This window comes from Astatotilapia calliptera, chromosome 3 (genome assembly GCF_964374335.1).
Source record: "Astatotilapia calliptera chromosome 3, fAstCal68.1, whole genome shotgun sequence".
Classification (NCBI taxonomy): Eukaryota; Metazoa; Chordata; class Actinopteri; order Cichliformes; family Cichlidae; genus Astatotilapia; species Astatotilapia calliptera.
In genome coordinates this window covers 83,030,777-83,102,460 of record NC_137424.1, presented here as the reverse complement: position 1 = coordinate 83,102,460, position 71,684 = coordinate 83,030,777, and the positions used below count along the sequence as shown (strand labels likewise).

At 43.6% G+C, this 71,684-nt stretch overlaps 2 protein-coding genes and 3 long non-coding RNA genes across 7 annotated transcripts; 3 read left to right on the top strand and 2 right to left on the bottom strand.

Moving 5' to 3' along the window:
• Positions 1-28,769: 28,769 nt before the first annotated feature.
• Positions 28,770-34,944, bottom strand: LOC113018322 (uncharacterized). Of its 2 annotated transcripts, XR_013906779.1 has the most exons (15): positions 33,301-34,944; positions 32,553-32,709; positions 32,346-32,397; positions 32,171-32,248; positions 31,788-31,952; positions 31,575-31,694; positions 31,453-31,500; positions 31,290-31,373; positions 31,116-31,181; positions 29,998-30,058; positions 29,850-29,900; positions 29,716-29,761; positions 29,567-29,631; positions 29,388-29,490; positions 28,770-29,273 (listed from the first exon to the last, which is right to left on the bottom strand). It is a non-coding gene; the product is annotated as an uncharacterized LOC113018322 (long non-coding RNA). The 2 variants fall into 2 exon arrangements; XR_013906778.1 differs by having other exon boundaries at positions 32,346-32,709.
• Positions 34,945-38,364: 3,420 nt separating this feature from the next.
• Positions 38,365-49,491, top strand: LOC113018411 (uncharacterized). Its single transcript, XM_080299552.1, has 8 exons — positions 38,365-38,492; positions 39,472-39,937; positions 43,307-43,783; positions 43,870-44,263; positions 44,429-44,503; positions 44,609-44,683; positions 44,764-44,868; positions 49,125-49,491. Exons 2-8 carry the CDS (start codon positions 39,494-39,496, stop codon positions 49,181-49,183), a joined length of 1,629 nt encoding a protein of 542 aa, XP_080155678.1. The 5' UTR covers positions 38,365-38,492; positions 39,472-39,493; the 3' UTR covers positions 49,184-49,491.
• A 2,038-nt stretch (positions 49,492-51,529) lies between these two features.
• Positions 51,530-63,680, top strand: atp1b2a (ATPase Na+/K+ transporting subunit beta 2a). 2 transcript variants are annotated; one of them, XM_026161372.2, is made up of 9 exons: positions 51,530-51,771; positions 60,503-60,631; positions 60,730-60,834; positions 60,931-61,010; positions 61,094-61,219; positions 61,402-61,461; positions 61,544-61,570; positions 61,727-61,822; positions 61,921-63,680. In XM_026161372.2, the coding sequence occupies exons 1-9, from the start codon at positions 51,666-51,668 to the stop codon at positions 62,083-62,085; spliced, it is 894 nt and encodes a 297-aa protein (XP_026017157.2). In that variant the 5' UTR covers positions 51,530-51,665; the 3' UTR covers positions 62,086-63,680. The 2 variants fall into 2 exon arrangements, with proteins under 2 accessions (XP_026017157.2, XP_026017158.2); XM_026161373.2 differs by lacking the exon at positions 61,544-61,570 and having other exon boundaries at positions 51,531-51,771.
• Positions 57,413-60,507, bottom strand: LOC145426028 (uncharacterized). Its single transcript, XR_013906796.1, has 2 exons — positions 60,209-60,507; positions 57,413-58,297 (listed from the first exon to the last, which is right to left on the bottom strand). It is a non-coding gene; the product is annotated as an uncharacterized LOC145426028 (long non-coding RNA).
• Positions 63,681-68,200: 4,520 nt separating the features above from the next.
• Positions 68,201-69,618, top strand: LOC145426021 (uncharacterized). Its single transcript, XR_013906787.1, has 3 exons — positions 68,201-68,397; positions 68,522-68,794; positions 68,879-69,618. It is a non-coding gene; the product is annotated as an uncharacterized LOC145426021 (long non-coding RNA).
• Positions 69,619-71,684: the final 2,066 nt, after the last annotated feature.

Below are 71,684 nucleotides of genomic sequence, written 5' to 3'. Positions count from 1 at the left end.
CCGAGTACAAATTTACAAAATTTATGTCAAATTTTATCTTAAAAACCTCACACAAAGTTTTATGAATTCCCAGCCAGTAATTTTTTAAGTTAGGGCAGTCCCAAAAGATATGATATTGATGTGCCTCTTCTGATCCACATCTTCTCCAGCATTCTGCTGTCCCATTTTCATATTTAATTTGATGAGGGGTTTTGAAAAATCTAATAATGTTCTTCCAACAGTGGTCTCTCCAAGATAAAGAACTTGTTGAGCACCAATGAAAATTACAAATCCTTTCCCAGTTCTCGTTTGTTATACCCATCCCTGATTCCAGTTCCCATTTAATCTTAACATTTTGAGTTCCTTGCTTGAAGGAGCACATCATATAGTTTGGAGATTGCCTTTCTCAGAGCACTATCATATGCTAATTTAACTATCTTAAAAATTTCTGACTCAACTATATTTGGGTTTGGGATATTGCAATGTTTGTTAAAATAATCCCTCATTTGAAGAAACCTGAAGAAATCTACTTGTCTTAAGCCATTTCTTATTTGTAAAGACTGGAAACTCTGTAGTGTCCCTTTATGTGTGAAGGAATGGAATGTTGTTAGTCCACTCTCTATCCAGGACTGAAATCTATTATCACTTTCATTTGGTTTAAAATCTGTGTCATAAGCACACCATCTAAATACTTTTAGTATTCGTTCACTACCACATATTTTAGTCACTTTATTCCATATTTTTAGAGTGTGGCTTATCCATGGTCCTTTATCTTCTAAATGGTCTGCCAATTTTTTATCCGCAATTGAGGCTTGTAGTTGAAATTTAGGTGTTGTATTGAATTCTATGGATTTCCACTTAGCTTTCAAATTTGGGTTACACCATTGCAGCATGGGGATGACCTAAAATGCATAATAGTAGTATTGTAAGCATGGGAGCATTGCCCCCCCCCCCCCCCCCCTTTTGCCTTGCTTAACTGTAAAGATCTTAATTTAATTCTTGGTTTATTCCCATGCCAAATAAAGCACGAAATCCATTTGTCCCATTCCTCAAACTGTGTTTGACTTACTTCAACAGGCAAAGTTCTAAATAAATAAAGGAGTCTTGGGAGTACGTTCATTTTCACTGCTAATATCCTTGAATTTAAATTTAAGAAAGGCACCAGATTCCACCTATCTAAATCAAATTTTATGGCCTGTGACAAGGGACCATAATTTACTTGTGATAGATTAGAAATATTCTTAGTTAGAATTATTCCGAAGTATTTAAGTGTTTCAGCTTCCCAATTTATATAATAATTATCTCGTAAAGTGTTAGATGCTGTATAGTCTAGTGTCATTACCTGTGTTTTGTTTAGGTTTAGTTTATAACCAGACAGTTCTCCAAAGACGGATAGAGAGGACAACAACAACTCAAGTGATTCTTCAGGTTCCCTCAAAAAGACCAAGACATCATCTGCAAACATTGCAACTCTTTGTTCTTCCCCAGCAACTACAATACCTTTAATTTTGGTATTGTTTCTTATAAACTGACCAAGAGGCTCAATATAAAGTGCAAATAAAAGTGAATGAATTGTTCTGAAGATGCTAATAATTAGTGAATTTTGTTTTAAACTAGTCTTTAATTATGTTGTAAAAACTTTGAATCTCATGAAGATTTTCACATCAGTGTGCTTTTCACAAAGATTATTACCTGTAATAATGAAAATTACGCAGGGCCCGAGAAGGGTCTGGCTGCAGCCACTGGGGACCGACATATTGGGACTTCCACACTAACCGGAAACACATGACCTCCACAGTAGGCGGAAATACGTTCCCGCATGGATTTTTTTCTTTTTTTTGTCTCGTTCCTGCATGGATCATTAACCTTGCAAATCGATCGTAAAGGTTGGTACAGAGTCTTCCATGTATAAATTTGCTGTTAATAATTATATAATTCTAGGAATCATCTACTTTGCTTACACTGATGTTGGCACTTTGTTGGCGTTACAGCAACAGTCAGACCCCCGAGGTATCTAAACTTAAGTAAGGAATGTGTGCACTTTTAACACCTCTGACTAGCATTTAGTGGTCAGTTTCAAATGTATTTGATTTTTGCTTGTTATTGAACAAATTCACTTCACTGCTTTTCACTATCTGACATCAATGCACATTGTTCCATTTACTGCATATTGCGCTTTATTCATGTCTCTCATTCCACCTGCATCAACATTGTAAAGTTTGTCACAAAGAGATTTATACATTTATAAATATTAATATTCTCTATTCCATTCTCCCTCCATCCATCTTCATCCGCTTTATCCGAGATCGGGTCGCGGGGGCAGCAGCCTAAGCAGAGAGGCCCAGACCTCCCTCTCCCCAGCCACCTCCTCCAGCTTATCCGGGGGAACACCAAGGCGTTCCCAGGCCAGCCGAGAGATATAATCTCTCCAGTGTGTCCTGGGTCTGCCCCGGGGCCTCCTCCCGGTGGGACATCTCTAAGGGAGAGGCCAGCCACCCTGCGGAGGAAGCTCATTTCCGCCGCTTGTATCCGCGATCTCGTTCTTTCGGTCACTACCCACAGCTCGTGGCCATAAGTGAGGGTAGGGACGTAGATCGACCAGTAAATTGAGAGCTTCGCTTTTATACTCAGCTCCCTCTTCACCACGACGGACCGGTGCAGCGTCTGCATTACTGCAACTGCAGCCCCAATCCGCCTGTCAATCTCCGGCTCCCTTCTCCCATCACTCGCGAACAAGACCCCGAGATACTTGAACTCCTCCACTTGGGGCAGCAACTCATCTCTGACCCGGAGTGGGCACTCCACCCTTTTCCGGCTGAGAACCATGGCCTCAGATTTGGAGGTGCTGATCCTCATTCCCGCTGCTTCACACTCGGCTGCGAACCGTTCCAGTGCGAGCTGGAGGCCCTCAGCCGATGAAGCCAACAGAACCACATCATCCGCAAAAAGCAGAGACGAGATTCTGAGGCCACCAAAGCGAAAGCCCTCCGCCACTTGGCTGCGCCTAGAAATCCTGTCCATAAATATTATGAACAGAACCGGTGACAAAGGGCAGCCCTGGCAGAGCCCATCACCCACCGGGAACGAGTCCGACTTATTGCCGGCAATGCGAACCAAGCTCTTACAACGGTTGTATAGGGATCGAATGGCCCGTAGCAATGGACCAGACACCCCATACTCCCGCAACACCTCCCACAGGACACCCCAAGGGACACGCTCGAATGCCTTCTCCAAGTCCACAAAACACATGTAGTAGCATGTTTCCTGTAGAAAGGCGTTTAGCGCCAACATCACCAGGGGCCCGTTCTTCGTACCTCGCTAAGTAGGTTAGCTGGATTAGATTGTTGACGATTTCGCGTGATCCTGGATCGTTCGGTTCCCCGAAGCTCATCCGGGACTTGCTGTCATAGCAACAGAGCCGTAAGCGTAAACCTGCTCGGGAGCAGGTTTACTTTATGTAAACAGGATTAGATCGCGGCCACGCAGGTATGTCCGCTTCATTTATACGAAAGCAACAGCGATAAATAAATAACATCAATGTAACTGAAGATAATGCAGCACTTGATCCTTTTATTGATGTCACACAGATACATACAGGTCATTGCCTAAAAAAGGGAAATGTACTATTAACATTCTATTACATGTATGTGATTATTACAGATGTAATTCATATTTCAGAGTAGTAATTGTAAATTACTTCGTGTAATCAAGATGAGAGACCACGGCTATAAAAGCGAAGGTGGATTTGGGAAGCCTGTCGCAGCCATGTCCTGTCCGTTTACGCGAGCAACCCATTGCGGAAGGTGCAAGATTGATAAGGAGAGTCCTCAGAATTCAGCGTATATTGCGGGATAGACAGGATCCTTTAGCTCAGCGCGACAGTGTGCTCATTGAGAGATATCGATATTCCCGTGAGGGTATTATTCACTTAACCAACTTGTTGACGAGGGGGTGCAGGACCACCACCTGTCTTTTTTTGCTCTGCCCTGTTCTTGGTTGCTGTTATAAACAAACAAACAGATTATTTCAGGGTCTCTTTCCAAGAGACTAAAAGCAATATAAGTGATAAATATTACCATTCTGTAGAATATTCTTATATTTCACTTTTACTTGTTCCCATGTTCTAGTGGGTCCTGTTGTGGCTCTAATGTGAAAGGGGATATAATATAACAATATAATATAATGAAATATAATATTGGATAATATAGTGTGATATGATAAATCTACCCTACCGCCTACTGGTGTTGGCCAGAGGGGCCGATGGCGCGATATGGCAGCCTCGCTTCTGTCAGTCTGCCCCAGGGCAGCTGTGGCTACAACCGTAGCTGCCTCCACCAGTGTGTGAATGTGAGAGTGAATGAATAGTGGCATTGTAAAGCGCTTTGGGTGCCTTGAAAAGCGCTATATAAATCCAATCCATTATTATTATTATTATTAAATTACTTACGAGTTTAATTTGTCAGCAACTTTCTGCCAGCCCTCTCTCCTTGCTTTTGCAGCCTTTGCAGTGTTCCCTTGCGTTCTGATTAAACTCTGAAACTCCTGAAATCCCTCACTCAGGAGTTCTTGCTCTGCTGCCGAAAAATACCGAGCCGAGCGCGCTCCTTCGACATTTTCGCCGACCAATCAGAGGGTTGCCGATCAATGTTTCTACTATCGATGCTTAGCCCCTTTTACGACACCCAGTGATGTCACATTACTGCGTCCAGCTGTAGTAATCGTCAACAGCAGGTGTGTTCGGGGAACCGGATTAGCGAGCTCACGGTTAGCGCGATGATTTGATCTTGGATGTTTCATTTGATCTTGGATGTAGTAAGCGACGTACGAAGAACGGGCCCCAGGTGATGGGTTGCAAGCTTGATGTCGATAACGGTTTCCTTACACAGACCTGATCCTGTAGGATCCTGCAGCAACTGTGGAGACGAGGGAGGAGGTGGCGGAGTGTGGATTAGCAACGCTGGTGGAGGTGGGGAGTCTGGCGAGTCTGAGAGGTCCCACGCTTGCATGTCTCGCTCTGGAAATGAGAACAATAAAAAGATGTTATATTTTGTTACACACACACACACGCACATTTAACCTACCATTTGGTTTATTTAGTTGCGAAAGAGTTTCCAGTTTCTAGTAGTCATGCGTTGTGACTCCCCCTAAAACACTCCCTCACCACAATCTACACGAAGTATAACTGCTCCGTTGGTATTTTTAATGGTATACACATACCTATTACTGCCTTGCTATTCTAACTTAAATTTAGACCCATCTATGGCTTTTTCGCAGCATTGCTTTTTACGATGAGGGCATCGGGTGCATACACCTGTAGATGTACCTAGAGCGGCTGTGGCTTGGATGATGTTCCGGCTGTTCGTGATGGTTGATACCGATGTCATCCTGCACTCCTTAGTTAGAGGTGTTTGTGTTGTTTAGGTCACCCTGTTGATGTTCCAAATGATGAAAGAGTCTTTATATGTATAAGGGTTAGACCAGACCACTAGGAGGTGTCATTACCCCCCCCCCCCCCCCCCCCCCGAAACCATGGGGTTGGCCATGGTTTCAGTTGACCTCTGACATGATAAGATAAGATAATGGAACTGTTTGTAATGAAAAAATGTGGAAACTATGGAACTACAGTTGGGATGTGAGAGTGCTGGGATGCGCTTGATAAAGGGAGCCTCTTTTATTGTTTTATGACTTCTTTTGCTGCCTGTTGGGGGCCTAACTGTAACCCACTCTGTCTAACTGTTGCAGAGTGTGGCTAGTTAAGAATCTTTAGTTTTTAGAAGTAACACAAGAAAAGTTTATTTCTTTTCAATAGGAAAATTGTACTTAGTAGTCAGTATAACCTTTTAATGATATAAGTTTGCATATGGTAGAATACTGCAGGTAATCATTTGTGTTTAGAAGTATATAGTTGGTGGCATATTGAAAGAATGACTCATCCTAGGAGGTCTGTAACATTCCAGGGTGTTCACCCCCACATCCTAGGAGTATGGGAGAGGTTGTATCTTGTCTTATTGTTTTACGGTAGGATTAGCTATATCTGTCTTAGTCTAAGTGTCTTTTGGTTTGATGAACTGCTGGACTTCGAGACCAGCAGGTGTAGGGATGTCATTTATGGGGTCACACTCTGACCACACACACACGTACACCTCCACATTTCAATGTATGGAACAAACGCTCACTGAAGCATATAAATAAAGACCAGGGCAGTCCTCAGTTGCGAGTCTTAGTTCTGGAGACTGCCCTTGCTAGCAAGAAGTTCTGTGTGTGTCTCTTCTCCGAGTCTTTACTGAAGAAGTGTTTTAGAGTATATTTCTTAACATTTCTAAAGGAATACCTGTTGTTTGTGGTGCTCTATTTAAAACTATTAGCCTCTGTGTCTTTTCTGAGCGCTAAAGAAAAAGGAAAATGTTCCTAAAGTAGTTAAATCATCTATGTGTAAACCATAAGTCTTACTGTTGCAGTGTGTTTGTGACTAGTAGATAATTATAGGGCTAGTTGCATTAAAGCCACATTGGGGTTGATACGGTGCTAGTGTGGCTAGGTGTGAATATGTGCTCTTAGAAGTATCACAGTTTATTTCTAAAGGGATACATGTTGTTTGTGGTATTCTGTTTAAAAACAATTAGCCTGTGAAACTATTAGAAAAGAGAAATCTTCCTAAACTAGCTAAATTAAATGCTGTGTGGGAATACACGGTTTTTAGAAGTATCACTGTTTATTTCTAAAGGGATACATGTTATTTGTGGCACTCTGTTTGAAACTAATAGCCTCTGTGTGTTTCATGACTTATTTTGCTGACTGTTGGGGGCCAATAACAGAGCTCTGAGACCTATACAATCCTTTAAAAAGAGTTTAATTAAAACACATAATGGTTTCATTAAATAAAACGCTATTAAACACTTGTGAACTCATATAACCCCAGAACTCATATGCACGTGCAAAGCCCGTACACGCGTACACGCACTCCATGGACGCACAGGGGGAAAGGGGAAGTGGTGAGGGGAAAAGGAGAAGTGGGGGTGAGGGGTGGAGTGGGGCAAAAAAAAGTGCCATTATATTACTACTCACGTATAAAACAAATGCACATAAATCTATTATTTTTCTCCAGTTATTACCGCGGAAGCACTAGCTGGTAGTTGGGCCGTACGCGTATCTTAGCGCAGTTGAACATAATCCACAAAGTCCGCTTGTAGTCGAAAAACAAACAGGCAAACATTTATTTCCACAGTTTTGAAATACAGTGATTGTTAGAGTAAATAGTTAAACATTTGTCATTTTTATTTTTACCATTTGTCCATTGTTTTAACTCTGTGAAAGGAATTCTTTCTTTCCTCCCATCCCCAGATTCTCAAGGTTCTGGGTGCGAGGTTGAAGTGTTTTATCACAGGAACGTCCTTTTGAAGGTCTGTTTGATGTTTGGTAGAACTTCCTGCCCTTTGTATGGTTTCACTGTGTTACCTATGGTAAACCATACATTGGGTGTGGGGGAGACTACCCTCTTTATGACCAAGGATGTTGCTCCTGCTTTTAGGTTTTATGACCCTTTGATCAGCAGGAACACACACACACACACACACTCAGTATATACATTTACATACAGTGCCTTGTCTTTGTAACCAAAGGGGGTTGCAAGGGGAGGTGTTTTGTAAACTATTGTTTGAAGTTTGTCAATAAAAGGCAGCGAGAGGAGGCCATCATCGGGGTCATTGTCGTGCTGGACACAGATGAGAGGCCTCCCTTGCGCAAGTAATCGATCGATCACTGTTGCCTTGTTTTTCTTTCATGGGAATACGTCCTGGATACAGCGGGGTCTGAGTTTAGACCCAACAGTGATCTACACTCAACAAAAATATAAACGCAACACCTTTGTTACTGCTCCCATTCCCCATGGGATGGACGTAGAGACCTAAAATTCATTCCAGATACACAATATAACCATCCCTCCCAAACAGTGGTCACAAATCAGTCCAAATGTGTGGTAGTGGGCACATCTGCCATATTGAGATAATCCATCCCACCTCACAGGTGTGCCACATCAGGATGCTGATCTGACATCATGAGTAGTGCACAGGTGTACCTCAGACTGCCCACAACAAAAGGCCACCCTGGAATGTGCAGTTTTGTCTCACAGCAAAATGCCACAGATGCCACAAGCAATGAGGGAGCGTGCAATTGGCATGCTGACAGCAGGAATGTCAACCAGATCTGTCGCCCGTGCATTGAATGTTCATTTCTCAACCATAAGCCGTCTCCACAGGCGTTTCAGAGAATATGGCAGCACATCCAACCGGCCTCACAACCGCAGACCTCGTGTAACCACACCAGCCCAGGACCTCCACATCCAGCAGGTTCACCTCCAAGATCGTCTGAGACCAGCCACCCAGACAGCTGCTGGAACAATTGGTTTGCACAACCAAACAATTTCTGCACAAACTGTCAGAAACCGTCTCAGGGACGCTCAACTGCATGCCCGTCGTCCTCATCGGGGTCTTGACCTGACTCCAAGACGGACGAAAGCGAAAGCATTTGCCAAGAATGTTTTCATTAATCCCCCCCCCCCCCCCCTTTTGCCTTGCTTAACTGTAAAGATCTTAATTTAATTCTTGGTTTATTCCCATGCCAAATAAAGCACGAAATCCATTTGTCCCATTCCTCAAACTGTGTTTGACTTACTTCAACAGGCAAAGTTCTAAATAAATAAAGGAGTCTTGGGAGTACGTTCATTTTCACTGCTAATATCCTTGAATTTAAATTTAAGAAAGGCACCAGATTCCACCTATCTAAATCAAATTTTATGGCCTGTGACAAGGGACCATAATTTACTTGTGATAGATTAGAAATATTCTTAGTTAGAATTATTCCGAAGTATTTAAGTGTTTCAGCTTCCCAATTTATATAATAATTATCTCGTAAAGTGTTAGATGCTGTATAGTCTAGTGTCATTACCTGTGTTTTGTTTAGGTTTAGTTTATAACCAGACAGTTCTCCAAAGACGGATAGAGAGGACAACAACAACTCAAGTGATTCTTCAGGTTCCCTCAAAAAGACCAAGACATCATCTGCAAACATTGCAACTCTTTGTTCTTCCCCAGCAACTACAATACCTTTAATTTTGGTATTGTTTCTTATAAACTGACCAAGAGGCTCAATATAAAGTGCAAATAAAAGTGAATGAATTGTTCTGAAGATGCTAATAATTAGTGAATTTTGTTTTAAACTAGCCTTTAATTATGTTGTAAAAACTTTGAATCTCATGAAGATTTTCACATCAGTGTGCTTTTCACAAAGATTATTACCTGTAATAATGAAAATTACGCAGGGCCCGAGAAGGGTCTGGCTGCAGCCACTGGGGACCGACATATTGGGACTTCCACACTAACCGGAAACACATGACCTCCACAGTAGGCGGAAATACGTTCCCGCATGGATTTTTTTCTTTTTTTTGTCTCGTTCCTGCATGGATCATTAACCTTGCAAATCGATCGTAAAGGTTGGTACAGAGTCTTCCATGTATAAATTTGCTGTTAATAATTATATAATTCTAGGAATCATCTACTTTGCTTACACTGATGTTGGCACTTTGTTGGCGTTACAGCAACAGTCAGACCCCCGAGGTATCTAAACTTAAGTAAGGAATGTGTGCACTTTTAACACCTCTGACTAGCATTTAGTGGTCAGTTTCAAATGTATTTGATTTTTGCTTGTTATTGAACAAATTCACTTCACTGCTTTTCACTATCTGACATCAATGCACATTGTTCCATTTACTGCATATTGCGCTTTATTCATGTCTCTCATTCCACCTGCATCAACATTGTAAAGTTTGTCACAAAGAGATTTATACATTTATAAATATTAATATTCTCTATTCCATTCTCCCTCCATCCATCTTCATCCGCTTTATCCGAGATCGGGTCGCGGGGGCAGCAGCCTAAGCAGAGAGGCCCAGACCTCCCTCTCCCCAGCCACCTCCTCCAGCTTATCCGGGGGAACACCAAGGCGTTCCCAGGCCAGCCGAGAGATATAATCTCTCCAGTGTGTCCTGGGTCTGCCCCGGGGCCTCCTCCCGGTGGGACATCTCTAAGGGAGAGGCCAGCCACCCTGCGGAGGAAGCTCATTTCCGCCGCTTGTATCCGCGATCTCGTTCTTTCGGTCACTACCCACAGCTCGTGGCCATAAGTGAGGGTAGGGACGTAGATCGACCAGTAAATTGAGAGCTTCGCTTTTATACTCAGCTCCCTCTTCACCACGACGGACCGGTGCAGCGTCTGCATTACTGCAACTGCAGCCCCAATCCGCCTGTCAATCTCCGGCTCCCTTCTCCCATCACTCGCGAACAAGACCCCGAGATACTTGAACTCCTCCACTTGGGGCAGCAACTCATCTCTGACCCGGAGTGGGCACTCCACCCTTTTCCGGCTGAGAACCATGGCCTCAGATTTGGAGGTGCTGATCCTCATTCCCGCTGCTTCACACTCGGCTGCGAACCGTTCCAGTGCGAGCTGGAGGCCCTCAGCCGATGAAGCCAACAGAACCACATCATCCGCAAAAAGCAGAGACGAGATTCTGAGGCCACCAAAGCGAAAGCCCTCCGCCACTTGGCTGCGCCTAGAAATCCTGTCCATAAATATTATGAACAGAACCGGTGACAAAGGGCAGCCCTGGCAGAGCCCATCACCCACCGGGAACGAGTCCGACTTATTGCCGGCAATGCGAACCAAGCTCTTACAACGGTTGTATAGGGATCGAATGGCCCGTAGCAATGGACCAGACACCCCATACTCCCGCAACACCTCCCACAGGACACCCCAAGGGACACGCTCGAATGCCTTCTCCAAGTCCACAAAACACATGTAGTAGCATGTTTCCTGTAGAAAGGCGTTTAGCGCCAACATCACCAGGGGCCCGTTCTTCGTACCTCGCTAAGTAGGTTAGCTGGATTAGATTGTTGACGATTTCGCGTGATCCTGGATCGTTCGGTTCCCCGAAGCTCATCCGGGACTTGCTGTCATAGCAACAGAGCCGTAAGCGTAAACCTGCTCGGGAGCAGGTTTACTTTATGTAAACAGGATTAGATCGCGGCCACGCAGGTATGTCCGCTTCATTTATACGAAAGCAACAGCGATAAATAAATAACATCAATGTAACTGAAGATAATGCAGCACTTGATCCTTTTATTGATGTCACACAGATACATACAGGTCATTGCCTAAAAAAGGGAAATGTACTATTAACATTCTATTACATGTATGTGATTATTACAGATGTAATTCATATTTCAGAGTAGTAATTGTAAATTACTTCGTGTAATCAAGATGAGAGACCACGGCTATAAAAGCGAAGGTGGATTTGGGAAGCCTGTCGCAGCCATGTCCTGTCCGTTTACGCGAGCAACCCATTGCGGAAGGTGCAAGATTGATAAGGAGAGTCCTCAGAATTCAGCGTATATTGCGGGATAGACAGGATCCTTTAGCTCAGCGCGACAGTGTGCTCATTGAGAGATATCGATATTCCCGTGAGGGTATTATTCACTTAACCAACTTGTTGACGAGGGGGTGCAGGACCACCACCTGTCTTTTTTTGCTCTGCCCTGTTCTTGGTTGCTGTTATAAACAAACAAACAGATTATTTCAGGGTCTCTTTCCAAGAGACTAAAAGCAATATAAGTGATAAATATTACCATTCTGTAGAATATTCTTATATTTCACTTTTACTTGTTCCCATGTTCTAGTGGGTCCTGTTGTGGCTCTAATGTGAAAGGGGATATAATATAACAATATAATATAATGAAATATAATATTGGATAATATAGTGTGATATGATAAATCTACCCTACCGCCTACTGGTGTTGGCCAGAGGGGCCGATGGCGCGATATGGCAGCCTCGCTTCTGTCAGTCTGCCCCAGGGCAGCTGTGGCTACAACCGTAGCTGCCTCCACCAGTGTGTGAATGTGAGAGTGAATGAATAGTGGCATTGTAAAGCGCTTTGGGTGCCTTGAAAAGCGCTATATAAATCCAATCCATTATTATTATTATTATTAAATTACTTACGAGTTTAATTTGTCAGCAACTTTCTGCCAGCCCTCTCTCCTTGCTTTTGCAGCCTTTGCAGTGTTCCCTTGCGTTCTGATTAAACTCTGAAACTCCTGAAATCCCTCACTCAGGAGTTCTTGCTCTGCTGCCGAAAAATACCGAGCCGAGCGCGCTCCTTCGACATTTTCGCCGACCAATCAGAGGGTTGCCGATCAATGTTTCTACTATCGATGCTTAGCCCCTTTTACGACACCCAGTGATGTCACATTACTGCGTCCAGCTGTAGTAATCGTCAACAGCAGGTGTGTTCGGGGAACCGGATTAGCGAGCTCACGGTTAGCGCGATGATTTGATCTTGGATGTTTCATTTGATCTTGGATGTAGTAAGCGACGTACGAAGAACGGGCCCCAGGTGATGGGTTGCAAGCTTGATGTCGATAACGGTTTCCTTACACAGACCTGATCCTGTAGGATCCTGCAGCAACTGTGGAGACGAGGGAGGAGGTGGCGGAGTGTGGATTAGCAACGCTGGTGGAGGTGGGGAGTCTGGCGAGTCTGAGAGGTCCCACGCTTGCATGTCTCGCTCTGGAAATGAGAACAATAAAAAGATGTTATATTTTGTTACACACACACACACGCACATTTAACCTACCATTTGGTTTATTTAGTTGCGAAAGAGTTTCCAGTTTCTAGTAGTCATGCGTTGTGACTCCCCCTAAAACACTCCCTCACCACAATCTACACGAAGTATAACTGCTCCGTTGGTATTTTTAATGGTATACACATACCTATTACTGCCTTGCTATTCTAACTTAAATTTAGACCCATCTATGGCTTTTTCGCAGCATTGCTTTTTACGATGAGGGCATCGGGTGCATACACCTGTAGATGTACCTAGAGCGGCTGTGGCTTGGATGATGTTCCGGCTGTTCGTGATGGTTGATACCGATGTCATCCTGCACTCCTTAGTTAGAGGTGTTTGTGTTGTTTAGGTCACCCTGTTGATGTTCCAAATGATGAAAGAGTCTTTATATGTATAAGGGTTAGACCAGACCACTAGGAGGTGTCATTACCCCCCCCCCCCCCCCCCCCGAAACCATGGGGTTGGCCATGGTTTCAGTTGACCTCTGACATGATAAGATAAGATAATGGAACTGTTTGTAATGAAAAAATGTGGAAACTATGGAACTACAGTTGGGATGTGAGAGTGCTGGGATGCGCTTGATAAAGGGAGCCTCTTTTATTGTTTTATGACTTCTTTTGCTGCCTGTTGGGGGCCTAACTGTAACCCACTCTGTCTAACTGTTGCAGAGTGTGGCTAGTTAAGAATCTTTAGTTTTTAGAAGTAACACAAGAAAAGTTTATTTCTTTTCAATAGGAAAATTGTACTTAGTAGTCAGTATAACCTTTTAATGATATAAGTTTGCATATGGTAGAATACTGCAGGTAATCATTTGTGTTTAGAAGTATATAGTTGGTGGCATATTGAAAGAATGACTCATCCTAGGAGGTCTGTAACATTCCAGGGTGTTCACCCCCACATCCTAGGAGTATGGGAGAGGTTGTATCTTGTCTTATTGTTTTACGGTAGGATTAGCTATATCTGTCTTAGTCTAAGTGTCTTTTGGTTTGATGAACTGCTGGACTTCGAGACCAGCAGGTGTAGGGATGTCATTTATGGGGTCACACTCTGACCACACACACACGTACACCTCCACATTTCAATGTATGGAACAAACGCTCACTGAAGCATATAAATAAAGACCAGGGCAGTCCTCAGTTGCGAGTCTTAGTTCTGGAGACTGCCCTTGCTAGCAAGAAGTTCTGTGTGTGTCTCTTCTCCGAGTCTTTACTGAAGAAGTGTTTTAGAGTATATTTCTTAACATTTCTAAAGGAATACCTGTTGTTTGTGGTGCTCTATTTAAAACTATTAGCCTCTGTGTCTTTTCTGAGCGCTAAAGAAAAAGGAAAATGTTCCTAAAGTAGTTAAATCATCTATGTGTAAACCATAAGTCTTACTGTTGCAGTGTGTTTGTGACTAGTAGATAATTATAGGGCTAGTTGCATTAAAGCCACATTGGGGTTGATACGGTGCTAGTGTGGCTAGGTGTGAATATGTGCTCTTAGAAGTATCACAGTTTATTTCTAAAGGGATACATGTTGTTTGTGGTATTCTGTTTAAAAACAATTAGCCTGTGAAACTATTAGAAAAGAGAAATCTTCCTAAACTAGCTAAATTAAATGCTGTGTGGGAATACACGGTTTTTAGAAGTATCACTGTTTATTTCTAAAGGGATACATGTTATTTGTGGCACTCTGTTTGAAACTAATAGCCTCTGTGTGTTTCATGACTTATTTTGCTGACTGTTGGGGGCCAATAACAGAGCTCTGAGACCTATACAATCCTTTAAAAAGAGTTTAATTAAAACACATAATGGTTTCATTAAATAAAACGCTATTAAACACTTGTGAACTCATATAACCCCAGAACTCATATGCACGTGCAAAGCCCGTACACGCGTACACGCACTCCATGGACGCACAGGGGGAAAGGGGAAGTGGTGAGGGGAAAAGGAGAAGTGGGGGTGAGGGGTGGAGTGGGGCAAAAAAAAGTGCCATTATATTACTACTCACGTATAAAACAAATGCACATAAATCTATTATTTTTCTCCAGTTATTACCGCGGAAGCACTAGCTGGTAGTTGGGCCGTACGCGTATCTTAGCGCAGTTGAACATAATCCACAAAGTCCGCTTGTAGTCGAAAAACAAACAGGCAAACATTTATTTCCACAGTTTTGAAATACAGTGATTGTTAGAGTAAATAGTTAAACATTTGTCATTTTTATTTTTACCATTTGTCCATTGTTTTAACTCTGTGAAAGGAATTCTTTCTTTCCTCCCATCCCCAGATTCTCAAGGTTCTGGGTGCGAGGTTGAAGTGTTTTATCACAGGAACGTCCTTTTGAAGGTCTGTTTGATGTTTGGTAGAACTTCCTGCCCTTTGTATGGTTTCACTGTGTTACCTATGGTAAACCATACATTGGGTGTGGGGGAGACTACCCTCTTTATGACCAAGGATGTTGCTCCTGCTTTTAGGTTTTATGACCCTTTGATCAGCAGGAACACACACACACACACACACTCAGTATATACATTTACATACAGTGCCTTGTCTTTGTAACCAAAGGGGGTTGCAAGGGGAGGTGTTTTGTAAACTATTGTTTGAAGTTTGTCAATAAAAGGCAGCGAGAGGAGGCCATCATCGGGGTCATTGTCGTGCTGGACACAGATGAGAGGCCTCCCTTGCGCAAGTAATCGATCGATCACTGTTGCCTTGTTTTTCTTTCATGGGAATACGTCCTGGATACAGCGGGGTCTGAGTTTAGACCCAACAGTGATCTACACTCAACAAAAATATAAACGCAACACCTTTGTTACTGCTCCCATTCCCCATGGGATGGACGTAGAGACCTAAAATTCATTCCAGATACACAATATAACCATCCCTCCCAAACAGTGGTCACAAATCAGTCCAAATGTGTGGTAGTGGGCACATCTGCCATATTGAGATAATCCATCCCACCTCACAGGTGTGCCACATCAGGATGCTGATCTGACATCATGAGTAGTGCACAGGTGTACCTCAGACTGCCCACAACAAAAGGCCACCCTGGAATGTGCAGTTTTGTCTCACAGCAAAATGCCACAGATGCCACAAGCAATGAGGGAGCGTGCAATTGGCATGCTGACAGCAGGAATGTCAACCAGATCTGTCGCCCGTGCATTGAATGTTCATTTCTCAACCATAAGCCGTCTCCACAGGCGTTTCAGAGAATATGGCAGCACATCCAACCGGCCTCACAACCGCAGACCTCGTGTAACCACACCAGCCCAGGACCTCCACATCCAGCAGGTTCACCTCCAAGATCGTCTGAGACCAGCCACCCAGACAGCTGCTGGAACAATTGGTTTGCACAACCAAACAATTTCTGCACAAACTGTCAGAAACCGTCTCAGGGACGCTCAACTGCATGCCCGTCGTCCTCATCGGGGTCTTGACCTGACTCCAGCTCGTCGCCGTAACAGACTTGTGTGGGCAAATGCTCACATTCGATGGCGTCTGGCACGTTGGAGAGGTGTGCGCTTCACGGATGAATCATGGTTCACATTGTTCAGGGCAGATGGCAGCTGAGAATGTCCCAGTTCTTGCATGGCCAGCATACTCACCGGACATGTCACCCATTGAGCATGTTCGGGATGTGCTTGACCGGCGTATACGACAGCGTGTACCAGTTCCCACGAATATCCAACAACCTCGCACAGCCATTGAAGTGGAGTGGACCAACATTCCACAGGCCACAATTGACAATCTGATAGACTCCATGCGACGATGTGTTGCACTGCATGAGGCAAATGGTGGTCACACCAGATACTTACCGGTTCTGGGTCCCCAGACCCCCAATAGCGCAAAAAACTGCACATTCCAGGGTGGCCTTTTGTTGTGGGCAGTCTGAGGTACACCTGTGCACTACTCATGATGTCAGATCAGCATCCTGATGTGGCACACCTGTGAGGTGGGATGGATTATCTCAATATGGCAGATGTGCCCACTACCACACATTTGGACTGATTTGTGACCACTGTTTGGGAGGGATGGTTATATTGTGTATCTGGACTGAATTTTAGGTCTCTACGTCCATCCCATGGGGAATGGGAGCAGTAACAAAGGTGTTGCGTTTATATTTTTGTTGAGTGTATTTGAATGTTCCAGTACACTGCAAACACGGTAAGAAACTGTTTTTTCTCCACAGCTAGTTAAAGCCCCCGTAGCTCCACACTGCCTGTCGCGAACCCACCCCCCGTGCACAGTTACCGTGTGTTAAAGGAACAGTACATAAAATTAAATAAGGCAAGAAAAAATACAATTTAACTGTAAATCTTACGCTAAACAAATTATAAAGTAAAAACTGAAATTCCCCATTATCTTACACTTATCTTACTTAAAATGAATCAAATTCTTAACAAATATACACTCTGTGCAATCTGAGCAAACTAAGAGATGATTAGACCTTATCCTATACATTCCCGGCCCCTAATTGTTCTATAAACTTATAAACAATTATTAACAATTTGGCACAATGATCATATTAACAACATAGGCATTCAGTCCTTAGAACATAATTTCTTCTTTCTTCTGATGTCAGAGGTCACCAGTACATGACATACCGTGGGAGTCCAGCCTTTACGACTGACTCATACTGCTTCTAGGAGCAGACAGACCTTAGTGATTGGTCTATCCAGCTCACTGGTCTTGGTCTTCACACGAACCCTGCGAACAAGGCCATGTTCATCTGGCATGGATTGAATGACTCTACCAATGAGCCAAGAGTTTCTCGGTGCTGTTTCGTCCACGAGCAAAACGATGTCTCCAGGCAGAAAGTTCCTAGACACCCGTGTCCACTTCTGCCGTGTCTGAAGCTGAGGCAAATACTCTCTCACCCAGCGCTTCCAGAAAAGATCTGCCATATATTGAACTTGCCTCCATCTTCGGCGGGCATAGATGTCCTCCCTTTGGAACAGTCCTGGGGGAAGAGATGGCCTTGCTTTTAAGAGCAGGAGATGATTTGGAGTGAGTGCTTCCAAGTCATTAGGGTCATTGGAGGGTGTAGTAATAGGCTGACTGTTGAGGATCGCTTCGGTTTCACAAAGAAATCTGTGAAGGCTCTCCTCATCCAGACTCTGAGTTTTAAGAGTGGCACCAAGGATTTTTCTGACCGATTTAATCAAACGTTCCCATACCCCTCCATGTTGAGAAACAGCTGGAGTGTTAAAGATCCACTTAATGCCCCTTTGCGTGAACATGCTTTCTATTTTATCGGTGTTCCACTCTTGAATAGCCTTCCTAAGTTCTCGTTCTGCACCGACAAAATTGGTCCCGTTATCTGAGCGCAGCTCTACCACTTGTCCTCTTCTTGCGATAAATCTGCGAAGAGCATTGATGAAAGAGTCGGTATCTAAAGATGCTGCCACCTCTAAGTGTACAACTCGAATGGCCAAACAGGTGAAGATTACACCATATCTCTTCACAGTGCTTCTTCCACGTTTGACCTAAAAGGGCCCAAAATAGTCTACTCCAAAATAGTCTACTCCTGTCCTCGTGAATGGCGGTTCGTCAGGTGTAACTCTGTTTTGTGGCAAGTCAGCCATGTGTTGTTGCCCAACAATGCCATGCAGTCATCGACACACAGTGCATTTGGAAAGAACTTTCCTGATAGCGCTGTTGGCTCCGGGAATCCAGAACCTTTGCCGTAGCTTGGACAGGACATGGTTGCGTCCGCTGTGACCCACCTCCTTGTGTATTTCTTGTAGAATGAGCTCAGACACCCTTGAGCTCTTGTCCAGAATTACGGGGTGTTTGAACTCTTCTGGCAAGGCTGAGCGACTGAGCCTTCCACCAACTCTCAAGATCCCAGCCTGAAGAAGCGGATTGAGCTTGTATATATGGCTGCTCCTTTTAACAGGCTCACCCTTTAGTAGGGCAGTGATTTCTTCTTGAAATTTTTGTCCTTGGCAGTGGCTTATAATCTTAAGTTCAGCTTCTTTTAAGTCTTCCACTGTGAGGTTTTCTTTGCGATGGCTTAACCTGATGTTTGTCAGGTTTTGACTTTGCCGTGCTTTACTGATGTCTCGTGCAGTGTCAGCAGTCTGTTCTAGCCATTCTTTGGCTCGAACCAGCAAGATATTCCTTACCTTAAGGATCCATGCCACAGCTTTCTTAAGGCGTATCCATGAGGAGTAGTGTTCTATCAACTGCTGCAGTACATCCGGTCCTTTATTTAATATGAAGGTGCTAATGGACACATTCTTTTTGATCTCCGGGTCTGCTGGGTTAAGAGCTTCCAGATGATCAAGATTCTTTGGCCAACTGTTGTTTGGTGCCGTAAGAAAGTCTGGTCCAGAAATCCAGACATGGTTCTGTAGGAAAAGGCCTACGTTCTGTCCTCTTGAGACACAATCGGCCGGATTGAGATGTGAGTTGATGTGTCGCCATTGAGAAGCCACGGACACTTCTAGGATTTGAGAGACGCGGTTGGCTACAAAGGTGCGGAACCTTGTTGTCTCATTGTTTATGTACTTTAGCACTGCTGTACTATCAGTCCAAAACACCAACTCTGCAAGCTATAGTTGTAGCTCTTTCCTTGACATCTTGTCCATTCGTCCTGCCATAGTTGCTGCTGTTAATTCCAGACGTGGAATGGTGGTGTGTTTGAGTGGCGCAACTCTTGCCTTCCCCATAACAAAGGAACAATGGACTTGACCATTCCAGCTTTTCTGCACCAGATAGGTTACCGTACCATAAGCCTCCTCACTAGCATCACAGAAATGATGAAGCTGAGCAAATGAAGTGCCTCCAAAATGTACTGGCTTGAAAGATCGCTCAACTTCAAATCCCCGGAGTAACTCCAAATCGTTAAGCCATTCATTCCACTGCTGAGCAAGATGTTCTGGAATGACGCTATCCCAGCTAATCTTTAGCCTACAGCACTCTTGCAAAATCCTTTTAGCCAGCAGAACCACTGGCGCCAAGATGCCTAGTGGGTCGTAGATGGAACTTGCAATAGAAAGAATGTTCCTCCTTGTGGGCTTTTTCTCCTAAATGGCAATTCGAAATTTGAAGCTATCAGACTGGACACACCACTGTAATCCCAGTGCTCTCTCTATGGGCAGTACATCCTGATCCAAGTCCAGGTCTTTAACTTCCTTTGCCCTTTCAGTATCAGGAATGGATGCCAGCACCACGTGGCTTTGCTTATCCATTTCATCAACCTGAATCCTCCTGTTTGACAGGCCGCTTTCACATTGTGGAAAAGCAACACAGCTTCATCCTCAGAGCCAACTGACTTCAGGCAGTCGTCCACGTAAAAGTTCTGCAGTATGGTTTCAATAGCTGTACTGTCAAACTGGTCCCTGTTGTCCTCAGCACACCGTCTCAGAGCATAGCTGGCACAGCTTGGTGATGACGTTGCGCCAAATAGGTGCACAACCATCCTGTATGCCACCAGAGCTTGGTTAATGTCTGCATTTGGCCACCATAAGAACCTTAAGAGGTCTGCGTCTTCTGGTGGAACCTTTACCTGGTGGAACATGGCTTCCACATTGGCCATGACAGCTACAGGTTCTTGGCGAAATCTTGTGAGAACTCCAATCAGAGTACTGGTAAGGTTTGGCCCTTGAAGAAGTTGCCCATTCAATGTGAACCCCTGATAGGCAGCTCCACAGTCGAATACAACACGCATTTTGTGCTTTTTGGGATGGTACACTCCATGGTGTGGGATGTACCAAACCTTTCCATCACTGCGCTTGAGGTCGTTGTCAGGGACCTTCGTGGCATAGCCCTTGGAGATCAGATCCTTCATGAAAGCAATATAGTCCTCACGAAATGTGGGGTTTTTCAGAAGCTTCTTCTTCAAATTTAAGGCGCGCTGTTCTGCTAGCACTCGGTTGTTGGGCATTTGAATCCCTTTGTTCTTAAGAGGTAGACCAATGCAGTAATGTCCGTTAACCAGCCTGGCAGAATGTGTTACGCTGTCCATGAATTGGAGATCTTCCCTAGACATTTCCAGTTGCTCTTCCTGGTTGCATTCAGGAAAGTCATATTTGAGCTGCTGTTTCCACAGGTCATCCAGTTTGGCCACAGATATTCGATTTGATGTGATAGTTACTGTTTTGCTCCGATCAGCTCTGCGATTGCCATCCCGCAGCAGCCCATTCACTGTCCAGCCAAGGCTTGTTTTTACTGCATAGGGTCCGTCGTCTATGCTGTGAATGACTTCCTCTGGCTCCATAGCCCTTGGTAGTTCCGATTAGCAGACCTATTTCTGCATTGATGTAGGGTATTTGCACCCGCTTTAGATAAGGCCATTTGTCCACGTCTGCCTGCAGTGGAATGTTCCTTTTGTCGGCTGGGATTGCCTTCTGAGAAAACACCTCCTGCAGCTCAATAAAGTTGCAATTTTCTAGGCTGCTAACCTCTAGGCCTGTAACAAGATGACTGCTGATCGTTTTCTGTTGCCCCATGGTTGTCAACAGTATGTCCGTTTTCTTTCCACTGAGGTTGAGCTCATTCATTAGCCTTTCAGTACAAAACGTTGCAGTGCTGCCTGGGTCTAAGAAAGCATATGTGATAGCCGCCTTGTCGCCTTTCTTTGCCTTAACTTGGACTGGAACAATAGCAAGGATGCTATCTGCGTCTCCGGCCCCAGTACCAGAGCATAGTGTGTTAGCTGTCTCTACAAACTCACTGCTCACAGACTGCTTCTCATCATGTTCTGATGACTCCTCCTTTGGTGCAGGCTTATCCTTGTTCCTGATGTGCAACACGGTTGGATGAGTCAGTGAACAGAGCTCACAGTTCAATTTCTCCTCACAAGACCTACTCATATGGCCCTGTTTTAAGCAGCTGAAGCAAAGTCTCGTTTCTCTTTGTGTAGAGATTTCCTCAGTCTCTTGCATTGTGCCATGGTATGTTCACTGTGGCAAAACAAACATGGTGTTTTGAATGCGGAGATAGGATTAGTGAGTCCCTTTTTGCCTCCCTTTGCCTCTGCATCGATGCTGCCCGAGTGGTTTACAGGTGTGGCTGTTGTTGTGAAAATGGTCTTGCCACCCTTCCTCCCTAAAGTGACATTTGCTGGAGACTTGGTTGGTGCCTTATTGCCGTCTTTTATATCTCCAAACACTGGGTGTAATGCTACTTTAGCCTGCGTGTTAATAAACTTGACAAGGTCCATAAACTTAGGCCGCCGAGCTTCTGTCTCCTCTATTTCAAAGGCGACACTCCTCCACCTTCCCCTGAGGTTGTACGGTAGCTTATTCACAATGGCACGCATGTTGGCAACATTATCTAACTCCTCCATGTACTCCATGTCTGACATTGCATTCCCACAGCTGGTGAGGAATAGTGCCAATGCGCTGAGGGCTTCACCATCTTCTGCCTTTATTGGAGGCCAGCCTAGAGCTTTGTTTATGTATGCCACAGAAATCCTGTATTCGTTGCCAAAGTGCTCTTTCAGGAGCCTTTTTGCTTCACAGTAGCCCTTTTGTGGCTACTGTGCACACAACTGCGTATTAGCTCCCTGGGCTGTCCAGAAGTGTATTGCTCCAAGAAACAAAGACGATCGTTTCTGCTTTCTGTTTTACACTCCACTCCATGCTCAAAGGCTCTGATAAACAGTCTATATTCCAATGGATCCCCACTAAAGATGGAAATGTTCTGAGGAGGTAGAGTAGAAAGTCTTTGTTGCGTTGCAAGGACTTCTGCAATGTCGTTCTGTCTTTGCATGACAGCTAACAACGTCTGTGAAGCTTCTACGCCCGCTGAGTGAGAAGAACTGTTGCCTGAAGAACAATGGCTGTTCTTTCTGATAACTGGCTGATTGACCTGTACAGTGTTAGCTGATTGAGGCTGGATGATGGGCATCCTGTTTTGCTCACCACCACAATCCTCAATAGTCACTCTGTGATGATCAGTCTGTACCCCAGCTGGCTGCATTTGGACGAAAGATGATTTGTTATGTGACACATCTGATCCCTCAAACCTCTGCAAAATCTTAAGTTTAGCATCAGTTGCTGCTAAAGCAGTTCGCAATTCAAGCTCTTCCTTCTCAGCCTTAAGTTTAGCTTCTTGCTCCTCCAAAGCTCGCCGTTCCTTTAAAGCTGCTGCCTGTGCCAAGAGTGTAGCCTTCTCCAATTCGGGTTTCAAGCGAGCTGAAGATGCTGAAGATTGGCCAGTGCTGCTTTTGGACATTCTAGACTTCCTAGATGCTGCTACGGATATGCTGTCAGTGGGCTGAACACTCTCATCGGCCATTTTTGCTTCCTTCGTACGTTGATGGACTTCCTTTATCCAAGCATCCACGTTGTCAACAAAGCTTCTCATTGCATCTGCTTTGGGCTCAAACCAATTATCCATGTCCTCTCTTGACACAGCTTGCTGAAATAGCCCCTTTACAGATGTATTTAGTTCACAAAACTCTCCAAAGATGTGATTAAATTCTAAAGACAACTTGGTTTTAACTATTTCCACATTGCCATCATCCTCTATTAACTGCAGCATCTCATTCTTTTTCTCTGTTAGCTGACCCAGCTTAGCCTTTCTTGAGCCTATTTTCCTTTGTAATGCATCCTCCATCGCCTTAGCTGTAGGCTTCACCTTCCGCTTTTCCACTGTTGCTGAATCTTTATCATCTTCCATGATTCTCCCATTAGTTTGTTCCACTTAGCTGGGAGCTCAATACAGCTAACCGCCCCAATAGCCTCAGGAAACACACAAAGGGTAGCTATTCACGTGTAGTTAGCTAGTTGTTAGCGGGTCGTTCGCTGCTAATTAGCATAACACTGTGTTGCTAATATACTCCCCAATCTCCTCCGTGTCCACGAGTAACTGCACTTACTTTCTGTGCTGAAGGGCTGACTGGTGAATCCTCTCCTCGTATTTCATGTCCATGTGTTGCAGTTACATTTCCAATCCAAAGACTGCGGCCGCGAGGAGATAGTTTCTTACGAATATTACCGCGGATGCACTAGCTGGTAGTCGGGCCGTGCGCGTGTCTTAGCGCAGTTGAACATAGCCCACAAAGTCCGCTTGTAGTCGAAAAACAAACAGGCAAACATTTATTTCCACAGTTTTGAAATACAGAGATCCATTTGAATGTTCCAGTACACTGCAAACACGGTATGAAACTGTTTTTTCTCCACAGCTAGTTAAAGCCCCCGTAGCTCCACACTGCCTGTCGCGAACCCACCCCCCGTGCACAGTTACCGTGTGTTAAAGGAACAGTACGTAAAATTAAATAAGGCAAGAAAAAAAATACAATTTAACTGTAAATCTTACGCTAAACAAATTATAAAGTAAAAACTGAAATTCCCCATTATCTTACACTTATGCTTATCCAAAATGATTCAAATTATTAACAAATATACACTCTGCAATCTGAGCAAACTAAGAGATGATTAGACCTTATCCTATACACCAGTAATTAAATAGATTCAACATCTTTCTTCAACAGAATTGCAGACTACACAGATGGTACCTTACCAAAGTAAAGAATACTATAACTTACTAGGGTATATACTAACTAGACTTAATATTTACTGAATACAATAATGATTTCTATACATTTTACATCAGATGAAAACGTTGGTTGAAAAATTCAAATAATTATTTAATAAAAGCGAGACATTTTAAATGAGAATAAGAAAGTATTTCTTTGTGCCCTCCTCTCCCTGTTAATGCCCTACCTGGCCCCCAGGCAAAACTTTGCTAGACCCGCCCCTGCACAGTTACCAGCTTTTCAGCCACTTAGAAAAAGGATCCTGGTGTTATTTGTCTCTCAGAAACAGTTCATAACTTCAACTCATTCATGTCACCTAAAAGGTAAACCTGTTTCTCCATCACCTGTTCAGCTCTGATGATTCAGTAAGGACATCTCCTGGTTTCATCTTCATGTTTCCCTCTCACCACATATCCAAACCGACATCATGACCAGCAGCGTTACAGCTGTGGCTCCAGCAAACATCAGCTGATACTAGAAATTAATATTAAATAAATTCTAACAACAGCTGATCAAGCTTAAACGTGCTGCTGTTGTTTAATAACCTCCGCTGGTTTCCTCTTTCTGGCGCAGAGAGAAAAGCCGATCAGCTGATCATTGATCAGTTTCATGACTGAATTAGCAACTTTCTAGCTGAAGTTGTACGGCACAAATCCCGTTCCTTTTCACCTTAACTTTAAAGTTTGACCTCCTCGGCTGTAATTGGTCCAGCCCAGAGTCGATCATGACCAACTGGCCAATCCACCACCACTCATTTATATCATTAAAAAAAGAAAAGGAAGAAAACCCCATTGGCCCATAAAAACCAAAAATCACGAGCGGCCCACCGGGCCCGATGGCCAGTTCAGCCCTGAAATACAGTCATGACAATAAATAAATATGAGTTCAAGGACTTAACAACATTACTTCAGTTACATTACACCAACATCTCTGATACATTAGCACTAAGGAATGTAAACTAAAACGAACACTGAATGACCTGGTGGTTTATGTCCATCTAAGATTACCACAAAGTAAAAGATCTCTCAGCAACATTATGCAACATTTTAGGCACTATTGTCCCAATCAAGTCAGTGAGTTGGGATTTTCTATTCTAAACATGAACTACTGTTACAGCAACAGACATGGACTACTGGTGTCCCACACAACAACTCAATGTCCACTATGTGAAGCAGCCAAACACAGGCCTGCTCCTCTCTTTAACTGAGATAAACTGCTGCTGGCATATTGGTTTTACATCTATACTGTCCAGTCTCCCCTGGTGGACACACAGCAGCATTGTTTAATCTCATTCGAGTCATTGTTGACTTTAGCCATGTTTTTAGACTTCTGAGAGCACTGAAGCTTCTTTTGGCCTCAACTGAGGATACTGGGATGACTAAAAGCAGCCTGACAATTGTCATGATAATAAATACTAGTTAATCTACAGCACCAAATCATCAGTCACTCACCTGTGACCTCGCCTCTCCACCTCTGTCTGAGCTACAACATGGCAGAGCTGCCTCTGTCACCTGATGAATAACAGTGAGACACTCCACATACATGCAGTCACACATGTGCTTCAAATACAGTCATGAACCAACAAGTCATCCTCCAATTCCACCTGTGATCTTGTGTCACCATTACTCTCTGAGCTTTGTGTTGGTTCTGTCACCTGACAAATAGGACAAACATGACAATAAGAATAAAACGTGCAGCTGCTTCAGTGTTTCTGTCACTTTGTGCAGATCTTGACTCGTCAGTAATGTTTGTAGTTGTGGTGTATTCATAATTGTCTCTGGTACATTTGTTGTATGGGCAGTATGTGTTCATTGTTTGATTGTGTAATTACGTGTTTCACACTGGCAATGCATGCCGGGAAATGGCATGACAGGAAGTAAAAAAAGAGATGGTCTTACTGCACACAGTGGTCCCGCGTACTTATTCAGATTCAGAGTAAGAATCATACAGTAGTGTGAGTGCATTTTTAAAACAATTTGTGCAAACTTCACTGCAAGGTGGAATATTTGCAAAATCATGACTAACTCATGACATTTTGTCTCAAAAATTAACCCTATGAACATGTCAGTACCATTAGGATGAAATTATTGTGTCACCAACATTTAATGTTAGACATATAATTGTAACAGTCTCTGTAAACTAATATCCGGGCTGCTCGAGGCTGCTGTTTTCTCTGACAGCTTCAATCAAGATTAGAAATGCTGCTCTGAGACTGAGAGAACTAATAGTGCTGCCTGTTGTGCAGTTTACAAAACACGTTATTCATGGTTACATACAGTTTTAGACTGATGTGGGCCAAAGCCTAGCATAGCCTGTAACGTCATTATGACGGACACATTTTATGAGTGAGCTTGAGTTTAAGTGACTCTATGAAAAATACTTTCTTATATCCAGGTTCTTCCTTTTGGCTGCCATCCTCCTCTCCTCCTCGCAGCGCAGGTTTGCCGCTGCTAAAAATAAGGAGAGTTCCCTGAAAGCACAAGAGCACCTGGCTGCAGCCACTGTGGAGCTCCACAGTAACCGGATACACGTGACCTCCACAGTAACCGGAAACACGTAACTTCAGTTAAATCGACTTTGACAGCGAAAACTAAATTGCGTTTTTGTTACTATTGATGCTGCTGAGAAATAAAAATGGTTTTAAGTGGGGGGTTTTTTAACACTCTGGGTTTGTTCAAAAAAATTCACCATCCCCTAAATTGTTCGTGGCCAAAAGTGTACAGTGGTCCCTCGCTATAACGCGGCGCACCTTCCGCGACACTTGCTGTTTCGCTGATTTATTTATTTATTTATTTATTTTTACAGTACATCGTGTTGTGCGTTCTGATTGCTGTAGACCATTGTCAATCAATCTAGTCCAGTGTCTCCTGTACAGGAGTGGTCCCTAATAGGCCCACGGACTGGTCCCGGTCCGTGAGTCTTTTGGTACCGTTCCGCGAGAGTTGATCCTCCGATGTGAAATGTATGGTTGTAGTTGTGTGTCTTATTTTGAAAGAACTACTTACGCGTTACCATAGCGACCAGAGAGCATTAAAAAGCAGAGAGGAGAATGTCACTGTCATTGTTGTTGGCGCACAGCTCAAGTTACGTTTATTATTATATTAACAAAATACCACAGTTTCTTTTTTTTATTCTTTTGTTGTATTTATCCGCGACACCTTAAAGGTCGTTCCCTGAAAATATTGTCTGACATTAAAGTGGTCTGTGGTGCAAAAAAGGTTGGGGACTCCTGCTGTACAGTACAGAATGCGTTTAGCTTGTCGAATTTACATAAATCTTTGATCGCTAGCAGTGTAACTCTGAAGTGCTGTACTGTATGTTTGTAAGTTTTCTCCCAAACAAACACAACAATGCCGACGAAACGTTTTGCACCCTCAAATGCACCTTTAGGTTTCATTCCATAATCCGGACTTATGTTTCTACGAAGGTTTGAACTCTAAGAGTGTTTAAACAAAAGAGAAAAGTGTGAAAATGTTCATGCCTGTCTGAGAAAAGTGTATAAAGCATGTAGTGAGGGGTTTTACAGTCTTAACATCTGTAATAATTGTAAAAAATAAAGTTGGCTACTTCATGGATTTCACCTACTGCGGGTTATTTTTAGAACGTAACACCAGCGATAAACGAGGGACTGCTGTATTATTAATAGTAGAGTCTGGGACATCTAATTGATTAACATCAACATTGATTATTATGGACTATTATTTTTGTTCAAGGAGAGCCAAAAATATAAAACTCTCTCAGCTTGTTTGTTGCCAAAAATGGCCACTTTTTGTGTATGTTCACAAAATGCTGTAAAATGTAGATTTCTTAAAACATTTTTCTACTTTTACCGACGTGACTCTTTAAATTAGTACCAGTCCTTTTCATCAAAATCAAAATTGTATCTAAATTTTTTACTCTTTATAGCCAGTTAGGTTATATATTACCATTAACTTTTCAGATAAAACGGTGATAAAGTCCTAATGTTTTCATGAAACTTCCTTTTTTTTTCCCCATCTGAGCATCGGGGAAAAGGCTGTCTTGCAATTGTTGAGGTCACTAGTGTGTGCCCCATTTCTTCCAGGATCACTCTCTTTATAGGTTTTAGTGGACTCCTAGTACTGCGAAGTGGTTTCATGGTACAAAGGGATTGTATTCCAAGAGCTGGGAGACTGTAGAAATGAGCAGTGATGCCCTTCCTACCATCTTTCCAGAAAAATAAGTGATCTGGAAGCTGTTAGGCTGACTTACAGCAGCAGCACTTTCTACACCTGCATAAACTCCAGGACACATTTACTAACGGTGTTTGTTGCTGTATGTGCAGCTTTGAATTTTTTAATAATATATATTTTGTTAATATTTCGGCTATGGTGTCTTGTTATGAAATGTACAAGAGTAAAAGTGTTTTTAGCAGGTGCTTCAAAGCTAAGTTTGACTGGGAAACTCAAAGCTCAACAGTCTGTATCTTGCAAATACATATTTGTGTGGCAATGTCATGCACAACACACACAACTATTAGATCCTTAAGATCAAACCCGTGTCATTGTTTTGGTCCACTGCAGTGCAGTAGTCAAAAAAAAAGAATAAGTGAAGTGTCCACAGATGGCCAGGATAGAGCCCAGAGTGTTAATGTTTAAAATGTATAAAAATATTATTGATTACAATTCTTTACTATTAATATCAACCATATGCTTTTTATTTTGAAATTACAAGTTTAAAAAAAATGCTGTTACATTTAATGCTGTTACACTGTAATCCTTTATTATAAGTATGGACACAGAATCAAGTGAACAACATTTTGAAATAAGTTTAATTGGAATTTTGTACTACGCAAAAAACAAAAAAAACAACAACAACGACATATTAAACAAACAAACACAGCCAGTGCCTTCATTTGTCCATTACATGTCAAACATAGCACTGACCCTTAGCCCCTGCTCATCAGCACATGCTTTCAAAAAGAGCTCCATGTCCTCTGCAAACTGAAAAACAAAGAGGAACAAGTCCCTTGCTCCAGTGTCTTCTTCCTCTGACATGTCTCTTAAGACCCTCTGCTGGTCCCCTTGATTTAAGGACAGATATTTTGGCATTGTTACGTGTCCACGGAAAAGTGCCTTATTTTGGACAACCCACTGCACAGCAGGACGCAGATCTTCAACAACTGCTGGCTCCTGTGTCAGGCAAACGGGGATGAAAACATAGTTATTTCTCTGTTGCACAACAGTTTTTTAACAGTTATTCAAATGTCACTAACCATGTAATTACTGTTTAAAGTGAATACTGACCTGACTGACTTCCTGGAACTTTTTCAGTCTGACAATGGGCACGTGTTGTCCTTCAAGCACAGCTTTGGCTTCCTCTCTCCAGTGTGCAAATAGCTTTCCAGAGCTTAACAGAAATTGTTGATATTGTTAAGGTGTGTAAACTTTGACACAACATAGAACAGAAGTCAAAATATAAATACCTCCTGAGATCAAAGTTCTCCATCAACAGCAAGCACCACCATTTACGCAAGTAGGGCATGTCTGACTGTAAAATATTAATATGAAACATGTTTAACAACTTTCAAAAGATTCAAGACTCCATTGCTGTGAAAGTAAATAGAATACTTACTACAGTATAGTCAATATGGTGCATCCAGTGCCACGTACAGAGCAGACTATTTGGAAGAAAAAATAAAAATGTCCTTTTTTTAGAAGCTTAAATTAGCTTCTGTATGAATCTCAAGAAGAGAAGAGAAAAATTACCATCAGCATGAAGATCCCACAGTCAACTCCATAGTCTTGGCTTGGAAAACCCTGTATTACATTGAAAATAAAGGCTCGTTAATAAAATCCCTTAAAAGAAGACTAGTGTAATTCATATCATTCACCATACACTTAAACTAGCACATACCTTCAAGTCACAGCTCTTTTTTTCTGACCACTGCCCGGGAATGATCTTCACTGCAAGATACCTTTTTTTTTTTTAAGACAGTTACATTCACAAGTTAACAGATGTCATCATGATGGGTGTGAAATGTTTATTGCTAATAGCACCAACTGTAACTACAGGCCTTAGGAACACGACCTCAACAAAACAGCATAACAAAATGAAAAAGTACAGTCACATGCTCACAGTTGGTCAAAATAAAGCATTTACAGCTTTAAGTTAAGGTTGGCATGTTTTATAAACTCATTTTTAATGGTCTTTTATGTTAAACTAGAACATTTGAAGACCCTATTTATGTCTGAAAGTCATCTAAAGACAGCATCACTGACTTGATCATAATGTGAAGATGAGAAATAGAATAAAATGTTGAAGCATCATGCTGATATATCCATCCATCCATCCATTCGCTTCCGCTTATCCTTTTCAGGGTCGCTGGAGCCTATCCCAGCTGTCATAGGGCGAGAGGCGGGGTACACCCTGGACAGGTCGCCAGTCTGTCGCAGGGCCAACACACAGGGACAGACAACCATTCACACTCACATTCACACCTAGTGACAATTTGGATTATCCAATTAACCTATCCCCACAAGCTGCATGTCTTTGGACGGTGGGAGGAAGCCGGAGTACCCGGAGGGAACCCACGCAAACACGGGGAGAACATGCAAACTCCACACAGAAACTTGCTGATATAGTTTATAAAAAAAGCATGTGAGTGTACTGTATGTGTGAACACTCAAGATCAGCAGAACATGATCTGGGATGCACTTAACCTGGAACACTGAACAGGTTCCTGAAAACTCCGGAACAAACCAAAAATGCTTATAAAGATGTGACCTCAAAAGTGAAACATATTGTTGGCCACCAAATCCTGCCTTGGTGTTTATTGGGTCAAGAAAGAGGATTTCTCTTTTAGGTGGCTTCAGTACCTAAAAGACAGTTAGCCATGACTTCAAACCTGAAAACAATGTCATTGCAAGCGATCACAATCAAAGACTTTTGAAACTGCGTCATAAAAGCTTGAATACATCTCAGACACATAGCAAAATTCTAACAGTTTGTACGTGTCAAAAAACAAGACTTACACACAACTGGAAATGACCAGGTGTCCAGAGAGGGAGAACTATGATGTGCATCCTCTGAGCATCAGTCTGAAACAGAATTGTTTTTTAAGTATCCTGTATATGAACTCTCACCAAAGTTATAAAAAAAAATCATTTGGATTACTTGCTTGTTTCTTTAAAGGACGGTACACTTACAGGAAAGGACTGCAATGGATCACAGCCATAGGGTGCAAGCCAAGTCCGGGTGACATACAGATTTTCTCTGTAAATGCTTATCCCCTAGAATGTAAACAAAAACATTTAAAACAACAACTCTCTAAATTAAAGCTTGACAATCATCATATACAACATACAGTACCTTTGACTGGACAATTTTAGTGATAAGCTCAAAACAGCCATTTCCAATCTGAAACAGAAAAAATCATGAAAGAAATGAATGTACACTTTATTATTTCATATTCATAGAAAAAAAATACTTACAGTCGATTCCATTTGTTTGTTTAAACCCAGTGTCCAAAAGTCTGCCCGCATGAGGCATCCAGAAGACGTTTCAACAATCAGCTCATCTTTGGGTCTGCTGATGTCCAGAACATAGTTGAGCTAAAAAAACAGAGAGGTGTCATAGACTGTGGATGACCAAATCAGATAAGCACTAAAAGTTGCACTTTGCAACATCTGAAAACTTTAACATACAAGCTGTTGTTGGCCAGGGTGCGGTACAAAACACCATGATGAACGGCTGGCCAAAATGTTCTCAGGCTTTGTCAGAGTTCGCACGGTGGTCCACACAGGTCAGGAAAAGTTGCATCTGTTGAGACCTTCTATTGGCTTTCTTGTTGTCAACTCTTTCCTGAGGTCCTATAGGGATTTTAACAGGTTTCAGACAAAACACTACATAGAATGCACATTAAATACATACAAATGCAAGAAAAATAAGCACTATCTATAGAAGGAAATTCATTTGAAACAGCATGTAACAAATTCGTTTATGAGCCATCAACTACAACAAGATAATGAATGCAAGATTATTATTTCACCTATATATGACAATCACTATTCAAAATAAGAAATTTTACCAGTGTCACCAGACATTGAAGGTGCTGGGTTCAACACCGTTTCAGTGATTTCTCTGGGTTTATTGCACACCTGTGGGGCTAGGTACACAAAGAAAAGAATATACTCACAGATAGGAACAAACCTAACATGTAAACAATGGTAGCGTTCTGGTCATGAGACAATGCATGTACTTACCTACGACAGCTTGACCCAGTGCCGACAATGAGATATTGATCTGTGTGTTTCTCTGCCATGGAGCACGATGAAAAAACATTAAAATAAGAAGGAATGTTGTTGTAACGCAAAAAAAGTGGCAACATGATCATTGTACGAAAACTAGACGATTCCTAGAATTATGAAATCACTAACGGCAAATTTATTTAAGAAAGACTCTGTCCCAACCTTTGCGATCAACCTGCAAGACTTCCACGGTATCCATGCGTGTTTACGGCTACTGTGGAGGTCACGTGTTTCCGGTTAGTGTGGAGGTCATGTGTATCCGGTTACTGTGGAGCTCCACAGAGGCTGTCACTACCCGATCCGTACAAAAGGAGCGTTCCTAAAGGAGGGTTATGCAATAATAGACGGTAAAAGGATCGATCTGTGAGATGCACTTGAAGAAGTCACTACAAGTTAACCAAAAAATGTGGGTATGTATGTGTATATATGTTTATATATACATATCTGTTAAAAATACACAAATAAAAAATAGGAGAGGGTCAAAAAGCAAAGTCGTAGTTAAATGTGAGCTATCCAGAGCTAAAATTGCCGCATATATAAAGGGGTAGTACTGTGATAGGGTCGGAGTACTGTTATGATTACATAGGTAGGACACTAGGTTTATTCCTCCTTCAAGCACTTTTTTTTCTTCTAGTAAGTGCCAAGGAAGCCGTTACTGTTCTTGTTTTGTATTTTGTTCTTGCGTTTTTGTTTTTGTTTTTTCTTTATCTTATAGATGGCTGTTCTATTAAGTTCCTTAAATGTTCGAGGCTTAAAAAACAATGTCAAACGTAAGGCCATGTTCTTATTCTGCAAGGAAATTAAGGCAAACATTTTGTTTTTACAAGAAACACATTCTGGTAAGGAAGAGGAAACATTTTGGAAACATCAATGGGGAGATAGTATTCTTTATTCACATGGTACTACTCACTCAGCAGGAGTTATGATCTTATTCAACAAATTTGCAGGGAGAGTTATTGATCATAAAAGCGACGGAATGGGGCATTGGATCATGGTGTTGGTAGAAGTCTGTGAACAGAAAATTATTCTTATTAACGTGTATGGATACAATAACAGGTCGCTAAATAGAAATATGATGTCTAACTTAAGTAAATTAATTGCAAAGTGGAGTACTACATATGGTTCTACCCAGGTGATAACTGGAGGCGATTTTAACCTGGCTCCTAACTCATGGCTTGACAGACAACCACAAAGAGGAAATCAACCAGAACACGATAGCATTATTTGTGACTTTTGTACGACAACCAGTATGATCGATTATTGGAGGATGACAAACCCAAATACGAAGAAATATACTTGGTTTAGTCCATCAAATAAAAACGTATGTTCAAGATTAGATTATTGGCTTGTCTCCCAAACAGTATCATCATATGTTACGAAATGTGAGACCCAGTCAACCCCACTTACTGATCATTGTCTGACAAGTCTCTTATTATCTCTACGTAAACAACAAAGATCTGACAACATATGGAAATTTAACAATAGTTTATTACAAAACGAAGACTTCTGTAAACAAGTTAAAGAACTTAAATCAGAAATTAACAATATGAGCATGACTAATGTCAGTAAATGGGAATGGTTTAAATATAGTGTGAAACAATTAGCTATAGAAACGGGAAAGAAAGTGTCTGCCCTACGCGTACGTGAACAGAAAAATCTAATTGAACAAATTCATTTATTATGTGGTAAACCCTGTATGACTGCGGAAGAGTCAGAACGCTTACAATCTTTACAAAATAAGCTAGATGAGGTGTACTTGATTAAAGCTAAAGGAGCATATGTAAGGTCTAGAGCCAAGTGGATTGAACATGGAGAAAAAAATTCATCTTATTTCTATAGTCTAGAGAAGCGTAGACAAACAAAGAAAAAAATAACTAAATTGAGTAAGGATGGTACTATAATTGAGGAACCAAACAAAATAAGTGAGGAAATTAACATGTTCTATAGTAATCTGTATAAATCAAGAACTGAAAAAGAAAATGCAGATATGTTTTTGATATGATTAAAGATCAGGTTAAAAAATTGGAAGAGGATGATAAAACATGGTTAGAAGAAGATTTGAAAATATCCGAATTAGATACAGCTCTAAAACAAATGAAAGATGGAAAATCGCCTGGAATTGATGGTCTAACGATTGAATTTTATAAAACCTTTTGGCAAGACATTAAAGATTTGTTATTTAATGGCTTTTTGGATTGTTTAAAAAATGAAGAACTATCCCCAACAATGAAAACAGGATTAATAACCTTATTACCCAAACCAAACAAAGATTTACAAATGCTAGACAATTGGAGACCCATAACACTTTTATGTAACGACTACAAATTATTAGCCTTAGTATATGCAAATAGGCTTAAAAGCGTCTTAACCAAATTGATTGATGAGTGCCAATCAGCGTTTATTAAAGGAAGGCAGATTCATAATAACATAAGATTAATATTAGATATGATTGACTACCGATCCTTTATTAATTCAGAAAGTTTAATACTATTTATTGACTTTTTTAAAGCATTTGATTCAATAGACCATAATTTTTTATTTAGATCTTTAGAACTTTTTGGATTTGGAAACAAATTTTGCAAAGTGATCAAACTGTTCTACAAACAAATTTATAGTTATGTTTCGCTCAATCCAGGCATAACATCTAGGATAGACATATTCTGTGGAATTCGACAGGGTTGCCCAATTTCTCCAAAATTATTTATTCTTTGCACTCAATTAATGGCTTACCTCATTGTGAACCATTCAGACATCGAAGGAATAAACATTTTTGATATTGAACTGAAAATAAGTCAGTTTGCAGATGACACAGTAATATTTTTAAAGGATAAATCAATACTCGAGAAAGCATTGAATGTCATTTCAATTTTTTCTAAAGCTTCAGGCTTGTGTCTGAACCTGAAGAAGTGTGAACTTTTGCCACTTTATGATTGTTTGGAAAATAGCATGAGGACGATTCCAGTGAAAAATGAAGTTAAGTATCTAGGCATCTATTTAGACAAAGACATCAACACTAGAGAATCAAAAAACCTAAAAGACAAAATTGATGGCATGTCCAAAACACTAAATCATTGGTTGACGAGAGATATTACAATTTTTGGACGCAATCTATTATCCAAATCAGAGGGCGTCTCAAAGATGGTTTATCCAGCATACTCACTATACATTACCCCGAAAAGCATTAAAAAGATTAACTCTATAATCTATCAATTCATTTGGCGCAATAAAACACATTACATTAAAAAATCACAACTTGTCAAAGATTACGCTAAAGGTGGTATAAAGTCAATTGATTTTCAATCAATGGTTGGAGTATTTAAAATAAACTGGATAAAAGCCTTCCTCTTGAAACCTGACTCCATATGGTTCCATATCCCAAAAAATATTTTCAAAAAGGTGGGAGGGTTGGATTTTCTCCTGAAATGTGGTTTTGATATATTGAAGTTGCCTGTGAAACTGTCAGAATATCATAAGCAGGTCTTGTCTTATTGGAAGATGGTGTTTGCCCATAACTTTTCACCACATTGCTCCACCTTGTGGAATAACAGGACAATTACAATTAATAAGAAGTCGTTGTTTATTAAAGAGTGGTTTGAAAAAAACATAATCTTTATAACAGACTTACTTGATGAAAGGGGTCAGTTTCTCTCAGTGGGTGTTTTTAATGCTAAGTTTAACATTCAGTGTTCCCTTAGAGAATATGACAAGGTTTGTAAGGCAATCCCCTTACCTCTGTTGAGTTTGATTCAAGGTTATTTGTATTACTCTAAGGCACAAATTAGTCTACCTTCTTTACATCTAAACCAGATTCCTTTGACGGATAAAAACTGTAATAATAAAACCATGAACAAGATATTTAAAAACAAATTATTTCACGACTTTAACAGTAACACAAAACTAAAAGGGAGTAATATTAAAATAATGAACAAATATACGCACTTTTTAAAATGGCCTATCCCCCCCAAAGTCAAAGAAATGCAATTTAAAATAATTAATGGATATTACCCAGCAGCTGAAATGCTTAAAAAAAGGTTTGGGTTTGAGGTAGAGCCATGTGGATTTTGTTCACAAAATGCGGAAAGTATTGATCATTTGTTTTTTTCCTGCTCAGTAACAACTGACTTTTGGCAAGATCTAGTAGACTGGTTGAGTATAAGAATAGATGGGATGACCCCACTGACTCTAACACAAGTTTTATATAATAATGGTGATCCATCTAAGGAACTGTCCATGCTACACAAGGTGGTGATAATTATGGGCAAATACCACATACACAAATGTAAATGGCAAAGTAAAAGACCTTCCCTAACTGTATTGAAAATTGAATTAAAATCCTTTTTGTCATCTTTAGAATTACTGAGGGATTCATGTAAAGAGGCTGCTTTGATATGCGACAATGGGACTCAATCTCTATCCTTTTAATGATTGTGTTTTTGGTGTACTAAGTAAGCCACATGTATGTTAAAGTGTTCACAGAAAGGAAACTGTTATATGTCATAAGAATGGCCTTCATATATATATTTATGTATATGTATATGTGGTTTTTTTTTTTTGTTTGTTTGTTTGTTTGTTTTTTCTGTTCTTGCTTTTAGTTTTCTCCTATTTCGTTTGGTTTCTTATTCAACCTTTTCAAGATGTTGTTGCACTAATGTTGTCTCCCAACGAGAGATTGTAATATGTGCATACATTTAATTAAAGTATGAAAAAATAAATAAATCTGTTGTCTTCCGGTATTTTCTCCGTAAGCGACCTTTCCTCGACCAATGAGATGAGCGGTAATCTGAATTGTCATACTCGAATTGTCATAAGTGTGCTGTCAGCTCATTGGTCACAAAGCAGGAGAGGGGCTGGGAATTATGTTTTCCAACAAAGCGTTAATTCCATAAACATTTATAGACTACTTTTGATTCTCACTGTATTACGGGACAAAGTGCGTCCCTTATTAGCTCAATACGGGACGATTACGTTTTTTAAGGGACGGTTGGCAACCCTAGCCGGAATTTTATATTCATGCTAGCGTTCACGGTGTTAACTACACATTTAAAGCGTCTAACAAAAACAGGCACAATGATGACAATAACTGAACTAAAATCACAATCAGAAACATCAGGTTGGCTAAATATACATTATATGTGTGTTTTACAGTGTTAGAAAGAAATGACACCCACCTCTCCCACAGGGGAATTGTAGAAAAGGGGCAAGGCCAAGGGGTACACTGTATTTATAGGGTTACACCAAGGAAGAAGAAGAACAATGAGGAGGGGCTCAGATAAGGAATATAACTACAGGCTTGGAGGTCCTAACAGTCAGGTATGAAGAACACATTTTGTGTAATTATAACAATGTGTAATTTATGACACAGCAATCTGTCTCTAATATTTAATGAAATGTGCTGAAGATGCTAATAATTAGTCAATTTTGTGTTAAACTAGTCTTTAATATGTTGTAAAAACTTTGAATCTCATGAAGATTTTCACATCAGTGTGCTTTATAATGTGCTAATAATGAAAATGAGGCAGGGCCCTGAACACATCATGTGTTAACGCCTTCACTCAGAGCCTGCAGTGACCACAGAAAGTGTGCAGCTGATAAATGAGGGTCCACGTCCTCATGCAGACTGACAACAAGAACAGGGTTCATGAAGATAACAGAGGCAGCTTCAACAACGTCACATGTCATACAGCATCTGTAATCACAGCCTCAGAGGCCACAAAGCGAAGCAGACAGGTGCATCCAGGTGTAACCACCGCTAAAGTTCACATTTATCAGTGTTTACCTTTGTGTTTGTTCATGATTAGTGCAGCCGCCCTGTTAACTGAGCGTGCTCTCATCATTTTAATGCTGTGGTGCTTCAGTACAGACCAGTCATATAACACAGTGGTACAGGGAGACTCCTCTGTGTTTGTCTGACAGAAGAACATCCGCTTCATCCATCACAGACTCGAGGCTGGACCGCCTGACTTTAACAGGAATCTGTAGCCTCAGTGCTCCACACCAGCAGGTGGCGCCAACGCGCCGGGATCACGCCCTTTCACCTCCGACAGCGAAGAAGAAGTGGTGGAGTAAAAGAAGAAGAAGGGAGCGCAGAGCTGGAGTTAGCAGGTGAGGAGTGTCCCGGTTCTGTACTCTCACTTGACGGTTCTGGTCGTGTTTGCGGTTTGGTCCGGTTCCCAGCAGCGCTCGGTTCCGGTTCTGGTTAGCTGCAGCTAGCTGCTCGTTAGCTCTCCGTGCTAACAGCTGCGTTAGCCTGTGTGCTGCTAGCTGTTAGCACCAGGCTGTCGTAAATAAGCTTCCATTATCGGACAGAGACGCCTGTCAGTCACACCTGAGCGTGGCGTGACTGCAGCCCGGTCACTGCACAGGTGAGAGCACCTGATAGGCTGATGACGACTGGCAGGGTCAGTGTGAGAGGCTCTGTTTGTTCTGGTCCAGATCAGGAGTTGGTTCCTCAAGATGCTTCTGATGTTGGGGTAGATCAGTGTGTCAGCCTCTATAATCCAGATGTTTGTCACATGTGGAGTCCAGCTGTAGAAGTGTGTGTGTCAGCGGGGAGCTGGTTCTGATTGGTCCAGGTGTTCTCCTCACAGTCACGTTAAGTGTGGAGGAGGCCTCGTGTTCATGTTGACTCCACCACAGCCTGAGGGCCCTGCAGGAGCCTCTGATGCAGACACGTGTGCACCTTTAACCCTGCGATGGTTCCTCGGAGGATCACGCTCAGTGGCTCAGGTGAAGGATCCACAACACCTGCTGCTCCTCCTCCATGTTTAGAGTAGGAAGCTGAATACAGATGTTTCCACACTGTGGAGCATCTGAAGTGCAGATGTTTGAAACACGCTTTCTTGTACTTTAGACAGAAAATGTCGAGCATCGATGTCGTCCTCACTAGAACCTGTGACTCACACACTGCCCCGCCATAAAGGAAATGCCTATACTGATGTGGTGTGCAGGTGTGGCTGCCTCCATTATGAAGACGAGAGTCCTCAAAAACACAGAGTTACAAAGAGTCCCTGAACTACGTGTTCCTGCTGAGGGACTGCAGGTGGAGCTCACAGCTAAAGCTGCTTCTTTGTTTTATCATCAGGGTGTCATCGAGGTCTGTTGCCATGGAGGACCATGCTGACGTTGCCATGGAGAACAAGACAGAGGTCCCAGCCTCCGACGCCCCGTCCTCTCCTGACAAAGAGCCGGCAAAGCCCGCTGCGCGTCAGCCACACCGCCGCACCTTAGGGAGGAGGGGCCAGAGAGCAAAAAGGCGGGGTCATATAGAGAAAAAGCGGGGTCAGAAATCGAAGAGGCGGGGCCAGGAGGACAAGAAGGAGGGCGTGACGGTGAAGAGGACGTGGAGCGGCGGGAAGCGCCGTTGGGACAAGAAGCATTACTGCGTGTTCTGCCGACGGCCACAGGTGAAGATCGCACGCCACCTGCTGAGGAAGCATGCCGACGAACAGGAAGTACTGGCTGCCAGCACCCTGCCGACAGGCTCCAAAGAACGCCACCTGCTGCTGGAGCACCTGCGCTGCCGAGGCAACTATCTACACAACATCGAGGTCAGTTTGTGTGTTTTACCGGTGTGTCAGCTACCGGTCAGTTTACCTGTTTCTTTCAGGTGCCTTTAGTTGTTACCTGTGCAACTAAATTAATGTACATTTGTCATGGCCATGGACTCCTGCCGTATCGAGGAGGAGAGATTCCAGAGTCTACGATGTCAGTTAATTAGGAACTGCCTTTTTCAGCTAAGAAATATCTCCAAACTGCAAACATTGTTTTCTAAATGTGAGTTAGACATGATTCTTCATGCTTCTATGTCTTCTCTCTTAGATCACTGTGAGTCTTTGTCTTTGAGCAAAAACAATCGTGACCGTCTCCAGCCAAGACACGTAAAAGAGCATTACGTTAGGGGTTCACATCAATTCTAGCTTGAATAACACGATATCGATTCATTAAAATCCTGAATCGATTTTGGCTGAAACACATATTTGATCTGTTCTGACGGATCAGAACCAGTGAGATGTCGGCTTTCTCACGAACACGCCATCAGGTGAGAAAGCCGACAGCCCACTGATTGTGAGGCGCTGACGGGTGCGCGCTTTGTGTTTACGTCTTTTTTTGTGTTCGATTCTCAAGATGCAGTTTAAGTCAACTTTGGTTGGAGAGACAAAACCATCAAGAAAAGAAGATCCAAACTATGCTTCACATAAACATCGTCATGAATTCCCTCTTTGGGGACTTTGGCTGTTTTGCTGCCACCACGATAAAATCCCACTTCATGCACAGCTCTCTCTCTGTGTTGAAGAACAGTTTCCCATCTAAAAATCAGTTTTCTGCTTTATTCACTTGCTTATTACGCACAAGACTCATTTCTGCTGTTCAATACTGAAGAAATGTAAACTTCTTAAAATGCCAAAACCCCTGGCTGTGTCTGTAATCGTCTGTAACTTTGCTCTGCTGCACGTCAGCAGCATCAGGTAATGTTCACATGTTGATTCGTGACTTTCTTTCATTTTTGATCTACTGCAGAATATTTTTAACTGCTATAAAATCTCAGGCCAGAAAGTCACCTTCATGTTCTTCTGTTTTATCCTCAGGTTCTTTGACACAAAGACATCTGCTGTGATAAAGTCTCACATATATTTTATAGATATAAAAATGGTTATGTACTGATAAACAATCAGAATTATAATTTTTCTGACTGTCTGAGGCAAAAAATCAAATCGTGGATCGAATCGAATCAGGACCTTGTGAATCAGAATCAAATTGATTCTAGAAATCAGTGATGACACCCAGCCCTACAGTACACCAGTGTCACACTCATTACACTGGCTACATCTTAGAATTCATTTTAAAACCTGCCCTTTACAGCTCTGAATCATGTCCTGTCCATATTACTGATCTTTTAGAGCCTCACACTCCCTCGCGCAGCCTCAACCTGTTGGTATGTTTAAACCTGAGGGGACAGATCTGAGCGGCGTCCCCCAGGTTGTGCAGTTCTCTGGATTGCCTGGATTGTATTTATTCTTTTAAACATCATCTTAAGACTAATTTGTTTAGACTAGCTGAGTATTTGATTGTGCTGTTTTATGTTTATCTGTTTTATATTATTCTGAAGCACTATGTGGTTTTTGTCCTGTGAAGAGTGCTATAAATCAATGAAGTAAGTAAACCAGGTGGTGGACAGCAGAGGGGGAGGGGCCCATCAGGCTGAAGGATCAGGGTTTGTTAGTCCGTGGTACCTCAGAGGCAGCCAACAGGTAGAGGCCAAATGAGACGTGGCTCAGGCTGAAGGTAAACCTCAGGGGTGGGAGCAGTTTGGAGAGGTTTGGACAAAGCGTGATTCAGGAGGAGAAAGCAGTGCTCCACCTGCACTGTGTGTAGTTTAGGTGGAGTGCTGCTGATCAGCTGAGGACAAAATCAGACAGTGGAAGGAAACTGTAACAGTATTTCATTCAGCATGAATAACTGTCTGACTGCATCATTTTCTCATCAGAGAAATGTAAAGTGTACTCAAAGTGTAAAAGCAACATTTCTGCGCCTCTGCTTCCTTACACCGCTGCATATTTGTTTCAGTCTGAGACACTCACTGCAGTCGTGACAAGGACCAAATCCACCTGAAAAGTAAAAGGATTTGGCCCTGTTCACAATGTCAGAGTTTTAAGGCTCAATCAATAGATTTCGAGACTGTTCACGTTGCTCTTTTTTAAAATTATTATTATTTTGCTAGCTATCAAACTCACAGGATAAATGATTGAAATGCACTGAGTGTAATGCAATAAAGCAACACTACTACAGCAGCAGTAATGTGAGTTACCTCCCTCAAGTGGAAGCTTTAAACGTTACAGCCCGATACAGGGGCGGATCTACAGGGGCGGATCTACAGGGGCGGATCTGCAGGGGCGGATCTACAGGGGCGGATCTGCAGGGGTGGCGGCAGCGAGCGAGAGACAGGTTTTGAGATGTGGAAGATTTGTGATGCTTAGTGTGGAGTGTATAGTTAGCGTGTTGTGCAGTTGTTGTTGTGTGTCAGTGAGGGCACTAATGAATGTCACAAAGGCAGATTGCAGTGTAAAGACTGTCTCCACTGTCCACCTGCTGTGGTCGGGCCTGCAGGTTTTTCCCTGTGGTGGCTCCTCTGTCTGCTGGTGGACAGACACATTTTCTTTACTGACACAAATAATTATTGGGGCATCTTATTGTTAACTGGTTTTAGTTATAGTATTTTTCAGTAGTATTTTTAAGTGATTGTACAAAAAACAGCCTGCCAGATGCAGTGGGTGCATTTTTAGATAAATAGTTGTATATAACTTTGTTTAAAATATAAGTTTTCAAAATGTGCAAGTTGTATTTGCAAGTTATGAAAATAATTTTATGGTTTTTACAGTTAAAAAGAAACTGCTACTAGGATTTTATGTTTTTGTGTGATTTCAGGTCAGTTGTGTTACTACAGTTTGTCAGTGAACACATATCTGTAAATTCAGACACGTGAGACTGAGCTGAAGAGAATGATACCAAACAAGGCAAAAAACATTTGAAGGTGAAACACAAGCTTTCTCTGAAAGGTGCCTCTCCTCTCCCTTGGAGATGGGGCCTCCTGGTGAGGTGTTCTGGGCATGTCCCATCAGAAGACCCAGGACACAGTGGGGAGATTATGGGTGGGAATGTCTTGGTGGTTCCCAGGGCCAACTGGAGGAAGTAGCCAGGGAGAGGGAGGTCTGGGCTTGCCCCCAAGACTCGGCCCCAGATAAGCAGAACAAAATGAATCAATGGATGTATTTATAGCAGGAAGTCACATAAACAGTTGCCTCAAGCTTTATAGTTTAACTTAAAGATGCTACAATAACACCTGTGTTTACCTGTCTGTTACCGGTGAGGTTTTCTGTTCCTTACAGGTACATTTACTCCGCCTCCCTGTGTGTCCTCAGGTGATCCGGCAGGGCACTGGTGAGATTGTGCCATGGCGTCAGCCCTCTGAGGATGTGGATGCGAGGAACTACCTGCCGTGCCCATTGTGTCTTGGATTTTTCCTTCGTGCTGACCTGTGGAAGCATCAGGTGTCGTGTCGCAAGAAGCTCGCCATCAACCCGTCCAAAGCCGAGGCGAACGCTGACCCCGCCAACGACGCCACCTCTGGTTCCACAAGTAAGTTGCCCTGTGATGTCACCAGAGAGGACATACCTGAGGATTCCCTTGGTGAGACTGCAGAGATCGGGACCAAACAGCTTATGACCTCTGACCCAAGTGTCGATCAGAACACGACCTCTGACCCCGCTGTGAACCGAGCCAGGAAACGGACCAGAGTGCAGGCAGCAGCGTCGCGGCTCCTGCCGATCTCCAGTGGAGCGTCTGAGAGCTGCAGTGAAATCCTGCATCGCATGAACCAAGATAATGTGTCTTACGAGGTCAGCTCACCTGTCTGTCTGTGCACCTAACACTATCTGCACTCTCTGACCTTTCTCTGTGGTAACTGGCTCCTCTCTGCCTCCAGGTGAAGTCTGATTGGCTGATCTGTAAGTATGGCAACAAGCTGATGGGGAACCAGGATAGTGGTCAGAGGAGGTACGACTACGTAAGCCAGAAGCTCCGGGAACTTGGCAGGTTGCTCCTGGCCGCTAAATCCCTTGACTCCGGCGTCCAGAGCCTGCAGGACCTGCTGGCCCCAGGTCGCCTCAGCCTGGCGCTGTCCGCGGCCAGGAAGGCAGCGGGAAACAGGTGGAGCCGCCCTCCACTGGCGGTGAAAACAACACTAAAGACAGTCTGTGAGATTGCTATTGGAGACAGCCTGCAGGACGGAGACTGGGAGGCTGCCGCCAAGACCACCGACTTCTACCACATGCTGGGCCGGGAGTGGGACAACCTGGGCCTGCAGAACCCAGATCCAGGTGAGACCACAGTCCAGCCCCTCCTGCTTAGTTTAGCATCTTCAGTAACGTCCAGTAATGTTTGGGTTAGGAAGAACCAGGATGTGACTGTAGTTTTGGATTTTCAGCTAGAGAAGTTTGGATCCCAAAGTTTGTGTTACTGACCCAGTTTTTCTCCTTTTCCAGCTGCTACAGATGGAGGAACTAAACCAAAGAAACGACCTGTCCAGATAAGACTGGACAACGACCTCAGACAAGAAGGTGAGTCCACACCTCGCCGCAGGTTTGGATCAGTTCCCGAACTTCTAACTTTATAGAACCAGTTGTTGGAGCTGTTTACCTATCTGTGCCCACCTTTGTTCACAGTTCTGTCAAAGAGCTCTAACAAACCAGTGACCTCTGCGATTCCACCTGAAGCCAGAATGCAAACATCTGTCTCAGGTGAGTCCACCTGGATTCATGTTACTACTTTGACTTTAGCAGATTAGTCTCATCGTGCTCCAATTCTGTTGGTTTTTCAGTCCCTGTGGCTCCCAGGAAGGTCCGACGGCGGCCGTGGTCCTCTGCAGAGAAGGAGGCCATCTGGAGGCAATTAGGGGTCCATGTTCTGGTCCAGTCCGTACCAGGTAAGGAGGTCTGTCAGCGCTGTCTGGATTTAGAACCAGTCCTCAGGGGGCGGCACTGGAAGGACATCAAGAACCAGGTTCACAACCAAATCCAGAGCCAAAAGAAGCAGCAGTTCCACGCTCAGATGGAACTCGAGAAGAACCAGGATCACCAAGACCAGCTCCAGAACCAGAAAAAGCCAGAGCAGCAGCAGTACCAGCCTCCAGTCGATGAACAGGGAAAAGACCACCGTCTGAACCAGAAGAAACCACCATACCAGTCCCAGATGGACCAACATGATCCGGATATTTCTCGGAATCAGAAGAGATCACAATACCACATCAGCATACACCACCAGGCCCAGGATAGCATCCAGAACCAGAAGAAACAACAGGAGCACGCCCAGCTGGATCACCAGGACTATCTACACAACCACAAGAAGCAGCTGTGTACCCCTAGAGTGGACCACCAGGACCACAGCCAGGTCCATAAGAAGCAGCTGTATCAGATGGACCAGCAGGCCCAGCCCCTGCAGACCCTGGACCAGGAAACGTCTCTTCTAACCATCACAACCTACAGACCTGATGGGTCAAATCGAGCTCCTGGACATTTGCTGCTTGAGCGGGAGCACAACATTACAACCTACCCAGTTCTGCACAGACCACCGGGACCTCACATGGACCAGCTGCTGCCCAGAATAGACTGGGCCGAGGATGCTCCAGCCCCGAACTATCCTATCAGCAGGCCACTGGGCAGGACCCTGCTACAGGATGTGCCCCCAGGAGGACCACCCTCTGACCCACAGTCGGGACATGTACACTTCTGACCAGTCCAGGTCTAGAGGACTTAATGATAGGTTGGCCCTTCTCAAAGGGTGCATATCAGATTTGGTAGTAAAAAGACCTGCTTTTATGATAACACATGTAAACCTTTCTTAGAAGGTCCTTGGATTTCCTGTGTGAAATTAGTATTTGCCTCCTACAGGACTATATACCCTATACTATATACCCCCCCTCCCCCGTATGTTCTGGCAATTCCAATGGGTCTGGTTCTGATATGTCAGTCTGGTCAGGAGATGAACCTGGATCCTGGTTGAGGTGCTGTTAGATAGGTGAAACAGTTCAGCTGTGATGTACCGGAGTTATACCGACTACGTGCCAGTGCCTGATCTTATTATAAAAGGCGGGTACCAAAAACCAAAACCAGCACCTTAGTGGTCCAGTGTTGGCCTTTGATGTTACCTGTTCTGGGAGGAGCTCCTGCTGAAAGATCACAGATGGTAGCGTCAGTCGTCAGATACTGTCTTCCATAATCAGAATTTGCCCCAAATGTATCTTCATAGGAAGATTCATATGAAGCAGCCCACAGCTCTACGTCTTAAACCTGTAGAACGGTGGGCTGGTTCTCTGAAGACGCTGAGGCAGAACCAGCTCTGTGTGAAAGAGCAAATGAAGGGATCAAGGCCCTTTGCCCTCATTTAACCATAAAGGTGTTTAAAGTTCTCTGTATGTTTAGTGTATGGTTCTCCTCACACTCCTCTGTGTGATGAGCACTGGGGCACAACCCCTGACAGAGAGGCCAAACAGGTGGTTCTAAACGGTTCCTGCAGGTCCCTGGGAGTCCTGGTCTGTGGTGGTCCTGTGATGGTACCACTGCATCCTAAAAATAGCAAGTTGTCATGTCACAGGCTTATTCCAGAAAGGATGACATTCATTTTGACCTCAGTATTCTACACACAGTACTGAAGAAGCTTCTCGGATGAGAGGTGAAACGTCTTCAAGTAACTTAAAGAAGTCCAGACGCTTTTCTTTGCAAGCTCCTTAGACTACACACAGTACTCCAAATCAAAATTCTTAAATGTTTATTAAAACATTTAAGAGAAAAATATAACACATGCACAGGTATTCTCAGCCTTTGTTAAAATATGTTGTTCAAGCACTTTTTGTCCGCAGTTACAGAAGATCAGTGTTGGGCAGGGTTTTAATAGTTTTGCACGCACACATCAATGAAAACTAAACACACTTTTGCTATAAAGTCAGTTAATTTTAGTTTTGTGAACACTCATTACAGTTGTAGTTATTTTCCTTTTTATTTTTATTTCCGCTAACGAAAATGTTTTTTCACTTCTAGTTTTCGTTAACGATAATGACCTTGGTGTTGGGAAGGTTACTTTTAAAACGTATTCCATTACAGATTACAGATTACATGCCCCAAAATGTATTTTGTAACATATTCCATTACGTAGCTCAATGAGAGTAACGTATTCTGAATACTTTGGATTACTTAATATATTATCATGCTTTTTACAACTATGTGAATGTACTATTGCTGTGTGATTTATTACTATTACTGAAGATCCACGGCTATTTACAGATGAGAAGTAAAAAAGAGCCGCTAGGTGCTAAAAAATAAAGCTTAGACTCAGACGTTAGAACAGGCTTCTCCCCGCAGCACGCCGTGTAATAAATACTCACAAAGAAAACGGCAGTCGTTACAACTTATGTCTAAAAATGCATCATTTCACGCATCGTTAAAACACTCGACTCCGGGTAAAGGACGCGCAGCTGGAAACACTTCACGCAAGTCGAGCTGCCCGAGATTCACAGAATTTACAGAAAATGTTACATTTTTGTGATTTATATCCTTATCGGACGATAGAATTCTTATATCGGGATATGAGATTTTGGTCATATCACACATATCTGACTAATGCGTGTTCCGTGTCGGCTCGTAGCCAAAAAAATAGCTTTACTTTGTTGTGTGGGTCAACTTTTCTTGCGAGAGACAGAGAGAGGCGTTGAAAGGCTCCAACGGAACTTATTGTTTTCGGAGGAAAACACGAACACGGTGTACAGTCGAGTCTTAATAGCTTACTTACAACTGGGCTCGTCAGGCTCTCTTCTTGGCTGCAGTGGTTATTATTATATTTACATGCTTCCAGCTCCCGTTTCTGCTCGACGACAACTCGTACCTTTCCACTCCCCTTTTTCTCCCTCCTCGCGCTCACAGACCCATAACGTGTATGGCAGTCCATTCTCCCTGCAGCACGGACTACACTGCCCATGATGCTACATTCTTTAGAGCTATGCTTGTAGCATTCTGCCTGTTAGCTTAGCACAACAACAACAAAAAGGCGCTCTCTCACCCAGGAAACACACAGTCGCAGAGAGAGAGAGAGAGCGTCGCCCTGTAACCATGGCAACCGTAACGCCTGGAACAACAGAACGTAGCTGTCAAACAAAACCAAACAGTCCTGACCCGTGACAATATGAAACAGGAAAGTACCGCAGTGTAATCCATTTATTTCAACAAAGTAACTGTATTCTGAATACCACCTTTTTAAACGGTAACTGTAACGGAATACAGTTACTCATATTTTGTATTTTAAATACGTAACGGCGGTACATGTATGCCGTTACTCCCCAACACTGCAGAAGATGAACCTTCTCCCAAGCTCGATGTCCAGCACACTTTTGGACCAGGTTATGTCTCATTCGTCTTTTCCTTCAGAGAGTCCTTCACAGGCCTTTGGGCAAACTCCAGGCGGGCTGTCGTAGCTGGTTTCCTTTAGCACCCTCTATTACACACTCTATTACATTTGAGTTTCACCTCAATATGTGTGGGGTTGTCATGGGAACACAACCAACATCCCATGTGTCTATGTGCCACAAACACAATGGATGACATTGAGGCGATGGTATACCCGCTGCTTGGTCTGTGGGTGTTTGTCAGACTCGAGCACCATGATGTCAGTTTGTAGGTAACCCTTGTTGCCGAGTTTCAGAAATGCCAGGTTTCATCTAACTCGTGATTCATCTAATGACACCGCTGGCTGGCCAATCGGGGGCTTTTGATGTCACATTTTTAGACTGACTCTGCTCGGTTGGAAAGCCAGGCCAGCATTTGCTAAAAAAGTACCTGGTACCAGGTACTACTACCTGATGGAAAGCCCTAGAAACTAGGTTGAGCTCAGCCGCATAGGTACTAGATGAGAGGCGCAGAAGATTGCCCAGATTGCAGACATTACTGACAGACGATCAGTGTGCACAGCTAAACAAACATGAGTGTCGGGGCTGTGAGTACTTGTGTCCATCTTATACTTTAACATGGACAGTCAGCTGACTGTGCAGAGGTGAAAATGAATGTCATGGAATAAAGCTGTAACGTGACAACACGAGGAACACTGAATGCTTCCAGGATGATGTGCAGAGATCATCTATGATGTTTCTGTGTCTCCTGCTCGTCTCCCTTTAATCTGTCTTCATCCACCCCTCAGTGTTCCTGCTGTCCTCTCAACGTCTTGATGTCCCTGCAGCTCCACTTTATCACCACTAGATGGCAGACTTCTCCCTGTTTTTGGTCCCTGTTAGAGGATAAGAACATGTTCCAGTCCAGACTGCAAGCTGCTGCTTTTTCCTCCACATGTCGCATTTCTGATGTCCTGTAGAGTCGCTGATCCACAGGTGATCGATCCACAGCTGTGTCCTGCAGGAGGAGCACCAGCTCAGACACTGGATGGCAGCAGGAGGCTCTGTGTGTGTTTAATGTGTAATAAAAGTGTCTGTAACTGTCCTGTGATGGAGCCCTGTCACGCTCGGTCCTTTTATTTCATTATATCTGTTTCAATAAACGCGTCCCCGCTCTGTGACGGTTCAGACTCGTGTTCTTCAGGAGCTGTAACTGTTAAGAGTTAAAGGTCCCACCTGCACAGGTTAGGATGGCGTGCGGAGCAGATGGAGACACAGAGGCTTTTATTTATGCACAGGAAACAGAGTTGTGTTATTCATTATGATGAGGATGATGATGGTGTGGCATTAAGAAACATGCAGAATAATCATGATAAGACCAAGTTTCCACAGAGACGAGGTCTGCGTTTGGACCTCAGCACGGCTGTGATAGAAGAAAGTTGGGCTTAAGTCACTGCAGCATAAACACATCATAAATAAACCGTGTTAATAAAGCAGAACACGAGGACCTGTCTGCTCTACTGTGAAGTCGATCTGCAGGTTCAAACACACCTGAGCTACTCCCAGAGAGGATCCAGCCAATCATGTTTCTGGTTTGTGATTGGCTGAGCGGTCGACAGCCGCCGTGGTTAAACAGACTCGGTCTGTCTGGACTCAGACTTGCATCATCCTCTCAGCTGTCACACTGTTTCAAGCTAGTGCACCACTGCAAGCTTAGCTATCGATCACTGATACCAATGCTGATACTTCTAACTTATGTAGGGCAGGCGGTGAGTCGTGACATCATCATCATTTTACCAGTTCTGAACACATTTTAATGATCGCTCAACAACTGGGACTTCACCTTTCCACAGTAGTTACCACAACAAAACGCACCCTTCAGCTTTTATTTTGAAAGTTTTTCTGGGAGATGTTCCTGTCTCTGAAAGACTTTGGTTCAGCTTCTGTTGTTTAAATGTGCTGCAAGCTGCAAATACACGTTTAACACATTTCACTGGTCTTCGTGCTGAACGTAGAGGATAGAAACACAGTATTGCAGTAGTATTGATCCCACACCAGCGTGGTATCAATGCTATGGATATGTGGATCGATCCGCCTGCTCTAACCAGCATGATGTTTCATAAACACTTAGACATACTCTACTTCAGCTCTGTCATGTTTACTGAGCAGAGTGCATGATGGGATACAGCACTCAGGTGGCCGTGAGATTTGAAACTGGACAGACTACAGTGATACTGGTGGAGGCTCTGCAGTCACTGGGAGATCCAGCTGTTTATCTGATCCAGTCATATGATGATAACATGTTTGCTTTAAAGATAAAGCTTTCGTCCTGCAGCTACATCCTACGGCTAGACTGGACTGCTGCACTTCTCTCTGGTTGGGCCTTCAACACCCGTCTCTCCATCGCTTCCAGTCAGTCCACAGTGCTGCTGCAGGTGCTAAAACACCACTGCAGTTTGGCTGATTTATGTTTAAGATTTGTTTTTACGTTTGTAAATGTTATTTTGTCTTTGCTTCAAATACATCACAGTTGCTCTTTGGTCCCATAGCTGGCGTGCTGCACTGGATCACACTGTACGAACTGTTACTCAGATACTTTAAAGAAATAAGACAACATTTTAAAAACACTTTTTGTCAGAGACTTAATCATTTTTGACTGTAAGCTGAACACTGAATACAGTCTACGGCAAACATCTACAAACTGAGTAAAGCCAGTGTCACAGTGTAACTACATTAAATACATCACACTTCAGTAAAGTCGTAGTGTTTAGAAGATAAACTACAATTTCAGTTTGGATGAATCTGGGTTTGTTATTGCTGATGACATCAGCTGCTCTGTGATTTACAAGTACAAACAAATATGTAGTCAGCATCATCATAACTAACACATGTATGTATGAACCTGTAGTATTTGTACACAGTGTGTGTAGTGTGTCAGTATAATTATATACTAACCTGTGGTACTTGTACTGTTACTGTCATTTCCTCGGGGATTACTAAATACTCTGATTACAGTTCTCGGGTGTTTCTAATAAACTGGCCGTGCGTGATGACGTCTTCTCAGTCGATCAGCTGCTGGTTATGGTACACGTGAGTGACGTCACGGTCACGTTCCCCCTCACGGTCTGGTCTATGATGTCACGGTCTGTCAATCCCGCAGAGGGCGGGGTCTCCTTGCGCCGCGATTGGCGAGCCGGGCGGTGACGTCAGCGGGCGCTGAAGGGGAGGGGTTTATCCCGGAGAGCGAGTGTCCGCGCGCTCCGTCAGCCGCATCCTCGTCATCAGGGACTTGGAGAGCCTCCATCATCACCTCGTCTTTCATCACCTCCATCACCTCCGCCAGCTCCATCATGTCCGGCTCTAAGGAGGACGACCGGAAGGGCTCGAGTGAGTGGCGGGATTTCTTCTGGAACCCGAGGACGCACGAGCTGCTGGGCCGGACCGCCGCCAGCTGGGGTCAGTACCGTGGTATCCGTGCGCGTCTCCGCGAATCGGTTTGTGTGTTCACGGTATCTGTGAACGCGCACAGCTGATTATTGATTACTGATCGATCACGCGGATCGATCGTGCTAACGGTCCGTTTATCAGCCACACGCTGATCATTGATTGAGCAGAGGGCAGCCGGTTAATCGATAACTAAAGCTGTGGTTTCCAAACTGTGGGGCGGGACCCTCGGGGCAGACAGGATGTTTTAGCTCTGAACTGATGTATTGATTATAATCAATGAGTATTGGAGCTTTGTTAGCAGAGGGCTTACCTGTGAACACCTGCTGAGGACGGCACTAACACACCTGAGCTCCTGATGTCAGCAGGGTGCTCCCACCTGTCCAGGTGTACCTGCCTGTCACAGGTGGGTTGCTACAGTCGTCCTGTTGTCTGCTCCTGGGCTCACTCACAGCAGAGATCACACAGAGAGCTTTATTTTCTGATATTGTTTAAGATGAGACCGTTCATATGTTTATAGCACCACAGAACTCTGCACCTCGCCTCCTTTGTCTCTCCACACGTGGGGAGGAGGTGCTGTGAATCTCATTGTACATGCTTACACTGCCTGAGCGTCTGCTTACCTGGATGCATCCAGGTGATCGTCCCAGGCTGTTTCTGATTGGATGAAAGCTCTGTTGGTCTGCACCTCGGCTTAAATCTGGTTTGTCTCAGACTGAGTCAGCTGCACCTGAAGAGGTGTGTTTGAGGTCAGGAACAGCTGTTTCCAGCTGTTTCCAGGTGTGTCTGTGAGCTCAGAGCTCCATCCTCAGGTGATCTGTTCCACGGTCCAATCAGCTCGCTGTGTCACAGGTGGACTCAGAGATCAATACAGTCACAGACTTCAGTTACTGATAGTCGATGTGATCAAACATCAGGAGGAACGTCTGTCTGATTCTGTTACAGCGAAGGCTGATAACTGATCACAGCTGATCAATAACCCTGATCAGCTCTGATCGCTCTCATGACGACCAATACTGAAGCAGTGATGTTGGCAGCCTCTCTCTCTCTGAGTGAGAGTGATGCTTGCTCGCCCTCTGACAGCCATGTCCTGTATGAAGGTCATTCTTTAATGTGTGTGTGTGTTCAGAGTACCATCCAATCAAACTCGTCCGCTTAATCCAGATTAAGACACACTCACTCTCTCACACACACACGGGCAGATATGTTAGTGTGCTCCTGAGGACTCTTAAAGGGACAGTACAACATGTCACTGACTCAGATGGAGGTTGTAGTCACTCTACTGGTCACATGACCATAGGGGGTGGAGACAAAACATCCAGAATCAGGCAGTTAGACCACAGTGAGGTCGCGTTTTTTCAGGAGGGAGCTCAGGAGACGTTCTTGTTAAAATGATCTTCAGCTGGTCCTTGAGGGGGTACCAGTGTTATAGAAGGTTCTAGGTTATTCTGAAGGGGAACAAGGTGTGTTTGGACAGAGCTGATGGAGTTCCTGTGGAAGGTCTGTAGGAAGGACGGAGGGGTGGTAGAGCTCTGGGTGGAACCAGTCACCTCAGCTTTATTCACACAGTGAATCAGTGTTCACAGCAGTGACAGTGTTTCTCTGAGCTCCTGTCAGAGGTCAGAGGTCACAGTGAAGAAACACGTCTGCAAGACGTGGACACAGCTCTGCTGTCACTTCAACATAAATGAAGACAGAAAACTAAACAGCAGTGACGTTTGCAGGGTTACTGAAGTTGGGCTAGCCGGTAGATAAAACTTCCCTTCATGTCTAAAATTTCAGACATGAAGGGAAGTTTAGAAATCGGCCTGTAATGTGAAAGAGCGTTGGGGTCAGAGTGGCTTTTCTTCATAACTGGTTGCACAACTGCGTGTTTGAAGACAAGGAAGAGTTCATCAAAAGTAAGATACAGGGTCCAATAGTAGTCAGAGCTTCCTTAATAATGCGGGAAGGAAGAATGTCATGCAGCGTACTGCAGCTTCTCAAACGATCAATTATTTCTTTTAAAGTTGAAAAGGATACGGGCTCAAACTGTTGAAAAGCCATAGAGCATTCAGACTCCCGGCAGATATGGTGCCCTTAGTACTGAGATCTTATCTATAAAGTAATTTCAGAACCTTTCACAGAGAGCTGGGGAGCATCCCTCTGAGCAGCAGAGCAGGGATTAGAAGATTTTAAATATTAGTAATAATTTCTGACAGAAATGAAGCTTTTGCAGTTTGGACAGTCTTCTGATATTTTGATCGGCAGTTATGCAGGATGTCCAGGGACACCTGGAGTTTGTCTTTTTTACATCTCCTCTCAGCTCGGCGACATTCCCGCCAGAGAGCGCGAGTGGATTCATTCAGCCATGGTTGGTAATTGGCCTTCAGCGTTAAGTCCTTAATGGAGCCACAATGTCTGAAATCGAGGAGCATGTTGAAATAAAGGAGTTAGCAAGTTCATCAACCGATATAGCTGTATTACAGTAGATATCATAAAAAGTAGAGTTAGTAACGGCCGCGGAGAAGCTGGTGATCCGTACATCCGTAATGCACACGTCCAGACTGGATGACAATACCAGATCAAGCGTGTGGCCTTTAACTGGCACTAGAAGGCATGAGCACATCACCCCTGTCCTCACTAACTTACACTGGCTTCCCGTCAAATATCGCATTGGTTTCAGAATCCTTCTGCTCACTTGTAAAATTCTAACTAACGTGGCCCCTAGCTACCTAACTGATCTGCTTGATCTGTACAACCCAAGGCGAGCACTAAGATCCTCCAGCCAACTGCTCCTAATGCAACCAAGGTCTCGTTTAACAACCAGAGGTGACCGTGCTTTTGCCATTGCTGCTCCTGGACTCTGGAATAATCTCCCAGTCGAAATCCATACATCGGAATCAATTCAATCCTTCAAATCACGCTTGAAACCACACTTGTTTAAATTAGCTTTGAATTTCATTCGGTCTGCACTACACCAACTAAATGCAATTTTAAGTATCATTGTACTATTTGTTTCTTGTTCTGGCCGCATTGCGGTTTTATTGTGAAGCACTTTGATGTACACTAGTCGTTTAAATGTGCTGTAGAAATACATTTTGACTTGACTATATAATGATGTGCTTTTGATCGCTAGCGACACAGCTATGTTAGCATAACACAGTGAAGCTGGAGGATGAACGCTAACCTTTTTCCACTCAATAACAGTTAGAATGAGGGCTCTCGATGGTTAGAGACAAATGCAATCGCATGGCAGGATGCTGTAAACGGACCAAACTTCAGTCAGGAGAACAACTGAGATAATCCATCCACAATACGAGGTTAGTCATTAATATACTGCAACAACATGGGAATAGAGCCGCTGCGAGAGAATTCAACATTAATGAATCAATGGTACAGAAGTGCAGGAAGCGCAGTTTTTGGCTTTCCTCATGTTCCGAAACGTGAACATAATTTGCAGATGATATTGCTTGCAGCCGCTGCAATGCTTTCAATCAAAACAGGTGCAGCTAGATGACACCATCAACATGCTATATCGTGGTAGAGCGGTATAGTCAAAATCTACTGTTGGAAAGTTGAAAGGCTGTCCCAACTTTTCTGTTTTGGAGGCAGTGAACGCAGCGTACAGTCGAGTTTTAATAGCTCTGCACTGGCTGCAGTGGTTTCTTTCAGAGTCACGTTTATCGGTGTGTGTGCAAACACATACAAGGAATTTGGTTCCGGTCGATGGTGTCTCTGAAGCACCACAGTGTAAAACACAACAACACGTAAACGGCACCAACAAAATAATAATTCTATACACATAAAAAACAGGATTACGGAAATGAATACCACAGAGTGTATAATGTACAATTATATCTAGCAATGTGAAGCAGTGTGACAGGTCAACTGTTTAGGAGGGAGACACCATACCAGACTATGATGGACAGACTCAATGACTGCAGTGTATTTACAAGCTTCCCTCTTCCGCTTTTTCATGGGTGGCACCTTGTACTTTTCACTCTCCTTTTTCCCCCTACCTCACGCTCACACACACATAATTCTGTCATAAACGGTAGTAACCAGACCAAAAAGCAGCATTTCTGTGCTTTTTTTCCTGAGCTGTGATACACTTTGAATTCTAGCCAATCATTTTACGTTTCGAGGATAGTAGGCGGGTCCAGGTACGTACGTTCTTTTAGAGCAGAGCTACAGATTAAAAATGCTCAAGGCGAAGCGGTCAAAGTCTGGCTGTACTTCACAGCAAAAGATGCAAACTCAGCAGCAACAAGCGCTTTAAGCTGATACTGTGATACTGTCAAAGGAGGTAACACCTCAAATCTGATGAAACACCTGGCGACGCATAGCGTTTTTTTTAAAAGCCGAGAAATGCGCCGTATTTGATAGCTTGCTGCGAGACCTCACACCGAGCACATCTACTGCGGGTGTGGTGCCTGTTATCAGCCTGTTATCGGACCCGGAGCAACATCCCCCAAGAACCCGAAGAGGAGAGTCCTGGCCCCTAGCCCTGCCAGTGTAGCAGAAATGATGAGGATGATGATGCAGCAGCAGCCATTCTTCTCTGTGTGAGTAGCTTAATGTTGTTCGCGTGTAATTTACGTTGAGTAGGCTAACCATGTTATTACATTAATGCATGTAAGGTGAACTAGCAAACATCATCATAGCTACATGCGGCTGTCTTCTTGTTTGATGGCAGATGCTCCCTTCACCTTGGCCAAAAAGGCTAAAATGACCAAAGAAAAAGTGGAAAACAGCTGAACATGAGAGGTTTTTGGACAAAGTTTGTGTTCTCCATTCTTTAAGCACCGGTTTGAGCACCGTTTGAGCACCGGCACCGTTTCAAAAGTACCGGTTTGGTACTGGTATCGGATAAAACCTAAACGATACCCATCCCTAGCCATGAGGCTACATTCTTTAGCGCTATGCCTGTAAAACTCTGCTCATATTGCATCCATATTAAATCATTTTTTGAATAATTTTAAAAATGTTTCTTCACGTCAATATGTGAGCCGCAAGTGGGGATGACATGGACTGCAGGTGACCTGCAGGCCACAAGTTTGAGACCCCTGGCCTAAGGAAAGCATGTATAATGTAAACAGAATTGGTCCTAGCACTGAACCCTGTGGAACACCATAGTTGACCTTGTGTCTACAAGTCACTAGGGCTGGGCGATATGACCCAAAATTCATATCTCGATATTTTTTAGCTGGATGGCGATATAAGATATATATCTCGATATTTTTTTTAAAGCCATAAGTTAAGAACAAAAAGAGAGTTCTTAGTCGCACTGTGTCCCAGATGTCACACGGGCACTTTTATTTACATACAGCGTAGATGTACATGAAGAAATTACTCAAAAATAAAATATCAGCATTTATTAAATAATCATGGTCCATAAATAAAAGAAAACAATGTTGTTTTTGTGCATAACAAAAAGCTCACAATTGTGCAGTCAAAATGTAAACTAATAGACGCTGAGCATAATAACAAAGAGACAGATTTCACAGCTGCACCACGTCTCTGAACAGGTGCCATTTGTGGTCCTTATACACACACAGTACGTATCACTCCGCGAGGCTCCTCCCCGGTAGCCGTAATCCTCTGACAATCCATCAAGCGGTGCAGCCCCGTAGCTTAGCAAAGTCATATTAGAACATTTTTGACAGATTGCTGAGCGCTGTGTACCACATAAAATCGGTTCGCGGTCAGTAAGCACAACCAGAATTCATACATAAGGTGCACTGTCGAGTTTTGAGAAAATGAAAGGATTTTAGGCCGTGCAGCTCCTCCGGGCTGCATGTCGTTAGCGCGGTTAGCTCGTTAGCGCGGTTAGCTCGCTAACACGTTGACGCCGTCCAGCCCCACGCACGGGGCGATCCGCGGTAACTCGCTAACGGAGATTTTCCGCTTTCATCTTGTCATTGCCTGCAGGTGAAGCTATGGGGGAGGCGGAGTTGTGTTCAGTGAAGGAGAGGCGAGGCCGAGTAACGTTGCGTAGAGACAAAAGTGGACGAAAGAGAGGCAAACCTGCGGCTCCACAAGTATAATTCTAACGTAACATAGACTATATCGATATAAACGATATTGTCACATCTTATATCTCGTATGAAAATATATCGATATTTTTAAAAAACTCGATATATCGCCCAGCCCTACAAGTCACCAATTTATCCAGACAAATATAACACGGACAGCACTGCCTTAAATCTAACAAGGTAGTACAGAGCTCTTAATGAAACATTAGAAAGCTTATCAGACCAAAATAACTGCACAACCTGGCTCAAAGGATGTGGCAAGGAAGAGAGAGACCACACAAAGGCTTAATATGCTATAAGATATTTTAATGGAACAAAGTAAAGAAACCTAAAAACAGATTAAGTGGTGCGACATCCATGGCTGAATGCACCATGTCAGGATAAGTTCTCGATCACCCAGGGAAGCATAAGGAGCGAAGAAGGAGACCTGGATGTTCAGTCAGAGTTTCTTTATAACACACCGGGGACTGGCCTACTGGTGTGCTGCATCTGAAACTGGGTCAGCTCCACCAACTAGACACCTGAAAGAGACAGGCGACAGGAAAGCAAGGCTAGCCCACTGGCTGTCGCAGTGAACAGGTAAAACCTCTGTTGGAGTCGCATTCAGGTAGCTGTACAGGGCGTTGACGATGACAACAGTGGGTAGATTATATCCTTAAACTCAGCTCTGCACTTTCAGAAAGACATTTACTGTGATGAAATCAGTGATGGGGGACATACAGGACAGTGAGGACCTGTTTGTTCTCCACCAGTTCTCTGCCACTATATCAGAGCTCTAGACTAACTTTTTGCCAGGGTTGCACCAGTGCGCCGAAATTTTTCAACCGCATCGCTTAACACCGCAGTTTTACATTTGCACTTTTTAGGGGGGGGGGGGGGGGGAATTGAAGTCCATACAGACAATATTGATTTGTAAATTATTAACTAACAAACTTGTGCTTAAAGTGCTTTGTCAATATTGTAGAAAATGTTAAACTTAATCATCACATCGCCTTCTCTGACGACCTGTTTGCTGCTGTCTGCTGCTGAAAGGCAGTGGGGAGAGGGGACACTTGGGCAGTGCATTTACTGCAGCATATAATGTGTTTCCTGGATACACTGTGCTTTTTCAGCATTCAAAGATTGATGGCACTGTGTCAGAGCTGGCTATGAATTTCAGACAGATCAGGCCTTAACAAAAAAGTTATCAATCCTTCTTTTCATCTTTTCTTATTACCCACAGCTACATCCACTCCTCTCGGGCCTAGGCTGCTCACTAGGGCTGGGTATCATCACTGATTTCTATCATCCATTCGATTCCGGTTTTCAAAGTCCCGGTTTGATTCAACTTAGCCTCAGACAGTCAGAAATATTATAATTCTGATCATTTATCAGTACTGATACATGTGATGTGATACATCACAGCAGATGCCTTTGAGTGAAAGTAACTGAGAATAAAACACAGAAAAACATGAAGGAGATTTTCCTGGTCTGGCTTTTTATAGCAGATAACCTTAAAAATATTCTACAATGTTCTGCAATTTTGCACAATTTTAAGAAGTTTACATTTCTTCAGTATTGAACAGCAGAAATTAGGCTTTCTTGGCCGAGGTCATTTAAGTGAAAAAAGAAAAAGACAGCAGCCACAGCGCTGTGAACAACGGTAGACTGGTGGGTAATAAGCGAATGAATGATGCTGAAAACAGATTTGAGACGGGAAACTGTTCCTGAAGTACAGAGAGAGAGAGAGCTGTGCAGGAAGTGTGATTTTTATCGTGGTGGAAGCAAAACAGCAAAAGTCAGAGGGAATTCATGACGACATTGATCAAATGTGAAGCGCAGTTTGCTGCTTCTTTTGCTGCTGGCTCGGTGGATTTTGGTTGGAGAGACAAAACCTCTGCAGCTCAGAATCAGCACAAAAAGACGTAATCACAGAGCGGACCGGACGCATCAGGATCGCTGAGCTCCGACAGCGTGTCCGTCTGCGGGCCGTCGGGTGAGAAAGCCGAGAAAGACAAAGTTGATTCTGATGCGTCCACTCTGTGTTCACGTCTTTGTGTGGAATCCATTAATGAATCGATATCGCTTTATTCAAGCTACTCACCTCTCTCTTCCACCTGCACTTTCAACTGGACCACGGCCAATCAGAGAGGTCCCGCCCCTGACTATCTCTGATTGGTCTAGTCCACGATAGGGGCATAATGTGTGTCTGTTGTTGACCACACGGAGAGTTGCAGAGATTCTTTTTTTTGTTACCCGAACAGTTGGTCGCACAGGTGCAACCAAACGTTTATTTTAGTCGCACCACTGAAAAATTTGGTCGCATTTGCGACTAAATTGGTCGCACTCTAGAGCCCTGCACTCTAGCATCAGGGTCACCTGCAAGTGTTCCCAGGTGTGGATGAGGACGTTTCGTCTGATGAGGAAATGAAGTGAGCGTGTGATTCTCTCACCTCTGTCTTCTCTTAGTGGTTGGATGATGGCGGCGAGCTTGAGTCTGCCATAGATATTGTCATGTGACCATCAGAGCCCCTCTGAGGTCAGCTGGAATCAGACGATGGATGAAGAGGAACAGAGGCTGAGCAGATTACAGTACCTCCCCCTCCCCCTCACACCGATGACCTACTTCAGTATGAATCGAGGGGTGGGGGAGGGGCTAAGCACAAGAGGATTATAAAGATGACATTAGAGGAGGGAACGGGGGAGGGGCATGCTGTGCTCTGAGTAACCATCACCTCCCTCCACAGGGCTGATCCTGCTCTTCTACCTGATCTTCTACCTGTGTCTGGCGGGCATGTTCGCCTTCACCATGTATATCCTGCTGCTCACACTCGACGACTACAAGCCCACCTGGCAGGACCGGCTGGCCACTCCAGGTGAGGACACACCCACAACAGAGAGGGGCGCGGTTTATCAACAGAGGCTCATGAGGCTCAGCTGTGATTGATTAGCGCTGACCTGCTTCCTGTTTCAGGGATGATGATTCGCCCAAAGGGAAACCAGCTGGAGATCACCTTCTCCACCTCAGACACCGAGAGCTGGGACAGCTTCATCCACAATCTCAACTCCTTCCTGTCCCGTAAGAGCCCCGCCTCTTTAACCACTTATCAATATAACTGAAAGGTTACCTGCCCGATTACCTGTCACACCTGTGTCTGTACCTGTGTGTCTGCAGCGTACAACGACAGCTATCAGGTTCAGACCAACGATGAATGCACACCTGACGAGTACTTCATCCAAGAGGACAGCGGAGAGGTACGCCTGTCTGACCTACACCTGTCTGTTTGACCCACACCTGTCTGCCTCACCTACACCTGTCTGACCTGCTCTCTCTGCAGGTGAGGAACAATCCCAAACGTTCCTGTCAGTTCAATCGGACGATGTTGGAGGAGTGTTCGGGGGTTTTGGATCGTTTCTATGGTTACGACAAAGGACAGCCCTGCATCCTCATCAAACTGAACCGGGTATGACCTCTGACCCCCATGTTAAGCCCAGTTACACTCTAGTGTTACTGCAATGAAAATGATTTTGCCAGAGGAGGAAGTGCTTCCTGTCTGTAGGTTTCAGAAAGCGGCCAATCAAAAGAGACTTTTAACCTCAAACCCTCCAATGACATTCTCACGAGCTGTTCTTCTACCTGCTGCAGGTGATCGGGATGTTACCGGGGAAGGAAAGACAGTCTCCTTATGTCACCTGTGCAGCAAAGGTCTGTAAACCTGTCTGTCTGTAAACCTGTCTGTCTGTCTGTGAACCTGTCTTCATCTCACCTGTGTCGTCTCCATCCTCAGAGGTACAGAGTGGGTGAAAATGAGTGGGTAAGACCAGCAGACCAGGAAGTAGATCATGATAGAGTCCCTTAGTGCCTCCATCACAGAATCACAGCAGAGTTACGTGTTAGTAACCTCCAGTTACAGGTTATTGAAGCGTATTGACGACCAATCAGAAGTATTGATCAGTGTGTTTGTGTGCAGAGGGAGGACAGCGACAAGATCGGACCTCTGGCTTATTATCCTCCTAATGGGACCTTCAACCTCATGTACTACCCGTACTACGGCAAGAAGGCCCAGGTACTCGCTCAGTATTCACTCAGTGCACACTCATGTACATGTTCAGTACACACAGAGTACTGTACTAATACTGACATGCGATGTGTTTACTGTCTCAGGTGAACTACACTCAGCCTCTAGTGGCCGTGAAGTTCCTGAACGCCTCTCTGAACACAGACATCAACGTGGAGTGTAAAGTGACCTCCAACACGCTCGCCGCCGGCAGTGACAGGGACAAGTTCGCCGGACGCGTCTCCTTCAAACTCCGAATCAACGACAAATAGACACACACACTGACACAGACACACACGCACACACAAACACACACAAACACGTGAAAGCTGCACTCATCCAGATGTTTCCACTTCCTGTCACAGCCTCACACTGACCAGCTGTATTTTATATTTCCATGTTGTGTTCACTGACCATGATGACGATGCGTTCACTGACCAGGGTCATGATGCGTTTACTGACCATAATCATGATGCATTCAGTGACCATGATGATGACGATGCGTTCACTGACCAGGGTCATGATGCATTCACTGACCAGGGTCATGATGCGTTTACTGACCATAATCATGATGCATTCAGTGACCATGATGACGATGCGTTCACTGACCAGGGTCATGATGCGTTTACTGACCATAATCATGATGCGTTCACTGACCAGGGTCATGATGCGTTTACTGACCATAATCATGATGCATTCACTGACCATGATGACGATGCGTTCACTGACCAGGGTCATGATGCATTCACTGACCAGGGTCATGATGCGTTTACTGACCATAATCATGATGCATTCAGTGACCATGATCGCGATGCGTTCACTGACTGTTTAAAGTGTCTGTTTCTCAGTGGATTCCCTGGTAGTTGTAAACACACAGTTTCTTTCTCTGATAGGACCCCTCGTGCAGCTTTAACTCAGACATACCCACCCTCAAACCGACCAATCCGCACGCACACATAGTCTGATGTCACTGCCACTGGAGGCCGGTGACAGGCCAGTGTTCACCTCCATGGTGGATCAGTCTGCATGAATCAAAGAGAGAATTATTGATCCCTTAATGTACACTTTATTGATTGTTTATTTATTTGTTTGTTTACGACGTGTTTGTTTACACTGACATTCTTTAACTAAAGTCAGAGATGAGACATGTGAACACAGAAACACTCTGACATCGACCAATCACAGTAATTACTGACCTCATAGTCAGGTGACTGATCAATCAGCCAGTCTGGAGTCAGTTCTCAATTCTCTGATAATGAACCACATCTTCTACATCATTCCCAGTCCAGAAACCACAAACCAGTTCACTAACTGGTTTGTCTTATCGGCCATGATAAATGTCTCCTCGTTTGTTGCCACGGAAACAGCTGAACTCACAGCCAATCGGAAGCTAGCTTTAGTTTCCATTCCCGCAGCTTTAGTGTGATGATGTCACCTCGTTTCTTCTTTTCCTTTTTGTGTGGCTGCAGCTGATTGGCTCCTTAGTTAGAAAATCAATTAGTGCTCACCTGGGTGAGTTAGGTTAGTTAGTTAACGAGGTAGGAAGTCGTTAATGTTTGCTTTTGTTTGTTATTTATTTGTTTGTATGTGTGTTTCTGTTTCCACCATGGGGCTGAGCATGACAACACACACACACACACACACACACAGTCAGTGTCCTCAGCTCCGTCGGGGAAACACCCCCACTTACCTGTACTCCTGTCCACCAATTGTCTTCCTTTAAAGAAAGGGCCTGGCCAATCAGAGGTTCCCGCTGTATGATGTCATCTACTGCTACCTGCTTGTAACTGGTTGATTTCTCCTGCCTGAAAATGTCCTTGTGTTCAAACAGCGAATAAAAAAAAGCAAGAAATTAAACAACAAAAAACTACTTATGTGTATTTCATTGGGGGGGGCGGGGGGTCTCCTGGATGCAGTGAACACATCACTGCATCACCTGTGCAGTGATGTGTTCCTGAGGATGTTGTCATGGAGACGAGCATCTTCCCGGAGGATGGGTGAGTTTTCTGTCAGTGCTGAGACTGTTTCATGTGTTTTACATAAGAGCCTCAGTTATATAAGAGCACGAGTTATAGACAGAGGTGAGCCGTGAGCCCTCTGCTGGTCACAGCCATGCATCACAACCAGACGGCCCATTATAACTACATGTCACTGTGACCAACACTGCCACCTGCTGACAACCCTGCAGTACTGCGTCTTCACAAACAACAAACACTTTGATATAATGTTTTTAAGACAGTAGTGTATCCATGGTTACCATGACTGTGTAGCCATAAACCTGAAGTTGACAGGGTAACCACACATCCTGTAGTCAAACAGGTTACATGAACAGCTACCTGTAGTGGGTTATTAAAGGTGAGCCACAATTTGCTCACAGAGTCAGATCACAAAACAAGTTTGGCAGTCGAGCGATGATGCAAAGATACTCAGTAAACAAAACTATTTTAACAATCTCCATGGAGACGGGGACAGTGACGACTAGGGGAGGGAAGGTCCATTTCCACGACATCAGGACAGCTACAGTATCTGAAGCTTGGATCAAACACAGAATAACTCATCGAGCCGTTATCAACGAAACAACCTGGTCATTTGCGAACAGTTTATTAAGTTCAACTTCACAAATCCAATAATTTTGACTGCCTTCTTTTCTGTTCGAATTTCTAAAACTACACGTACCATCTGTCTAGCTCTTGAATAAACCTTAAATACCTGCAGGACTCTGTTAAGGTCTAGCTCCGTGCTGGGATGTTTCCTGGAGTCTGTGGAGGTGGTTGGTGAGAGGAGGATGTTAGTAAAGCTGACATCCATCATGAACAACCCACATCACCCACTGCATGAGTCTGTGAGTGGGCTGAGCAGCTCCTTTAGTCAGAGACTGAAACACCCTCGCTGCAGGAAGGAGCGCTTTCGCAGATCATTCATCCCAACAGCAGTTAGACTCTATAACTCCTCAATCACGATGTCATAAGTCACTGGACACTGTGAACATCCACGGTCACCACTTCATGCATAATGGACCTTCATGTGTACGGACATGTGCAGGTATACATGTCTGTATATGTATACATATGTATATTTAGTGTGTACATGTCTATACATAGGAATAGTAGTGGTACAATAGTTATGTTAAGCTATATAGTTTATGTCCTGCATATTTCCAACCATATCCATAATCACATACTGTGTATGTATCTTATCTTATCTTATACCAATCACTCAAACTGTACCTGTAATACAAATAAAAGTAAGGGTAGTGGAACCCCTGGTTTCTATTACAAAAGTAATATAGAGAGAAACATGTTGATTCTGCATTTGGGACTGAACATTAATCATGATTCTGGTGTTAAAGGTATTAATATTAATGAGATTAATGGGATTACATAGCTTTAACTCAAATGACAGATGACTGTTTAAGAAGTACAGGTGGTTGGAGTGGTACTGATGGATGTAACTGATGACAATTTATTGTTAAAAACCATTTTAGAATCTGATGGTTTAATCAGTTTGCATGGTTATGGACGTGCAGTTATGGATGACTTTTGTTCCCTGTGTCTCCTTTGTTAGATCACAGGTGTTGAACTCCAGGCCTCCAGGGCTGGTGTCCTGCAGGTTTTAGACGTGTCCTTGATCCATCAACATGTCTTGAAGTTCTCCAAAGGCCTGGTAATGAACTAATCATTTGATTCAGGTGTGTAAAGAGGGTGTGTAGAGAGCGTGAGATCTAAAACCTGCAGGACACCGGGCCTCCAGGCCCTGAGTTAGATTATGTTCAGCTGTGTTCCCTCCTATGTTTTGGTCCCTCGTTTGCCCTCCTGTGTATTTATGTCTTCGCCTCCCTCGTTGTTGTTTTTCCCTGTATGTTTAGTTTACATTCCTGTATGCAGTATCTCCAGCACTCGGGCAGTAAGGCTGTTTTTGAGTTCAAGTCCTGTCTGCGAGTCTGCATAGGGTCCAATCTTGCCTGCTTCACAGCCAGTTCATGACAATATCAATGGCCTTTTTACCTGGATAAATAAAGGATTAATAACCTAACACTGAGGAAGGGTTAATATAGTCTTAGATTCTCAGGTGCAATCAGTAGTTAAATGGATATTACACATATTTTGAATGTGTCTCACCCTCATAAAACATTTGGTTCCAATTACACTGTGAATCTAGTTTTAAAGGTTTCTATTGAACGTGTGTTTGTTGGTCCACGAGACCAGGCTGTAATCTTACACAGTAAATTATCCTGGACAGAACATGTTATTATGATTACTACTAGAACGTACAATGATGTTGATGTGCGAAGGTTTTGACCCAAATGATATTTTAAGGTAAAGATCCAAAGAAAACAGACTAAAAACACAGGAAGAAACCTGCAGCAGAACCAGGCTCATGGAGGGGCGGGGCCATAGTGAGCAGATGGTGGTTCCCACTTTGTGACTGTTGGTGTCACACCACATGAAACACTGGGGCTCTCACTTGGTGTTGGCTCTCTCTGCGTTAGAGTGTCCCTTCCTGTTCCTGTTACAACACACAGTGGTGTTTTTGTTTAGCTTACCTGCATTGCAATTTAATTAAAAACTTATAGAGAACTTCTTATTTCATATCCTCACGTGCTTCATCCGACGCAAACCTGCTGTTTACTCACTTGATCTTACTTTATCTTTAATTATATTTAGCTTAGCTTAGCTTTTTGCTGACATGTAGGCTATTTGTAGCTCTGGAGTCCAGGATCACTGAACCGGAGACTCGGTTTTGCAGGCCTAAAAACCTGATAGCCAGGCCTGTGTAGCCCGTGCAGCCGAAGGTAGCATAGGCCCTGTTAGCTGTCCCCCAACAGACTGTCCCGAACAGCCGGCGAAACAGGACAGCTGGTGACAGTGAGGAGCAAACATAGTCTTAAACAGAAGCCCCTGGTACACCACCAATTATTAGCAAGTCCAGCATAGTACTGAGTCGTGCTCTGGACATGAAGACAGCAGCAGCAGCTTTTTTTTTTAACTTGGGCTGAGCTGAGCTGATCTTATCAGCAGTTTCTCCTCTGCCTTCAATAGATCTTAGCTACAGAAGAAGACACAAACTGTACAGACCACAACTTCATCTTTTTGGGGTATTTTTGTTTTTTTGCAGATGTGTGAAACAGCCAGAGAGCATCAGCCTGTCAGTGATGAAGTGTTTCATCCACTGACAGATCAGTAGCTCTGGAGCGCCATCAGCTGGATTGAAAGGGTTAACCAGAGCTGGATGAGTGTGTGTGGATGGCTGCAGAGTCAGTGTGTCCTCTCTGAGCTTCATGGAGCTGTGAGAGGGACAGCTGGGACACTTTAGGAAGGACCTCTGTGAGCCGGACACACAGCTGACGTGACAACAGGAAGTGATGAAACTGGAGCCCGAGGCATCTCTCTGCTGCTAAGACCGCACGCCTTCAGTTGAAATCCAGACACCATGAAGACGGCTCCTCTGCTCCTCCTCCTCGATGAGTCCTTCACTCAGTTATTGGATCAGAGTGTGAGACGAAACACAGCGGACCTCTGAGCAGGTCCTGTTGGAGGGTTTCAGTGGTCACTTTGTGTTACAGCACAGCTGACAGTAAACAGTCCTTCATGTACTCTGACTCCATGGATGGAAACAGATTCTGTGATATGTGAAGATCATGTGAGTCATTGGCTGATGTCTGTGTGTGTTTCACACACTTCAAACAGAGGTGATCCAGTAATGCTGCACTAATGAATTAGACTAACTATTCACTTTAGCTAAAGTTATTAAGTTAGCTAAAGAGTTGGGATGCTGTGTAAGACATAAATAAAGCTAAAATACAAAGGTTTGGGCACAGTTTTGCATGTTTCCCTACTGTAGGGGTCTCTGCAAGCATACAGAGGGGCACTCTGAGAGGGTCCAAGATGACAACTTTGGAATTCTACTAGAAACAGTCGATCATATTTGTCAAAGCTGAATTCAGGGCAAACTACGCTAAATTAGCGTTTTGAGCTAATAGCTACAATAAGCATAAAAGTTACCTTACAGCTATCATTTGTTAACATGACGCTTGTTCTTATACATGTAATACATTTATTACCAACCTGAGAGTTTATCCGCTGGTCATTCGACATGACGAATGACTTCTGAAGTCTTAATTCAGCTCAAGACGCTGTAGATTCCCGTCAGTAACACTTTCGGTCCGCTAGTAAAACGCAGTTCTATTAATCTGCGCTTGAACCGGAACCGGATGTAAGTTCCAAAAAACTGAATTTTGGAACTGAAATTGAATTGTAGACCTGAAACTGAATGGTGAGAAGTGAAACTGAAATTATTCGAGAGCTGAATTTTTAAAGGATAAAATGCAGTTTCAAAGCAAATCAATTCATTTTCAAACCAGAAATTCAATTTCAAATTAGACTAATTCAAATTCAGTTTTCAAAAGCATTTATTCAAGTTACAATTCAGATTCAATCTGAGCAATTCAAATTCAAATTTAACTTATTCAAATTCAGTTTCTGGTGGCACAGATTTCTGCCCATAGAAAAAGCTCAAGTCTGTGGATTGTCCTCCTGTTGCAGGTGTGTGTGTGCTGCTGCTGTCTGCACCGACTGTTTCTGCAGGTGAGTTGATGGAAGTGAAAACAATCAGTGAGACTCCAACAAGAACACAAATACACTTACTGTGTGTGTGTGTGTGTGTGTGTGTGTGTGTGTGTGTGTGTGTGTGTGTGTGTGTGTCCTCCAGTGTCTCTGTCTGTCAGTCCAAACCTTCAGCAGGTCTTCAGTGGATCTTCAGTGTATCTGAGTTGTGTTGATGATGGACAGACAGCTGATGGATGGACAGTGAAGAGGACCAGAGGAGGACCCACTGAGGACTGTGGAGCAGCTGCAGCTTCAAGCTTTGGGCGGTTTAATAGTTCCTCCTGCATCCTTTCATCTCTCACCCAGTCAGACTCTGCAGCTTACTGGTGTGAAACCAGTTCTGGACAGAGTGATCAGATCAACATCACTGTAACTGGTACACACGCTGCTTCATCTGCTGCTGCTACAACATCTGGACGTTTCTCTGCTCTCATTAACTCTGTTTGTCTCTGTTTGTCAGTTAAAGGTGTGATTCTGCTGATCCCGGCCCTTCCTGTGTGGACAGGAAGTGATGTCACTCTGCAGTGCAGCAATGGGAAAACAGCTGCAGCTTATTTCTTCATTAAAGGGAGTCCACTTGAACATAATCCTAAACCAAAGCACATCCTCACTAAAGTCCAGCGGTCTGATGAAGGTCTCTACTCGTGTTATACTGATATTCATGAACGTTCTCCTCAGAGCAGACTGAGGGTCAGAGGTCAGGACACTAACATCACTTCCTGTTTATAGATACAAACCAGCCTGGTGACCTGATAATGAACTGACTGAACAATCTTCATAATCTCTCCTGTAGATTCTCCTCCCAGTACAACCTCTCCTCTTCTTCTCGCTACTCCCTCCTCTTCCTCTCCACACTCTTCCTCCTCCCTTCCTCTTTATCTCCTGGTCCTCCCTGTAGTCCTGGTCCTGGTTGGAGGTGTGGTTCTGTGGAGGAAACAGAGAGGTATGTCTCACCTGGACTAACCAGGTAACCCCTTTAACCCGAGGCTCTCTGAGAGTGACAGTCAGACTTTACATTTGATGACCTACTTCCTGATTCTAACCGAGATGATGCTCAGAGCTACCAGCTAAGCTCCACCCTCCATTAAGCTTCGCTCATTCTGGAGGTGAAGGTGTTTGTAATGGTCGTGGTCAGCTTTAGTTGACATTTATCTGGTTTCACATAGATGATGGTTCAGCTGGAGACTCTGGAGTCACATCTTCATCTCTTCACAGAGCAGCAGATTCAAATTAAGGATTTCATGAAACTTTTCGGTCTGAGCTCAGAAATGCTGATGTTTCTCTGTGTGATGTAGGAGGTCGGGGAGCAGAGCTGTGGAGCTGTGGAGGTGACGGCTGTCTGAGACGGAGCGTCTGCCTCTGCTGTGAGTCTCCTTCATGTTTCTCCACATGTATTATCTGTGTTTCCACCACTGGAGGGCGCTTTGGGTTATCGATGTGTGGGAACAGCCAATCACTGCAGGCTGAATGCTTCTCTTTGGTCATGTGACCATTTGATCTCTGATCAGTGCGTTCTTCAGTTTCAGGCCTGTTTCTGCTGACTGCTGCAGGTGAGCTGATGTTCCTACACCTGTCTGTCCTCATCATGACCTCTGACCTTTGGTGACCTTTAGTGACCTCTGTCCTGTTGCAGGTGTGTGTGTGCTGCTGCTGTCTGCTCTGACCGTTTCTACAGGTGAGTTGAAGGTAACGGGAACTCTGAGGTGATGTAGGTGCTCTGTGGTGGCTGCTCCATCATCATGTCTAACAATCCTCGGAGTCATGAAACCGCCGCTTTTTCTTCTCTCCTTTATCTGACTCACCGTTTAAAGCTGATAGGCTGGCAAATAAAGCTTCTCTGTTCTTGTACTTGGATCAGCTGATCAGAGGAAGACACAAAATAATGTTCACTGCTCAAGCTACATTTCTCCTTTAATGTATTGATCAGATTTATATATGAATTATATCTTTGATTAGGAGTAAAGATGATTTATGACTAGCACATATAGAAAAAAGCTGTTTTAGCACTCTGATCATCTTTAACAGAAAAGGATGGATGTTGGGATCTTCTCTAGTCACAGGCTGGAAATTTGCCCTGCATGATGAGTCGTGTGTTTCCAGCAGCAGGGTCTGAAACTGCAGTTAAAGTTCTGAGACTCCGCCCATAATGACCTAAAACCATGTGTGATTTAGATGCTACACATCTATCCTTCAGTATCATCTCCTCGTTCACCTCTGGAGTTCTTCTGTCCTGCAGCTTCATTTCATTGTACTCGATCACACCTGCTTCATGTTTCTGTCCTCAGACTCCCAGCATGCCCCAGGGGTGGAGGTGTTTGAGAGGGCGGAGTCTGTCCTGCTGTCCTGTCAGGTACCAGCTGATGTTTCCAGGAGTGCCACACCAGGAGTGAGGGACCGCGATGAGTTGAAGGTCCCAACAGTCCACATACGTCTGCAGAGCGGAGTAGATCTTAAAGATCAGAACCATCGCTGCTTCAGTCGAACATCGATGAGAGTCGACGCTCTGCAGACTGGAGACCTCAGCCTCACTCTGAGAAACCCCACAGTCTCTGACAGTGGTAACTACATCTGCACCACCCGCAGGGCTGGAGACGATCTGAAGAAGATCCATGTACAGCTGAAGGTCAAAGGTCAGTGGGGAAGATCCAAATCCAATTTATTTATACAGCACATTTAAAAACGGAAGGTTTGCCCAAAGTTTTGTACAGAAACAAAGGAGTTAAACACAAGATAAAACCATGACGCTCACATAAAAATATAATAACACACATAATAAACATATCAACTCACACCAGTCTGAACCTTTCAAAAAAAGGAGTGTGTCTAATATTTAAAGGCAACGTATTCCAACGTTTGGGGGCCATAATTGAAAAGGCTCGTTCTCCTCTACTTTTTGGTCTAGATTATTGGACAACCAAAAGCAGCTGGTCATAAATATAAATCATTATAAATCAGCGTTAGCACTTTGAAATTGATTCTGTCATGAACAGGAAGCCGACGAAGAGAGAACAGGATAGATGTTACACGTTCATGCCTGTGAGTACCAGCCAAGAGGCGGGCAGCAGCATTTTGAACAAGCTGAAGATGTGCAATAGATCCTTGGCTCAATACAACATAAAGTGCATTACAGTAGTCAAGCCGAGTTGAAATAAAGGCATGTATTACCTTCTCCATGTCACATCTTGACAAAACTGGCTTCAGCTTTGCTATTTGCCTCAACTGGAAAAAGCTTTTTTGCAACACAGAACTAATATGTTTGTTCAATT

Bases quoted from the DNA above. Each gene is read 5' to 3' on its own strand.
- LOC113018411 (XM_080299552.1), top strand. From the start codon at position 39,494: ATGGAGGACCATGCTGACGTTGCCATGGAGAACAAGACAGAGGTCCCA. The intron at 44,684-44,763 runs GTGAGTCCACCT...TTGGTTTTTCAG, and splicing joins AATGCAAACATCTGTCTCAG to TCCCTGTGGCTCCCAGGAAG. The intron at 44,869-49,124 runs GTAAGGAGGTCT...TCCACCCCTCAG, and splicing joins TCTGGTCCAGTCCGTACCAG to TGTTCCTGCTGTCCTCTCAA.
- atp1b2a (XM_026161372.2), top strand. From the start codon at position 51,666: ATGTCCGGCTCTAAGGAGGACGACCGGAAGGGCTCGAGTGAGTGGCGG. The intron at 61,220-61,401 runs GTATGACCTCTG...TACCTGCTGCAG, and splicing joins TCCTCATCAAACTGAACCGG to GTGATCGGGATGTTACCGGG. The intron at 61,823-61,920 runs GTACTCGCTCAG...TTACTGTCTCAG, and splicing joins ACTACGGCAAGAAGGCCCAG to GTGAACTACACTCAGCCTCT.